The sequence below is a fragment of the Liolophura sinensis genome, chromosome 5, assembly GCF_032854445.1.
Source record: "Liolophura sinensis isolate JHLJ2023 chromosome 5, CUHK_Ljap_v2, whole genome shotgun sequence".
Classification (NCBI taxonomy): Eukaryota; Metazoa; Mollusca; class Polyplacophora; order Chitonida; family Chitonidae; genus Liolophura; species Liolophura sinensis.
The window spans coordinates 3,438,690-3,510,778 of NC_088299.1; the positions used below are offsets into that span (position 1 = coordinate 3,438,690).

The 72,089-nt window shown below is 39.5% G+C and overlaps 4 protein-coding genes across 5 annotated transcripts; 2 read left to right on the top strand and 2 right to left on the bottom strand.

The window, feature by feature from the left end:
* Window positions 1-7,354: 7,354 nt before the first annotated feature.
* On the bottom strand, window positions 7,355-20,479 carry LOC135465556 (beta-lactamase domain-containing protein 2-like). The gene is made up of 8 exons (XM_064742798.1): window positions 20,143-20,479; window positions 16,133-16,324; window positions 15,619-15,718; window positions 14,641-14,746; window positions 14,175-14,297; window positions 10,763-10,950; window positions 8,589-8,834; window positions 7,355-8,314 (listed from the first exon to the last, which is right to left on the bottom strand). The coding sequence occupies exons 1-8, from the start codon at window positions 20,283-20,285 to the stop codon at window positions 8,114-8,116; spliced, it is 1,299 nt and encodes a 432-aa protein (XP_064598868.1). The 5' UTR covers window positions 20,286-20,479; the 3' UTR covers window positions 7,355-8,113.
* A 3,813-nt stretch (window positions 20,480-24,292) lies between these two features.
* LOC135465695 (probable E3 ubiquitin-protein ligase MID2) lies at window positions 24,293-38,579 on the top strand. 2 transcript variants are annotated; one of them, XM_064743005.1, is made up of 9 exons: window positions 24,293-24,666; window positions 29,444-30,148; window positions 30,804-30,899; window positions 31,865-32,098; window positions 32,441-32,463; window positions 33,056-33,192; window positions 34,050-34,201; window positions 35,024-35,231; window positions 35,819-38,579. In XM_064743005.1, the coding sequence occupies exons 2-9, from the start codon at window positions 29,513-29,515 to the stop codon at window positions 36,145-36,147; spliced, it is 1,815 nt and encodes a 604-aa protein (XP_064599075.1). In that variant the 5' UTR covers window positions 24,293-24,666; window positions 29,444-29,512; the 3' UTR covers window positions 36,148-38,579. The 2 variants fall into 2 exon arrangements, with proteins under 2 accessions (XP_064599075.1, XP_064599076.1); XM_064743006.1 differs by lacking the exon at window positions 24,293-24,666 and adding an exon at window positions 27,885-27,926.
* A 1,025-nt stretch (window positions 38,580-39,604) lies between these two features.
* Window positions 39,605-45,840, bottom strand: LOC135465852 (large ribosomal subunit protein uL29m-like). Its single transcript, XM_064743214.1, has 5 exons — window positions 45,740-45,840; window positions 43,797-43,912; window positions 42,916-42,976; window positions 41,752-41,848; window positions 39,605-40,736 (listed from the first exon to the last, which is right to left on the bottom strand). Exons 1-5 carry the CDS (start codon window positions 45,829-45,831, stop codon window positions 40,383-40,385), a joined length of 720 nt encoding a protein of 239 aa, XP_064599284.1. The 5' UTR covers window positions 45,832-45,840; the 3' UTR covers window positions 39,605-40,382.
* A 352-nt stretch (window positions 45,841-46,192) lies between these two features.
* Window positions 46,193-56,191, top strand: LOC135465587 (prohibitin-2-like). Its single transcript, XM_064742849.1, has 8 exons — window positions 46,193-46,395; window positions 48,019-48,100; window positions 49,099-49,178; window positions 50,051-50,175; window positions 51,726-51,911; window positions 52,247-52,354; window positions 53,878-53,955; window positions 54,877-56,191. The coding sequence occupies exons 1-8, from the start codon at window positions 46,266-46,268 to the stop codon at window positions 54,985-54,987; spliced, it is 900 nt and encodes a 299-aa protein (XP_064598919.1). The 5' UTR covers window positions 46,193-46,265; the 3' UTR covers window positions 54,988-56,191.
* Window positions 56,192-72,089: the final 15,898 nt, after the last annotated feature.

Sequence of the window (72,089 nt, forward strand, 5' to 3'; positions counted from 1 at the left end):
TGAAATATTATTGAGTGCGGTGTAAACCACCAATGGAATAAATAAATAAAACATTTTTGATAGTTATATACACTGCCGGAGAAGCTGATTATTGTTATAGCACGTGTACATGTTACCCGTAGGCCTACGTGTACATGTAAGACGTGGATATGGGTTTTGTTTGTTACAGAAAGAACTTTTAAAAAGCTGTTTAATGCCAGCAGAGTCGTTCGTGGCGTATGTGGACGGGCAACTGGTTGTGAATCTGAGGGGAGGGTACATGCATAGACGTAGGCTTATCAAATGAAGTGGGAGAAAACCACCATTAGGCCTACGCACGTGGCGTTCACCACCAAGTTAGTGGCTGCTCTCGGCTTCAGTACCTTGGTGGACAAGTGAGTGCTCTCTCTGATTGATCTGTAAGTTAACAGACTCGGTATTTGATGCATAATTGGCCAATCTGTCGACCAGTTAATCAATCGGCCATTCTGTCGAGCGGTGAATCAATCGGCCAATCTGTCGACCAGTTAACCAATCGGCCGATCTGTCAGCCAGTTAATCAATCGGCAAATCTGTCAAACAGGTAACCAATCGGCCAATCTCTCGGCCAGTTGTTAAGACAAGCCTGTCAACCACTTAATCAATCGACAGGCCAGTCAACTACTTAATCAATTGACAAGCCTGCCAGCTCCTTAATCAATTGGGAAGCCTGTCAACTACTTAATCAATCGACCAACCTGTCAACCAGTTAATCAATCTACCAGAGTGCTGACAAGATAATCAGTTCATCGGTAAGCAAATGTGTTGACAAGATAGTCAGTCGGCCAATCTGTCGGCCAGTTAATCAATCGGCCAATCTGTCGACCAGTTAATCAATCGGCCAATCTGTCGGTCAGTTAAGTAATCGGCCAATCTGTGGACCATTTAATCAATCGGCCAATCTGTCGACCAGTTAATCAATCGGCCAATCTGTCGACCAGTTAATAAATAGGCCAATCTGTCGACCACTTAATAAATAGGTCAGTTAATCGGTTAGATAATTAATCGGTCAGCCTGTGTCGAGCGGCTAATCAACCGGTTAATTCGTCGACCAGTTAATCAAATGGCCACTTTTTTCTGCGTTCAATCGGTCAATATGACCATCAGTGAACCAATTTGTCGACAATATGATCAATCGGACTCGTTACTTCCAGTCTATGAACCAAGTGATCAATTGGTGTTTTACTCCATCCTCGTTTAGCCAGTTAGCCAATCTATTAACTATTTAATCAATGAGACAATTTGACAACCTGTTTTTCATTTGTCCTATGGTTTAAACTGGTACTTAAACGGTAAATTCTTTGGCAAGTTTATCAGTTTTTAAGTGCATGTGTTTACGTAGAAGTCGGTTTCTAGTTGTTGACAGTTGATTCAGTATTCCAATACGTCATATAAATAACCAATTTTTCAACTATAGCCAACTAGTCAAAGTATTTGTTATTTTTATGGTTCTCCAGAGTTCTCGGGGTAATTCACCGACCTTTGGGAAGTCACTGACGAACTTTCTTGCGTGCCACAGATATACTGGACCGATTGTATGGTTTAATCGAGACCAAGGATCAAACCTGAATCGGGTCATACCAAAGATTTTTAAAATGGTACTTGCTGCTGTCTTGCATGGCGCTGGTTGGCCTGGTGTCAGTTTTAATGACCGGATTGTTGGGGAGACATTATATTGATACGCATCAACCAGTCGTTACACTATCCCCTTCATGCTGAACGCCAAGCGAGGAAGTCTAAATTTCCTTCCATAGGTTTTACGTTTGCCCCGACCCAGGATTGATCCTGGATCTACCACTCCCGGACGCTCTACCAACTGTGCTATCCGGGCCGGTTAAAGATAAGAAAACACTAGACCAAATGTGCATGCATAAATGTACATACAAAGCGTATCGCACTGAAAGTTTAAAAGGTGTCTCATTTTATTGTGTGATATTGTACAATCTAGATATCGCAGTTCAAAGTCAACAAAGATCGCTTCTATTGAATCAATCCAAAGCGCCGCCATCTTATCAAACTCAAGTTATCAATCAGGCGCGAATTTTTAAATAAACCCAGCAGATATTTGTTTCCGCTGAGACGTCATGGGAACCTTGTTTTGCCACTGAATGACATTTCCAGTGAAACTTCCCGGAGTTACCAATTATGATTGTAGTCTGTTTTCACCCCTCTTCCGCAGTCACTATGGTTTAATTTTTTGCAGCCCTTTTCTTTTGCACATAATACTGAGCCAAAAAGTACATTATTAGAGGCAAATAAATGTCATTAAAATGTATTACTTCTGGTAATGGACACTTACTTTTTGCCAGTAGGACAAAGTCAGCATGTACTCAGTCCCCAGCTCGGATTGGGAACAATTAAGTACGATCCAGCTTGTTAACACAAGCTACAGACATCCAAGTACATTCAAGCTTTTTAACACATGCTGAAGACACCCACGTACAATCCAACTTGTTAACACAGGCTATGCAGACACTCAAGGAGAATCCAGTTTGTTAACACAGGCTACAAACACTCAACTATAATGCAACTTGTTAACGCAGGCTATGCAGACACTCAAGTACAATCCACCTTGTTAACGCAGGATACAGACGCCCAAGTACAATCCATTTCGTTAACATAAATCCGTCCTTCAAAAAGGAGGTACATTACTTGCACTTTACGGATTCCTTCATCGTCATAAGAATGAAAAATTGTTAAGTACGACGTTAAACCTCAAATGCTGACTTACTCATTCAAGTACAATCCAGATTGTTAACACAAGCTACAGACACAAGTACAGTCGAGCTTGTTAACACAGAATACAGACACCCAAGTACAATCCAGTTTGTAAACACGTACTACAGACACCCAAGTACAATTCAGTTTATTAATACAGACTGCAGACACAAAAGTACAATCCAGCTTGTTAACAGAAGTTACAGACACTCAAGTACAATCCAGCTTGTTAACACAGGCTACACACACTCAAGTAAGATCTAGCTTGTTAACACAGGCTACACACACTCAAGTACAATCCAGCTTGTTAACACAAGCTACAGACACTCAAGTAAGATCCAGCTTGTTAACACAGGCTGCCGACACCCAAGTACAATCCAGTTTATTAATACAGACTGCAGACACAAAAGTACAATCCAGCTTGTTAACAGAAGTTACAGACACTCAAGTACAATTCAGCTTATTAACACAGGTTACAGACACACTAGTACAATCCAGCTTGTTAACACAGACTACAGACACACTCAAGTACAATCCAGCTTGTTAACACAGGTTACAAACACACTAGTACAATCCAGCTTGTTAACACTGGCTACACACACTCAAGAAAGATCTAGCTTGTTAACACATGTTACAGACACTCAAGTAAGATCCAGCTTGTTAACACAGGCTGCCGACACCCAAGTACAATCCAGTTTATTAATACAGACTGCAGACACAAAAGTACAATCCAGCTTGTTAACAGAAGTTACAGACACTCAAGTACAATTCAGCTTATTAACACAGGTTACAGACACACTAGTACAATCCAGCTTGTTAACACAGGTTACAAACACACTAGTACAATCCAGCTTGTTAACACAGGCTACACACACTCAAGAAAGATTAAGCTTGTTAACACATGTTACAGACACTCAAGTAAGATCCAGCTTGTTAACACAGGCTGCCGACACCTAAGTACAATCCACCTTGTAAACACATACTACAGACACTCAAGTACAATCCACTTGTTAACACAGGTTACAGACACACTAGTTCAATCCAGCTTGTTAACAGAAGTTACAGACACTCAAGTACAATCCAGCTTGTTAACACATGTTACAGACACTCAAGTACAATCCAGCTTGTTAACACAGGCTGCAAACACTCAAGTACAATCCAGCTTGTTAACACAGACTACAGACACGACGTTTCGAGATACGACATAACCACAACAGAGTGACATTCCTTCGCGACGTGAGAAAAATAACATTCTGCTCGTAGTGTTTACCTAAACACAAAAACAACTTTGTTAAAAGATAGGTATGTAGACTACAGTTTCCTGAATCGGCAACGTCATTTTCAACTGGGACGTCTCTCCCCTAAAACTGCGCACTGCCCTTGTAATGTTTGGTGTACGTGTAGGTGTACATGCAGGCTTAGGCCGTAATGATTTTAGACTTATTGTTTTTGATTAGCCATGTTCGTCGCCATAAAAAAACAACAAAAAAACAAACAAAACAGAGATCCATAATAAATGGCATGAAATTCACTATGTCATTGGTTATAATTCTTACATTCTTTGTATGTCTCCAAAAGACCAAGTATTTCTAACGAGGTGTCGATTTTGGCCTACGTTTTTGACACGCCATTTTCTTCTGAATGACGGTGTTGTTCCCGCGTGTGTTATCATGTTTGGGACTGCGTCAAACACAATCTGGTGACTGTGACTACTGACTTTACTCATGTTCGTCAGATGTTCTGCACCGTCAAATTAATATCTGAATTATTTTACAATATTGAGGAAGATGCTGTCGTTTATCATTTCAAATCTATTGGCCTAAATTATAATATATAACTCTTATTATTACCATGTATTTTTCTAGATTATACATGTACCTTTTCAAAAAATTAAATTAAAAAAAAATTAATCTCACATCTGTGGTGTTTTAGCTGGCCAAAGTTGCGTTCACACAATGTATGTGCTTATGTATAAGATCAGTATTAAACATAAATGTAGCTGTAGAGCAGACTGTCTGGGATCAGTCTGATATTTTTGCTTTCAAATATTGGCATGTGTGGAGTCAGGGTCCAAACGTGCAAAAGGTAGGGCTTTTGATATATCAAAATTTCTGGTCACATGACACTTTCACCCAATAGCAAGCTCTTACAATTTTTGAGCCGAGGAAGATCATATGCGAAAATTAATTATGCTTTGGGTTTTGTGCAACTGCAATTTCAGCTCGATTTCTTGTGTGGTTTTGGTTTATTTATTTATTTGATTGGTGTGTTAGGCCTTATTCAAGAATATTTCACCTATACGATGGCGGCCAGCATTCTGGTGGGTGGAAACCGAGCAGAGCCCGGGGGAAACCCACGACCATCCGCAGGTTGCTGACAGACCACGTACGGCCATAGAAGAAGCCAGCATGAGCTGGACTTGAACTCACAGCGACCGCATTGGTGAGAGACTCCTGGGTCATTACGCTGCTCTTGCGCGCAAAGCCAACTGAGCCATGAATGGTTCTGGAGAAGATTTTTCAGTTTGCATATAAATCTAATATGGCCACCAAAGCACGTGACATGTAACAGCCAAAAGTCGAATCTCCCAAGTCGACATGTTGGTCCATAAAACACACAAGTTTCATGAATTTCTGTCAAGTTGTTTTCGCCGCAAACGTAATAGAAAGTTATCCCTTATGTCTGTGTTAAATATGTGTTTATACGCATGCTTGGGTTTTACGTCTTACTCAAGAATTTGCCAGTTATGTGGCGACGAGGAGTCATTAAGTGTGTGTATATTATACTGTGTCGTTTTGTGGCAGGGCGAGTTCATGCCTCCACTGAAGTATCACACCGAAGACACCAGACATGACACACCACCAAGCCACATTATGCCAACACCGGGCCAACTATGAATCCCTGTCTCCTTGCTCTAACCTCTCAGTACAAGTACCAGTTTTTGAAGTCTGTGGTATGAGTCGACCCGGCTTGAATTACAGGTCTCCCGACTTCGTCTATGTTAAATGAATAGACTTCTACTTCTATATTCGGGTAATGTCATTTAAAAACTGATAATAGAAAACCCCCTCACCATTGCTAAATTTCGTTAACAGTGTCGTCGATGTGTTTTAATTTACATATTTAATTTTAATTTACAATTTAATTTCCTGAAAATTTCATGTTTCTAATTTTCATATGTTTTCTATTTACAAGTCATTGAAATGACTTAACCAGAATCAGTTTTTCCGAATGTTACATGAGGGAAAATTTCTGCGAATTTTAAGAGCCAGCTCTTGAACGTATAGAGCAACTTAGAACATTGGTGTAAAATTCAACAATAATACAATATGTAAATTAAACAGATTATGATCCTGTTTGATCTCTTTAAATATAGCTGTTCACAACCTCTGATATGTCCTTACTTGAAACAAAATCGAAGTGACCATTTACTCGCTGGAAACATGCCAATATAAAGCCCGATGAACTGTTATATTCAATTCAAGAAACAACACGTTCCAAACTGCAATCGGAATACAAAGATACAGAAAATTTAGGAAAGGCTCATCTTTTTTCTTTATTCCTCTTTGTCGACTTTACCGGCAAAGTAATATAAATGCATACAATCAATGCCAGACATGAATACATATATACGCATACAATTAAATAACTTTTAAATCGATACAACTTCTGTATAAGTGTAACTGAATTAATTGAATTGTTTGTTATTACAACCATCAAAGTGTGTCGCAATAATAACACCACTTGATAATATAAGAACAAAACGTTCGAAACTACAGTCGGAATGTAGAAAGTTGAGAAGGCTCATTTGTCTCTTTTATTCTATCATTTCTCCACATCAAAAAATCTTACCTTTACACATTTATGTATATATCAATTATTAGAGACTACGTTTGTCCCCCAAAAATTGCAGGCGTTATCCGTATATTGTTATTTTTTATATAGCTAAACGCTCAAATAATACATCTGATCAAATTCTTGAAACGTGGCTGTTTTTGTTTTTCAGTTATAAACGTTAATAACTTTCTGGAATGTAATTCCAGGCACCACTGACAAAATAGAAAAGTGTTGACTCTTTATAGATTCTCTCGTTATTTTGCTTAACAGGTCATTTGTTACCCTTTGGGTGCTGTATATACTTTACAGAGATAATTTTATAACGAGAAGTCTCTGTTTTGTTTTACATTCGAAATGAAGGAATTTTAAGTGTTTGAACATTTTATTAAACTTTTTACAAATGCACACATGTATTGTCTGCCATGCCATTTACAGTATGAATCTTATGTCACTTTGATATGAAAGATTGTTTAATCGGTACAGATTGTTGCTTATACTATACGCAATACTAAAGAATTTTGCACTTATACGATGACGGTAGGTTTTATGGGTGGAGAAAAAAAAAGTGGACCGGGGTTCAATTTTAATATTTATTTGTGTGTTTATTTCATTTTTGTTTAACGATACAAAATAAATTTTCATTTATACCATGGCGATCAATTTCTTGAGTGACGCACGAGTGTACGGCATGCGCCACTGACCTTTTTCAAGTTATTAACAAGCTTTTTCCCACACGTGATGCACTCATATGTTGTGTTGAGGTGAAAGAGAATTGGTTGTGTTGAGGTGAAAGAGAATTGGTTTTCAAAAACATTAGATGCCGCTCATGGCTTTTTGTCACCAAAGCCCCACAAGCACTTGAGAGAACGTTGGAATCTAGAAATTACATGGCCATATTCCTACTCGGACCTTTTGTGTCCGAGCGCTTGAATTGTCTCTAGCTACTAGATCACGACCCTCTCCAGCTATTTAATTATTCGTATTATTAATAAAAAAAAAATCCCGTTGTTTGCTGTTGTGGTATAAATGTGTGACATCTGGTATTTCACAGGGATAAGATTTAGGGCCACTTTTGCTAAATTTTTATGTAAATGACAAATGAAACTATTCCATATCGCTTATCTAAATATACGGGCGGCTCCGATAGTTTTGAAGAGAAGCAAACTGTTGAAGGCTGTTCTTATTTACAAGTCGAAGTAGGTTAACTCTACACATGGTCTGATGTTTGGCTATGACGTATACATGTATATATGCAAATATAAAACTTATGCCATGTCCTACAGCCAGAAGGGTTTACTATTGAAGAAGGATTTTGGGTGGCATCATATCGGATTCATTTTAGCAGCGGATATTGATTTTAAATCATACAAAAACGTCATCACACACGTTGCACATGCAAATTATACTCGGATGAATCAGGCTTTTGTGAATAACTCTTAAAATGTTTTTAAGCTTGGCCATGTTAAACTGCATGAAGATGCTAGCAAATTTTCAGTGACACGAAAGCATTATATACTTCCACCTAACAAAAGTTCCACTTTTATGTTTGTTTTGCATTCTCGCTTTGCTTTCTCTTTCCCAAGCAGTCATAAAAGGCCTTCTCCAAAGGCACAAAGCGGAAGTCGTTGTTGGTGGCAAATGCGCTGAAATAGTTGGTAATAAAAGCGAGCCCGACTTTGTTGAAGGAATCGGCGTACCCCATTTGGCCCCCAGCTCCAGGTTGACCAAACACGTTCTGACCCTGAAAGTAAATATGACGGATTACTTTAGAAGTAGGATTACTGGAGGAAGTATAAGGCGAATTAATGTATGGGCTGATATCAACTGGGTGATTGAGTGAGGGAGTTAAGTTGATGGATATTTTTGTTGAAAAATATTCGAGCTTTTAAAAACAAAAAGACAAAAAAAAAACAAAGAAAAGAAAGTCAGGCATGCAAGAACACTGTGTGAACAGTTAACAATTAAATCTCAAATATGAATAATATGAACACTCGTGGGTTCTGAGATATACTTACCCATGGGTTCTGAAATAAGAATGTCCCGTGGCCGACAGAGCCATTAAATTTCATAACCAGTTCCTCTTTGCTTAAGGACGGTGTGCTGAGCTTCTCCACGACAGCATCTGACAAGATTTGTCTGCCTTTGTGCGCTTTCTTGGCGGCCACCAGTCCGGCCAGTTTTGCCACAGACTCGGCCGTGCCCGCACCGCTAGCGGCTGGAATGGGCGTGGCTCTCAGGTCTGGGTCCGCAAAGATGCCTGGCTGTTACATAAAAGGAAATATGCCATTCACAAAAGTCAAAGGTGGCAGACAGTTAGAAAATGCAATGAACATTTGATACAATGGCGGTTTTTTTTAGCGGTTGTAGACAATCTATTGATGTTAGAAGAAAACACAGCACTAAACAAAATGTATGTATGCATCGATAAAGAATACCGCATAAAGTAATAAAAAAAATATAATGCTTTATTTTTGTGATGTTGCATAACCGATATATTGCAGTTCAAAGTAAACATCATCCCTACACTGAGAAAATCGAAAGGGCTGCCTTGTAAATTATAAACAAACAGACTCAGGGTACTTCTATAATTCGTGGCCGCAGGTGTTTCCCCTAGCCGAGGTCTCGCGAACCCAGTTTTGCCTTTTAGCAATATGTACGAGGACTTCAAGTGACGCGACATCGGGTTTCCGTTTGCTCTAATATGGCACATTCCATACCCTCCTAAGAATTCTAATTACTTATTAATTCAGAAAATGTCTGTAACCTTTTAGGTCTGCTTTCACGTTATTCCGAAAAATCAGAGTTTATAGGCCTATATTGTTTGTTATCTCTTCAAAGTATTGTTGCCGGATTCATTTAGATCAATATTTGTACTTCATATTGGATTTCATGTTAGATAATGCAGATGGCTTGATTTATTTATTTATTTTATTTATTTGATTGGTGTTTTACGCCGTACTCAAGAATATTTCACTTATACGACGGCGGCCAGCATTATGGTAGGAGGAAACCGGGCAGAGTCCGTGGGAAACCCAGGACCATCCGCAGGTTCAAATGGCTTGATCAGAGCTATAAAATGTTCATGATGACTACCAAAGCCCCGAGGGCAGTAAAGGTGATCTCAGACATTCCATGCCAGAGACTGGGACAGAACTAGTTTAAGTCCCACGCTAAATAACTGACGGCTAAGCCTAATCAAGGGTCATTAGATATGCCAAATCAATGCAAGAATCTGGTTTTCGAACGTCGTCAGACGTTCTACAACGTGAACGAGCAAACAAAGTCTTTACTGGAAACAGTTTTTCCATGAAAACCAATTACATATCGAGAGGTTACATAAACGAACCGGCAGGTATTGCGTGGAAACGGACGGCCAATCAGATTCACGGAATTCATCGAATATGTAGAACCTAACAACGAATCGCACTGGTTTTCAAAACTTCATCTGGTGTTATACAAAGTAAACCTGGACAAAAAATTGCATCGAATCCGAAAAAAACTTGGAAGGGCTACTGCACGGAAACCAAGCCGGACCAAACAAACAGAGCCGATTCAGATCAGAATTTAAATGACGAATGACTATCGTTATTTCATGAGGAAAAGAAGAGGCAGAACACAAAGGTCGCACAAAAAATTACCGTAAATTCTGTGTATATATATATGTACTTTGACCGATTCGACTTGTCTTCGTTTTGCCTTCCACAACATCTTCCGAAATAAATTTTTCTCCAATTGCAGAAGATGCAAATTGAGTTGGAGTTTGATATACATTTGAGGGCTGTTTTAGAGAATTTTTATAATCAAACTCTTTTATCGCTAAAAGTGAAAGAAGTCCTACCGTACCATGTGACATGTCAAAAATGTTACGTTGATTGCATTTACAATGTGCAAAACAGTTATTAAACAAACTGTGTAGAAAACTGATGGGCCGAGTGTTTGTGAACATAAGATGTTCCTCACGGAAAATGATGTTATTTGTGCTTTCGGAAAACGTCGATACAGGTGATTGGAAAGTTAATGTCAACAAAAGTTGTTTAACATTTTTCACAAGTCACATCATAGTACTTTCCAATAAGATATCGTCTTACTAAAAAGCTAAAAAAATAGTCCCACTTCAAAATCTACAAAAGATCTCTACCTCAAAAATCCCTTTTTTGGTTAAACACTGCACTAAGCATTAACATCTCACCAATTCGTCTTTGACTAATCCGTTGGTGATGTTTTTGTACCACGGATCGCCAAGCATCATGCTGAATAGCATTTTACGATACTCTGGCATAAACAGGAAAGTATAGACAACATCCAACAAGGAGGGTTGGTGCACCCGAGCCATTCGGTACTGTTCAGAGTAAGGAGTGGCAATGAAGAAATCCAGACCTGGATGAAAGCAATTATGACACAATAAAGCCGAGTCGGCATTTCAGAAGTCTCGCGAGTTCACGCAGTTTTGAGCGAGATAGGGTGCGAGGTTCTCTTAAATTAAACTAACATGGCTAAAACGTGGGGTTTCACCGTAGATGCTAGACTGAATATACATTTACATCTTACACAGTCGTGTCTGTCAGCTTAACGGCGCTGTTAGCATCTCTCGTAAAATCACGTTTTTTAGCCACCTCAGCTTGCGATAGACCCCACCTTGTCTTGTCCAAACCTACGTGAACTTGCGAGAGTTCTGGTATGTTGACGGCTTATTACATACACATCAAAGATCGACAACAGTAAATCCATAACAATTGCATACAAGTCGGGAAACTTTAGCTGTCTAAAAGCAATTCGGTGCAAATCTACATGTGTAGTCCATTGTGCATTCTGAGGCAAATCTGCGTGTGTAGTTCACTGTTCATTCCGCGACAAAACTGCATGTATAGTCTATTGTTCATTCCGCGACAAATCTGCGTGTGTAGTCTACTGTTCATTTCATGGTAAATCTACATCTATAGTTCACTGTTCATTCCGTGGTAAATCTACATCTACAGTCCATTGTTCATTCCGCGACAAATCTGCATGTGTAGTCCATTGCTCTCAGGGGCAAATCTGCATGTGTAATTCACTGTTCATTCTGGGGCATTTCTACATGTGTAGCCCATTGTTCATTCTGGAGCAAATCTGCAAGTGTAATTCACTGTTAATTCTGGGGCATTTCTACACGTGTAGTCCATTGCTCATTCGGTGTAAATCTACATGTGTAATCCACTGTCTATTCTTGGGCAAATCTGCATGTGCAGTCCATTGTTCACTTTGAGGCAGATCTGCATGTGCAGTCCATTGTTCATTTTGAGTTAAATCTGCATGTGCAGTCCATTGTTCATTTTGAGGCAGATCTGCATGTGCAGTCCATTGTTTATCCTGGGGCAAATCTGCATGTATAGTCCATTGTTCATTCTTGATTTTACGAGAACGCACATGCACATTTGTTACGCGACAGAACACTGCCAAAGGACCTGGGATAAAGCCCAGATTGGGTCATGCCGAAGACTTTAAAAATGGTACTTGTTGCTGGCGAGGCAGCATGGGCGGTAAGACCCAGAAAATATGACCAGTTGGCCCGGTATCAGTGTAATGCGACTGGACATTTGGTGTTTTCACTCTTCGGCATGATACTTCACTGGCTGCAGCACTTTGGCGGCATGGTATCGCACAAAGTATATGCCCATACACTTAATGACCCCTCGTAGTCATAAGACTGAAAAATTGTTAAGTACAATGTAAACCACAAGCATACATACAAAGGCACAATGGTCAATTCAGTTTGGACTGAACACGCCATACTATCTCAGAATGTTGCATTTGGGACCACCTGGTAAGAAAAGCGGATAATCGACCCCAGAGAGGTACGATAAGAAAGTGCAAATTTCAAAATCTTAGATCAATTCTGTAAATTTCCGAATGAGAAGTTATATAACCTGATCGAAGCACCCACAAAACTTATACAACCATGCGCAGTAATAACCCACCAAAAATGCACTCTCGATCAAAACGCCAATTTTTCTCTCAAACGAGGCACTGTGTTCTTAATTTACAGTATGAAAATCAACGTTAACCAGCAAAATATTTTTACTGAAACGTTCATGTGGGTATGTGCTGTCAGTTTCCTTTTGGTTAACTTTTGTCTTCACATATAAAACATGAACTTCATAATGTGATCGGTTTTGTAATATTTTGGCAAGTTTAAAATCCATATTTCTGCCGTAGTATGTCAGGCACCTTTCATAGAATTAACGGAGTCAGTGTGGAGAACAGGTTGCACATCTAGGAAGAGTTCGAATCTCTGCGGTTCTATTTTCTTTCTTTGGAAGCATACTTTTGGCCGATTTGCGTTAAATAAGTGTCATCACGAATTAGAATGGATACTTATTATGGTATGGTAGTACGTGACGTGTGGCAACTATAGCGAAATCACACGTGAATCCTTGTTGAGAGCACAAGTGGTCGTCTAGCTATCATTAATATTAACATTTGGAGCGGAAGTATAGGGCTGAATGTTACAGTTATTTTTTTAATTGATTGGTGCAGAGCTCATTTATTTTTTAGAAAGTTACAATTGTGGTGAACTGATTTCCCCACTCTACATTGTCTAATGCAAAAAAGATATTTCAATGTGACAGGAGTAGTATACCATTTTTGGACTAAAACAACTCTCCAGTGCTTGTTTGGAGTCAGTAATCGCTTCTTGAGGTGTACATGCACTTTCTCGCACTGGGGCCTAGTCCCCGCCTTAATATACCAGGTTCTTTGGTATGGATCTCCTAGACAAATGGTTTGATTGTATAAGATTGGTGTTTTACGTCGTACTTAAGGATGTTTCACTTACATAGCGGTGACCAGTATTATGGTGGGTGGTTGCTGGAAGACCGTCTTACGAACGACCGGGAAGTAAGCTGGCACAAGTTGGACTTGAGCTTACAGCGAACGCATTAGTGAGGGTCTCCTGGGGTATTGCACTGCGCTAACACGCTAACTACTAGGCCACGGATGCCAACCGTAAGCAAATGAAACTGAACGTATATATTTATATGTTAACATGCATCAAAGAAGAACGGGTAAGATAAGACAGCAAACAATATCCGAGTTAAGCTATCTTCAACTCATGCTTGAGCGTTTTGTCCGATTGCATTCAAATTTGTTTCCTACATAATTTATGAGTTCGTAAGCAAGTGAAATTTTACAGCGTCCATGGAATGTTGTTATATTCTTTTATTGTTAGAATAAGTTCTCAGTTGAGGGTAATCTCGCAGTGAAATTTTCTTCATACTTTTGTTCCATGCATAGGAATTTCCACAACAATGGGGGAATTTCCACAACAATGGGGGAATTTTGAGCGGATTCCCCGACTATTATTTATAGGTTGATCCAAATTCACGCTAAAAGCTTGTGTATTTTTTAAACCGTTCATTTACGACAATATGCACACGTAACAAATGAATGTTTCTAGATGATGGTTAAACCACGTTAGTGTGGAGCGTGAGAAGAATTTTAAGGACGATTTTGAGATGAACCTTGTTGAGCTTAAGGTTAAGCGATTTTTTTTTACAGTATTCCCCCGCTAAAGTATTGACACAATGCAATTCAGGCAGCATTCGGAGTGTTCAAGAAGATCTTACCAAGTGGAACTTTGAGATCCTCCTCGTATATCTGATAAATTGGTCGGTGTTTGGGGTCTACTTTCCTTGCTAGGAAGTCTACATACATTCCAATTGTGAGAGCGTGGTATCCTATCTCAGTACCTGTAGAAGACAATCAGGTAAATAAAAGTCTCCAAATATTGAATATATGTTTTTAAAAAGATACGCGGTGAGCCTACAATGAAATTTACGCAGAATTGGTCTCTTACTTTCAGATCTCTCTAAATGTCTATGTGTTTGTAGATTTCCATGTTTTCTAAATATTCCACGAATGACATAATTAGAGGAGAGAAAGACATTTAGGCATTATATCTAAATTATTGCTATCTTACATAAATCGGAATAATATAGTTCATGGAGATTTATTCCTATATGTTCAAGACATCAAACGCTTAAATACAAATGAAGTCATGCCTCGTCCACTGTTAAAGTACATATGGCTTACCAGGCGGCCAGTGGGGCTTCTGTTCCGCTAGAATTCTTTCCACCTTGGCAGGATTGTTGACTACATCTTTAAAACTCACTGTTGAATCAAGTACGTACAGACCAGCCTATCAATCACAAAGCCAAGGTCTTTGTTGGTGTATTTCCGGTATAAAAACTCAGTCACATATGATAGAGGACTTAAACAAAGCCAATTCTGCTGGACTTTAAAAGTACTTAAAGTAGTCTTAATTTTGGATTACAAGCTAAATTTTGGTGATAAACAGGCCAACCCCATGTTCTAAGCTGCCAGTGCTGGAGGAAGCAACAAGTACCGTTTGTAAAGGCTTTGGTATGACTCGACCTGGGTTTGATCCCAGGTCTCCTGACTTCAAGGTGGACCCTCTAACAACTAGCTCACCGAAGCGATCATTTCTGATTAAAACCCCATTCCTCTTAACAAAGTAACTTGTTGGGGATGCCCATTAAATATAAGGCACATCAATTAAATACGGACATAAATTTACCTACAATGGACTACATGTATTCTGGGGTCGTCGCTACTCTGGTTTTGCTCTATATGCTTTAAGTCTTTCATATTGTATTCCTACATAAACCGGGTTTCTGCTAGTGGACTAAGCATCAACGAGGCCTGCTCCTTTTCCATTGTTTTCATGTTATTCTTTATTAAACGTGATGACAACACAATATTTTGAGTTATTCTAGACCAGTGAAATGACCCAGAAACCTCCCACCAATGGGGTCGCTTTGAGTTCAAGTCCAGCTCATGCTGGCTTCCTCTCCGGCCGTACGTGGAAAGTTCTGTCAGCAACCTGCGGATAGTCGTGGGTTTCCTCCCACCATAATGCTGGCCGCCGTCGTTTAAGTGAAATATTCTTGAGTACGGCGTAAAAGGTCAATCCAATACACAAACAAATACACGAGCTAACACAAAAATGAATGAATAAATAAATGAAAACATAAACATTCAGACGTGTACCTGATGACTGATCAGCATATTGACAGTCACATTTTCCTTGCCGTTCTGGGCAAATTCCGGCCAATATTTGGAGACTAGGTCGTCGTACTTCACGTAACCTCTTTAACATAAAGTCAGATGAACATAGGTCATTCACGCTTTTCCAGAGTTAAAGTTGATGAATATCACAGGTCTTAAACACATACGTCGGCACTGGATCCATCCTTAAAAAAAACTGGGACCGTACAGAAAATCTTCTCTCTGGGTTTTGAAAACCCTGGAGTACATAGGAGGCTTACATTAAAACTTTGCCGGTGTCAATAAAAAGCTGTTTTTATGATTTCTGTTTGTTTTGTCTCGTGCTGTATCAACAACATCAGCAACAAATATCCCTTACTATGATAAACTCTTAAACAAACATGTTGAATCATTAAACCAATCGATCAATCAATAGTATCAATTATGTCCAAAATCAAATTTGTCCAAGTTTATACCCAAAATGGCGGACAAGTTAAATTTCAGATCGAGAACTCACTTATCCACCAAGGTACTGAAGGCGAGAGCAGCCACAAACTTGGTTGTGGACGCCACGTGCGTAATGGTATTTTTCTTCCACTTGACTTGATAAGCCTCGTCTGTGTACCCTCCCCACAGGTTCACCACCAGTTCCCCGTCCACATACGCAGCGAAGGACGCTCCTCGCATGAAACCGCTTTTTAAGTTCTTTCTGTAACAAACAAAATCCCACACCAGATATGTAACCATGTTAATAAGAGTCAGCTTCCGTTTTCGTTCACATAATTGTAGAACGCGTTTACAAATTGTGGGTTTTTACACATATCAGACAGTAACATGTAACCAATTATCCATAGTTCGATTGTTTATACATAAATTGTTGTATATCTGATAGGATACTGGAATCCTCTCTTGCACAGGCCGACTTTTAGCTTCCATGTGCATATTATAGATGTATGTGTACCTCGATCGGTTTCATCTTTTAACCATAGCAATTTCCTTAACGACGGGCCTTGGTGCGAGACGACATGGACGTTTTACGACGTTGCCACGATGTCATCGCTCTAATGCGAATTTGCGCTCAATCGGTTTGCAGGCCATCTTTCATTGCTACAAACCAGTGCATTATATTACACTTATAAATGTATGTAATTGGCGGGATGCATGGACCTGAAGTATCAGAGTTGAAGTATCAGATCATCTGACATTCGCTATATATTCTCATTAAAGTACAAATACAAATTCAAGCTAGAGTTTTGACATAGTACCGTAACTCTCCTACTGGATGAAGAGCTAAAGAGCGATAGTTGAAGCCAATGGGCGAATCCGTGCAGTCCGGTAGTGTGGTACTGTTCGTATGGAATAAACATTAGCAGTATATGGACATTGTACTGACTAACTGTAGCCATTGTAGTGACTAACTGTAGCCATTGTAATGACTAACTGTAGCCTTCATTGCGGGGCAGCACAAGGCGTAGCTTTATAGAACAGTTTAGCACCTTAAGAGTATCGTGATGTGGCATTTGTCAGAAAATGCGCATATCTATATTTGATTGTAGCTTTGTCTTCATTTTACACAGCACAACAACCAACCCATTAAAACAATCCGTAAAACACATTGAGTATACATATCATATTAAGATTATACACTAAAAATATTTTTCTTAACTATATTTCACTATCTGGTAAAGACAATGGAATGGGCAAGAACGTGCAGAGCTTTCGAAATGTTACACTTAATGACACAGACGATGACGCAAAACAAGCTTTGCGCATCCCTCTAGGGCAACCTACCCATATTTGGGAAAACTCTGACAATAACAGAGTCAAATTAAACATCAGTGTCAGCAGTTTATGTTAGTTACATTTCTCCAGCTGTTTAATAATATAAAATATTATGTTTTCAAAAAGCACAGACAGGATGCTCTACATCACCACATAATGGTTGTTTAACAGGATATTTTATACATTTATATGAGAAATGGAAATATATACGCACCTTTTAGTCCATTCCATTGTCTTTCAACATAATTAAATTAATCTTAATTACTAGTGATTTAATATATGATGTATGTATTCATTGTTTAATAAAGGTTATTTTGCGCCTTTTTTGTTGGGCTATATGTTTTGTTTACACCAAGATATGGTCGAAAATAGATTTCCTGGTATCTGGCATCAGGAGACCGTTATTCTGTTTTTGTATGATGCCTAGCCACGGATCCGCGCGTGCATGGTTGACATCAGTATTGTTAACCACTCAGTCCACTCAGCATATACCGACGAGCCTCAGTTCTGCAGCTAGCTTGAGTTAAGTTAGATAGTTAATACATGTTGGATTCCTGTAGGCTTGTACATAACATACACACATTATATTTTGGGCTAAATGTATGCAACAACGCTATGGCAATGGCATGAAGCTTGTAGAATGGCATGAAGCTTGTAGAATGGCATGAAGCTTGTAGAATGGCATGAAGCTCGTACTACACTGGGAGGATATGGAGTCGCATGCGTCTTTACCCCACATGGCCTTATCCGTGGCCGAATTAAGACCGGTTCTCGACGCTATTGACTGCAGCCTATTACACACATCAACCAGCATTAAACACAATAAAATCACTGCGGTGTCGGGTATGTCGGTGGAATCTTGTTCACAATAATGACAACTTTGTGACACGCAGCTAGTGTCACACAAAGTTCAAACGTTCATGAAGAGATCTAAGCACAGGCAGCGGCTTACGTGGTTAATAAGTGATCCGGCCATGCTATTCTTCCTCAGTTTTTGATTGATGTTTTACTTGGTTAATAAGTGATGCAGTTCGGTGGCTTATTGATGCCATGCCATTTCATTTGATTTTTTTTGGCCTTTTCCTACATACTTACTAGTTAGGCGACTTATCAAGCTGTTTATTAGTAAAGGTAGTTAATTGGTTTGCAATAAAATCACTTTTAAGCGAAGAAAATTCTTTTTCACAATCGCATTAATTTTTTTTCACATAGGAAATTCATGGGGATATTAATATCCACTGCGGTGAAAATGATCCCCATCGGGGTATTTTTTCATTTGAAAAAAATAATTTCCTCGTAAAAAATAATTTCCTTATAAAAATGATTTCCTGTGTACAAAACGGACTACTATTGTGTGTATTATCAATCAACCAAGGTTACTGATAAAACAGCTTGATATGCCACCTTACTAGCAAGTATATATATATAGTAAACTGCCAGAAAATTCAAATATAACTGCACGGCACTAATATGCCACCGTAATGCAGCCATAGTATTCTTCCTTTTATTAGATTGGTGTTTTAGGCCGTATTCAAGGAGATACTCAAGAACTTATTTGCCGGCAGCCAGCATTATGGTGGGAGTAAAGCGAGCAGACCCCACGGGAAACCCACGGCCATCAGCAGGCTGCTAACAAACCTTCCCAGGTATGACCGGAGTGGAGGCCAGCATGAGCTGGATTTGAACTCACGCTAACCGCATTAACGAGAGGCTCCTGTGTGATTGTTCAGCGCTACTACGCCAACTAGGCCACGGAGGCTCCCTATACATAGGGATTCACTTTGCATATTTATTTAATTATTTATCTGATTGGTGTTTTACGCCGTACTCAAGAATATTTCACTTGCGGCCAGCATTATGGTGGGAGGAAACCCACGACCATCCGCAGATTGCTGGAAGACCTTCCCACGTACGGCCGGAAAGGAAGCCAGGATGAGTTGGACTCATAGCGACCGCATTGGTGAGAGACTCCTCGGTCATTACGCTGCGCTGGCGTGCTAACCCACTGAGCCACGGAGGCGCCCCCCCCCCCCACTTTGCATATAGACCTGCACAAAAATAAACACGTCAGATAGAAACATCACCATTCCGCAGATAAATGCGTGTCACATTTTTTGCTAAACACTCAGTAAACCAGTAGAAATAAATACTCCAGCAGAGAATTGCAAGTCTTTCTTTAGGTGCATGAACTTATTAGTAATATGAACATAGAATGCTATTTTTTTCAGCTCGTTCCACGTAAGAGGTTACTTAGTGATGTAGACTATATAGCCTACGGTCGGTACTCTAAATATATATATATATATATATATATATATATATATATATATATATATATATATATATATATATATACTTTGTGTGCGTAATACATCTCTCAAGGTTGAAAGACTGGTGCGAGCGTTGTTTGCTGGTGTGAAGTTGGTTAAGAGGAACTGGGGTGGGGTGGGGGGGCTTTATCCCTTATTCAAACAGGCCAAGTTGCGGAATTATTATTAACTTTTTTTTCAGAATTTTCCATAAAGGGCCTAAAATATCATCGAGTGTTTACGCTTATGTCAAACTTATGTCAAGCACTAAATAAGGCTGGTATTATGTTACCTAAGCAAATTAAGCCAAATAGCAATTAAGAAGTTTGGTGAACACGTCCCACGCATACAGGACACAAACACATTGTGAACATGCATTTATTGCATTGCCGACCAGGGAAAATGTTAAGACCTGCATGACATAGGTTACACTGACCTGAAGGTGTCAGCCACGTGTTGATACTGTGGGGTCCAAAACCCCTGTACGTCCAGCTCTGAGATGGGGTCTACTCTCGTTAGGTAGTAGTACACCCCCACCGCTGCCAGCCCCACTACGACGCTCCACTTCATCCACCCCATGTTTTGCAATCGTTCCGTCCTTACACAACTAAAAAGTGCGACAGAGCTTTTTGTCTGACAAATATTTTCAGATTGTCTATTGTAGGTTAAATGGTTTGGTTTGCTGAACCTCTGTAGCTTGATCTGTGTGTCATCAGACTAGAGCTACACAGGATGTAGGTCTACGGTCACACTCCTAGACACTTCACAACTTGTACGTGTATATAAAGGTGAGCTGCATGAAGGGGTCATGAAAAGACAGTGGGCCAATAGCTGCACAGGACGGGTCAGGAATGAGGACGACTGCTTATATTTCTTCAGGCATGCACATGTAGGTCAATATGAACTCATAATTACATCAGAAAGGAATAACATTTTATCAGTACCTATATAACTATCTAGAAAGGCATTAAAAGTGTACCACATTTGCACTGATTGATCAGCATGGACTGGAACATTGCATGGACTGTTTCAAGCATGCACGTGTACATGTAAGCCAAAGTGAATTCATACTCTCGGGTACAACGTTTCATCAGCGCATCGAACTATCTAGAAAGGAATTAAAGCTGTATCACAAGCTGAATGGTCAGCACTGAAGTGGTGTGGGATACCGGACCTTTAAATTACTTACCAGTTTATTTATTTGGTTGATATTTTACTCAGCAGTCCAAATTTTCCAACATTCACAACACGACACGAGCTGTTGTTAACACTGCCCCCCCACCCCCCCAAATTTCCCACATACATGAAGGGGAAAGATTTTACTTATTGTATTGTTTTGAATTTTTCACTTACATATGACGGCGATTAGGTCTATGCTAACAGGGAGTCCCGAAAGTAAACCACACATACCTTCTACAGGTAACTGATAAGCGACTTCATTGGTCAAGGGTCGGACGTCGGGGTGAGTGAACACTTTACAGATAAGAGTGAGTGAGTGCTTGGGGTTTAACGTCGTACTCAACAATTTTTCAGTCATATGACAACGAAGGAATCATTAGGGTGCATGTACGTGTAATGTGCCTCCTTGTTGCAGGACGGATTTCCACCGCTCTTTTTATTTAGTGCTGCTTCACTGAGACGATTTACCGAAGGCAAGTAAGCCGCCCCGCCCGAGCCATTATACTGATACGGGTCAACCATGCTGAACGCCAAGCGAGGAAGTTACAACTTCCTCTTTTAAAGTCTTAGGTGTGACTCGATCAAGGATTGATCCTGGGTCTACCGGTCCCGAAGCGGACGCTCTACCAACTGTGCTATCCGGGCCGGTTTACAGATAAGAAGCATGCAGATTTTATGACTTGAGGAAGCCGGAATGCACGGGGAAACCGGAACGCATGGAGGACACCATATGCGATGAATTGTGATGCAATATGGGCAGTTGCAAGTCTAGGGCCCTTCATTCATAATGTTAAATTCTATAAGCCTGGTGGTATTGACTGCAAGAACTCCCTGTCTCGGGTGATTTCATAATTCTATAAAGGAACAACAACAACAACAACAACAAAAAAAGGGCCATTTCTACCGAGTACGATAATCGCAGCGATTTCCGCAGCGCCACCCGCAGTGGATCACTTCTAACATACATAAGTACAACCGTCTCCACTAAACTCGCGGCAGGTATCGCCATAGCGTTTAATTTTCCGCATTTTCTGCGTTTGCCCCCTACGTCTTTCTGGTAGTAATTATCGTGTATTGAGTCTGGCTACATATACATTATTTATTCAGTGTATATAGAAACATCACAGTGTGAAAGATGGACGAAAAAGAGAGAATAATTTTGGAAGATGAAAAAAATCAATGCTCTTTTATTAGGCGAATCAGAGTTACAAAACAATCTTCCATGTCGATTGTCGTCCGCTTCGGGACCGGTAGATCCAGGATCAATCCTTGGTCGAGTCACACCTAAGACTTTAAAAGAGGAAGTTGTAACTTCCTCGCTTGACGTTCAGCATGAAGGGGATAGTACAACGACTGGTTGACCCGTATCAGTATAATGGCTCGGGCGGGGCGGTTTACTTGCGTTCGGTAAGTCGTCTCAGTGATGCAGCACTAAATAAAAGAGCGGTGGAAATCCGTCCTGCAACAAAGGAGGCACATTACACGTGCATGCACCCTAATGATTCCTTCGTCGTCATATGACTGAAAAATTGTTGAGTACGATGTTAAAACCCCAAGCACTCACTCACTCACTCCATGTCGATTGTTGAAGTAGATGGGTGAAATTTGCTTTTCCCGCGCTGTGATTTTCCGGTCAGACCCGCATCTGGCGGGAAAACTTCACCACGTGTTTCGCGCAGCGGCTCTGGTGGAAACGGCATTTGCTTTACAAATAAACAAACCAAAATGCGGTTAGAACAAACTACACGCAGTATGCCTCCACTACTGTCTCACCGACTAGAATAGGCCTACGTTGTTTTTTAATAACAGAATTTCCTGAAGTCCGGGTCCAAAATGATAATGCCTTGAGATCACATATCACAAAAGATAAAATATAATACATTTATGAGTCTCATATTATACTAAAATGTGCAAACAATGTCAAATATGGGGTTTAGATTAAAGTCGACAGCAGTTTAGGTAACTTGTGTCGTCCTGCGTTAAAACATATTGAAAACCGCCATAACACAAAGTCATGGTTTTTGAAACATTATGACGTCACCCAAGGCAATGCAGTTATGCAGTTTAACATTATGAATTAGAAGAAAAGTGTTCAAATTTCATTTTCTGCGGACGAATATGGACTTCAAACATATGCATAAGTAGAACCTGTGTTGTTACGTGTCACTGACTGAAGGCTGTTTTGGTAAACGAGTATGACTGATTTTACAGGCAGCTGAATATACACTGATGCTTGTGACAACTCCATCACTAAATACCGCTAATGCATGAACTAAGTCATCCAATAATGGCCCATAACTAACGCTGATTATAATTTTTATACCAGTTATCCTAATAGGCACTTTGCGATATGCTGAGTATAAGTTCTAAGCCCTTGCACAAACCCGCTTTAAAGGAAAAAAAAGTAACAAAAATTAAGTTATTTCAGTAGAGGGACCCATGCAGACCTACATGGTTAAAATTATAGGCATTTTTCGTCCTTTTAATTGGTAACTCAATAAATCACCCTTTAATCTGGAATTCTTATGAGACAATGGTTTACGCTATTTTAGAGAAACCGGAAACACGGTGTCGCGTCATCCGTACCTTATATATGCTCTTCGTTTGTTATATGCGAGACACAGCTTTGTCGTGAGAAGTACGGTCCCCTTATTATTATACGGTCCAACAAAACGTATGGTGGCCTCCTGATCGAAGCCTTAAGGAATAACGCCAGACGCATTCCACTACCACTTTCTGCTTGACAAAGGTTTAACATGTAGCTAAGTCCATGTAGGCCTATATCAGAAGGAAAACAGCCGATTTAACACGACTTCTACATGGGACTAATATAACAGATCAGCTATTTTTAGTCCCAGATTCTACATAATTCTACAGCATTCTACAAAAGCGTAAACTAGGAACGAGTGTCGTCATAGCGAACACATGCCTCTCGGATGGCATTAATATCTTGCCCTTGGTTTAACTGAGAACATGGCGGCCCATTCGATTTTCCCTACGTGGGCGTTTTTGCTTACTATGAACCGCGATATCTCGGTTATGCTACTACATCACAAAAAAACCCTTGACGTTTCTTTAACTTTAAATGTGACTTTTTATAAATACTTATATACGTTTGGTTTAGTGTTGTCTTTAAGTCTTTAAAGAATAATGGATCAAGAGTCGAAATGTGATCCAAACTGTTTTCCGGAATGGCTTATTTCGCAACCTCTTCGTTGTGTTATAAAAACTGGAATATTATAAAAGATATATTTTATTTTGTCTCTTGGTCCGTTGTTTATCGATAAATATAATCGCGCACGAGTGCAATTCCAAACTTCCCGCCACGTGGCTTTTGACATTTGTAACCCGGAAGTAGTCGTTACAGCTGACTGGTTGTCAGACAGTCAAGTGCGCGCGCTGAAATTCGATCGGGTATGTGCGTGTTTTTATGAACACCAGCGTCAAAACTCTGACTTGTGTAGCCTCTAAATGTACTTACCGAGTTTCTTTGAGACGCGCAGTTGTTAATTCAAGGTGTTCGTGGCAAATTATCAGCAAATAAGAGAAACGAGGTGAAAGGCGTAGAACGATGTCAGCGCTAGTTAACTAGTTCTCGGCCTAGTTAAATATTTTTTACTCATATTGACACAGCACAGTTGGAGTTTGGAGGACTGGAAGGATGCTGGCCTCATGTTTACGTGGATACTGGACAAAAGTTGTGTTTTCCTCTCTGCCAGCAGTGCCTAATCGTCATCAAGAGAAAAGAATTTGGTTGAACATGCAGACGACAGTTTAGGTGGTAAGATATCTACTTGTAGATGTGGCTTTAACGATGTGCATGGATCTGTCTAATGAGCATTGCCTCATGGGTTTTCGTGGCATTAACACTTTGAGCGCAAGACCAGAATGTGCGACGCCTTTTAGAGTAAAAAGTAACCGAATGCAAATTAACTTTGATCCACACGATCCAATCCATCTCGCGTTCAAAATGTTGCGTTTTTCGCATTGAGACGAAAATGTGAGTACCGGTACCATGAATGATACGTGTGTACATATATATATATATATATATATATATATATATATATATATATATTTATTTCTATAGATTTCTAACAGTGCATGCTTGTTAGCAAGTTCCTAGCCATTGAGGGCGTATGTTCAAATCCAGTTCTCGTTGTTTTGACTGTGGCTGTAAGTCAGGAAGATTGTCTGGAATGTGTACATAGCAAAGGAGAGTGCTTTCCTCATCAAGTCAACAAGTCTTGGCCATGGTGTTAACACTGATCAGTCAATTCTGAGACGGATCAGATCAACAAAGGGTCTTTCTTTGTTTCTTAGCTGGGAAATCTTGGCAAGTAGTAGTGTGTTTTAATTGGCTAATTAATTTGAGCCTGTTTCCGCCTCATTATTATATGATATACATGTATAGTATGTAGTGAAAATAATGAAATCTGGACTGTGGGTGTAGTACCATGGCTGAATGCTCAGAGCATAATACTGTTAATGTATAGAGGCTCTGAGAGTGACATTAATAAAAGACTTGAAAGACAGGCATACAATATACATGTACGATGTATGACAATGGGAATTGAACTGGATTAGAAACACTCTAAGTTGTGATTTCTAATCAGATGAATATGTTGGCTTGTAAGCAAAAGGTAAGGCTTGGAATATTTTGAGACTTTGGTGCAGTAACAATAGCAGATTAGCTAGAAGGGATTTGAAGAGTGTACATTTTGCATACGGTTTCACATATATAGTGAAAACACATTAGGATTATACTTGTTGTAGCTGCATAAGACTTCAGTTGTTTACTAATCTTGTAAACTGCTGTGTAACTAGTAATTGTAACTCTGCATGATTTAATCTTGATGAATCAGATATTCAGGCCTTTCTGGCAAGTGCTTTTAAAATATATTATGCATTTGCTTTAACTGATATAAAATTTTGTCCTGGACTTAGTACCCATTTTGTATGATTCTGAGAGTTCCACTTATCCACTTTTAGAAAAATGTGTTGAAATTTGCTCGGAAGGTATAAGTGTAGGGTGATACTGCACTGGAAAAGCACACGATTCAACATCAAAAGTAATATTTGATGATATTTAGTTTCATGGTCTCTAAATATACTTTTTGGGGGCAAATTTTTAGGGCAAATACAGTATTTATTTACTTATTTGCTTATTTGCATTAAAATCACAGAACATTAATTTGAAATGCTGAAAGGTTTGGGAAAGATAAAAAGTTTGAAAATTTGTACTGCACTAAAAATTCAAACAGTACTACATTGTTCTGACTTCAGAATCACCTTTTCTGTTATTCATGTAGCTGTAATCTGTATGAGTTGTTACATATAATGTCCACACTACAGTTACATAACTACAGTTACAGTAGGCCTCCTTGTCCTGAGGGGTTTATACTATTCTAAGCAACTTCTACTATGCTCATGTGAATTTACTTTTGTAGATCTTCCCCCAGGCAGACCTAATGGTCCGCAGCTTCAGGCAGTCTCTGTGTCTTGCATATATATAAGTGTGTAGTCAGTTGTGTGTCGAAACTGAACTTTGTGTTCACCTGATTTGACTTAGGTATTGTTTATGTAGTCTCTCAGCGCATCTGGCATGGGTCGAGTATCAATGGCAGAGGCTGTGCTTATCTGAGAGGCAGGCATCATGCAGGTCAGGGCGTAATATCATCTGCTCCCATCTCTGGCACTATTCCAAAATATAGGGATGTTAGATGAATGTACTCACTGTACCTAACTACTGTGTCTTACTTCGGGAGAGATGTAACAATTTTGTTTGTTTGTTTGTTTGTTTTTTCTGTGTTTTAATTTTTTTTTGACTTCTACATGCGCATGTACAGTATTTGTATAGGGCATGATGTAAACATGACAAGAAGAGATTTTTCAGTTCAACAGATCTATATAATGGGTCAACTTTAATTTCAATAAATGCATATATAAGAAAGGAATCCAACTTAATACTACACGGGTGGTTATCTGCAAGGTGGACAATGTGTAGGGAACCATGAAAGAGCTTATCTGCATGGTAATCCCTGACCTGTAATCTTCTATAAATCTGGGCAAGGCACCATTACAGGGAGGTTCAAAATAATCTACATGTATACCTACTCATTGGATGTCCAGTTCTGAAGGTGTGAAAGTACAATATATCTGTGCCTAGAACTTGGGCCTACTGGGGATCTAGTGGAGGGGCTAGTTTTTCTTGTGTCGGTTATACTTAGGGTAATGATTGGTATATTGGCATGTGCTTAGGTTTGCTTAAAGAGATAACTTGAAGGAACGCGGATACAGTACTTCAATTCATATACGTGTATATGTCAAGTTCTTGTCCCCGAAATTTCTTGAACTCTTTTTTTTTTTCACATGTTATCATGCAATCTGTATATTTGGAAGGGTATGACTTAATTACATTAATTATCTACTCAATTCAATTAATGTTTTTGTTTGTGGATTTTCGTGCAACATGTACTTTTATCTGTTCGCTTAGAACAGAATCATTTCATGAAGCAACTGAACTACACCTTTGTATATTAATGTATTATAGGAATTGAGGAAATGGGTTATACATCTAGGCCTAAATGTACATGTAGCTAGTAGACATCTTATTCATTTTTGACACCCTTACCCCTGTTCACCAGAAAACTTGTTAAATGATTACTGTTTTGGTTTACAAGTGTTATTTCAGAAGTCAAAATTGACAAAAATTTTAGTGGTTTGCAATTTCATAGAAAGGGCTGCCTATGTGTAAATGCATGGCTTCTATTGACATAATTTTTGGTCTGTGTAAGTCTTCAGTCCTCGGTCCTCCGTGCCCCTTCCTTGAGAGCCTCATGTGTTATAGTTAATTCCAGCTGAGTTATTAGGTAAAGACTCTGTTTTGAGGTCTGTGCCAAGTGAGGTTAGACTGTTCGTAATGTGCTTATAGCTTAACTGACATTGACAGGTTTTTACGTCATACAGTCGTGTGGTAGGTGCACGGAGAGAAGCATGTGCGTGGACCGTTCCCTGTTTTACCAGCCAGACTGAGGACAGGTACATGTATGCGAGGAAATCAGGATTAATTATCGAGCATAAATTTGGGATATGATATTCATGTGCCTGAAATCTATGTATTCTACAACCTGATAACTTCAATGTGATTACCTCTAAGAATTATTTTATTTTGAAGATTGAACTGTTTTCCTTGGTTTACATGTAAGTTATGTTCCTGCATGTATTATTCGTAATTCATTTGTTAGACATACTCATTACATGTACATGTAACTTTAACAAATTGTTTGTCTATAGCGATAACACATGCACATTGCAGTGTTATAAAGATGCTTATCAGAACATGTATGTATTTAATATTTTCATGCACAGTGTTATGTACTGTGTTCTTCAAATTGGATCTCTCCAAAAGAAAAAAGCAAATGGGCAACTGCCAATATCAGATGGAATGAAATTTTTGAAATGAAATTTTACCTTTTGTACATGTTAGTAGTTATTGATTGCAGCTATGCATCCTGAGATTGACCCATGCAGAATTTAAATTTATAACTCTTCTATGATGCAAGTTGAAATAAGTGTGATAGTCTTTATTGAGCGTATTAACTTTTTTGTCAATTATTAATTGCCTGTTGATAATTTTACGCCCCAAATCAAATAGCGATTCTGCAAAAATGTCTGGACATAATCTGAAAACAGTACCATGGTTAGCTGATGTTGTTATGCGTGGAACTCTTGGCGTGTGTATAAGCTGATGTACAGATGTAGCCTGTGTTGGGTAAATTACCAGTGCCTGAGCATATGAAGCTGTAGTATAAAGTACAGACTGAGGTAATATATAGGCTTACAAGTCACCGCATTCCTGGGCATTCTTCTCAAGCTGTGGCTGGCTGGTAGGGGGATTATGTGTTGCTGAGACAAGCTAAGCTTGGCCCATAACACTCTCAACTGGATATGATAGATGTAGGTCTAGTTGTCAGAGTCAGAATTTACAGAACAGACTGACATGATCTAGTGGCATTTGGTGGTGTTTTAGCTCCTATTTTCGATCAGCTTAATTACTAGCTGTTTATTCCTCAACCATATGATCACATACAGTATATTAAATGTAGGGTTTTCTTTTGGAACTTACCTGCATATGCTTGTGAATATATGTGTATTGTGTTTACATGGGGCCCTCACCAATCCAATCGTCTTGAGTTCAAGTCCAGCTCATGCTGGCTAATTCCTTTCCAGCCGTATGCGGGAAGGCCTGATGAATTGTTGCGATGGCTTTTTGAATCCATCAGGCATTTGACCATTGTACGCATGAGGTTGCAAGATCAAATAGAGGCCTAGCTGCTTCGTCTACAGCTTAAGTCAGCTGAAATTTGTCAGTCATGTTGAGCTGTGATGGTTTAGTAGGTGCACTCTGATATCTTCCACCTATAAACTTGACAACTAGCCGTATCATACATGTGAGTGAGGAAGTCTTTGAGTACAATGTCAAATACCATTCAGATAATTCAAATAACTACTGTATTAACTATGTAATACTGCTAACTTTTAGTTTTTTCTACAAGGTGAAGTGGTTGAAAACCATCATGGAAAGACCACTTTCTGATGCCTGACAAGTTGAGGTAAAATTCAAGATGGCTGCCATGGAGGTGGATGGAGAATTACAGTGCCCCATCTGCCTGGATCTCTTCACCAGTCCCATCATCCTCCCATGTTCACATATTCTTTGTCGGCGACCATGTGCAGAAAATCTTTTTGACGATACATTTATTCGTTGCCCGGTGTGTCGTGACAATTGTTATGTCACTGGAGGAATCGGTAGCCTTCCCAGAGTTCTTGCTTTGGAGAACATCATTGAAAAGTACAAAGCCATTGGTGAGAGACGACAGCGTGACACAGAGAGTCCTGAGAGTGGCTCGGATGATGTCACTGCGGGTATAGATACGGAAAACGAGGTGCTGTGTCAGCTTTGTGATGCCTCACCGAGACGTGCCAGAAAGTCTTGTCTGGATTGCAATGCATCGTACTGCAATCGCTGTCTGCGGATTTCACATCCCGCACGCGAACCGTTCAGTCTCCATGACCTTGTCGAGCCTCGATGTCCACTCCGGCCAAAAGACGTTCTTTGCACTGAGCACGGGGAGAAGCTGACTATATACTGTTACTTGTGTAAAGCGCCATGCTGTATCCTCTGTGTGGAAAAGGACCTTCATCCTGTAGAAGAGGGTCACAAGGCTGTGTCATTGGAAGAAGCTTATGCTCATTATAAGGTAAAATGGATAATTATGTAATCATAATAAGCATAATTGGCCAAAAAACTAAGTGCTGGAGTCATTATATATCTACAGTGCTTGATATAAGGGCGAACTATTGGCCAAAAGTAAACTGTTTGAAAATTGAACATTATAGGTGAACGAAAAATTTAACTCCTAAAAACTGGACTGTTGAAGTGCAAAAGACATTTTTCCACATTCTTGTTAAAAAGGTGTATTCCACAAAAAATTTCTTAACCAAACCCTGATGTATGTTCATGAAATTATTGCGTGAAGGCATTACAGTCTGAAGAAAGTCAGGTTACAGTCGTGTGTATTTATGCTTTTATTGCAACTTAAGTTGACTACCCTAAGTTTTCATTCTTTTCAACCGCCTCTACAACCAATATTTTGAAACATTTCGAGAGAACTACAGTATAGGATGTAGAGAGAAATAATTTGCACAGTTGCAAACTTGCATCTTTAATGACACAAACAAATCGTTTTTAGCATCATTTCGTAATAATTGTAGGCATAAATTTCATTGACAAAAGTGCTTTAATGGTTGAAAAGGTTGGAGATCTACAGTACTTTAGCTACTGACTTGTAAACCTTCAATTGCATTGACAGTGGTTTCTCCGCACTATTTTTTCATTGCTTTGTTTTTAAACAGGGTGTAATAGAAACAAGTTTGAGTCATTTGGAGAACAGCCAGTCAAAACTAGCGTCAGTACTGGCCACTAGGAGAGCTCGTATAACAGAGCTACAGGTAATGTGGTTGTCATGGTTACTACTGATCTCTTAACCAGACATTGTTGTTGTCACAATTCTACTGTACAATTGTTCTTTAGTACAGCCGCTGACTAAAACGTCTCCAAAATATTGTTTCAGGTATATGTAGGTCATTGTGAAGAGTGAGCAACCTATAATAAGGAAGATTTATTAATTAATATCAAATCATATACATGTAATACTTTCAAATATAGTGAGAATTTAGATGTATAATACACCCCTAGAAGTTAAAAAGCATACTATGTTGGATAGTAAGTACATGTATCAAGAAAATCAAATTCTTTCATGTTTACTGACGTAACCAAACGTACTGTTTAAATAAGTAATGTGGTGAAAAACAAGAAATCAAGCGTTCTGAGTATGACACAAAATATTAATCAAATAACTAAGTAATGAAAGCAGTGAAAATAAAAAAGGCTACAGATGGATAAATACATGTAATGATAATTGATTTATGAGTATGTTTTTGCTATGAGCTATTTATTGTCAAAATACCCTGTTTCTTTTAATTTTTGTGACACTTGGTCAGTTCTTTTTAGCCAGTGTACATGTAATTGTAGCAGGAACATTTAGTTTCTTTTTTCTTACTTGGTTAGTCCATCTAATGAACAACATACTCATATGTTTACTTTTCCAAAAAGCTGGAAAAGAAATATATTATTATGCTTTCTGCACTTCTAATATCTATTCCAAAAATTAGGGCAGTTGAAAACAATTCATTCCAAATTTAATGAACTGAATGAGACATTCCAAAGTGATGTTGGCTACAAAATGGCTGTATAATAATGTCTATGTGACATTATATGTGGCGATTAAAGCTAGAATCATTTATTGAAATATGACATATGTTAACTAAAGGACGCAATCAAGCTACGTAAATTGTCTGACTTGCACTCTTTGAATTCCAAAGGATTTTACAGAATCACCTGTACCTGTTCACAGACTAATATCAGTGTGCGCCGGGAACTGGTGAACCATCAGTGTGACGCTTTAGTGAATGAAGTTGAGGCTAAGAGGAGGTTTTTCCTGGCTGACTTGGATTATGAAGAACGTGTACGACAGATGGACATTGAGAGCTCAGTCAGTGGCCTGGAGAGGCTGATGGCCTCTGCAAAGAGTGTAACACGTTACTCACATGACGTCATGGCCAAGAAGGAGGCTGGGGCATTCCTTCAGGTAAGTTGGAAAAAAAAGGTAGACTAAATTTTCAACCTTACATCCTCTAGACAGTTATTTTCCAGCTTCAAAACAAATTATCAAAAGACATTACAGTTTATGAGTTTGGAATATATTCTAGAATGTACTAAGAAATTAAGGGTAGCAGAAAGAAACACTTGACAAAATTGAAGTGCCTGTGTTTATTGTCATTGTTGGTAGGTATGGTAAGTTCTTTAATATTTAGTTCTTTAGTTCTTAATATTGCATGTGTTTTATTGAAAATATACCTTGTAAGATAAGCTATTGCCAATTGCATTTTCAAAAATGTGATTTTGTTTCATGTTATTTTCTTTCTTACAGCTTGCTAACGCATTAAATGATAGGTAAGTTTACCAAGAACATAAAGCAGATTGTATTACATAGCATGAAAAAAAGACTGCAAAAGAGTGATGGCCAGAAGCTATTCTGATCAGTAGTACTTTAGAACTTGCTTAATCAGTTTATAGTATTCTAAATTTTTCATAGAAATCATGCAAACATAATTGAAAACATACTTTCTGTACTTTGTAGATTACTCACCATGTATGCGAGCATTGATTATCTGCTGACAAAGAACAATTCAGTGTAACTATTATGATAGCTGATTTATTTCATTCTTGATTCTTAAATTCTTGGAAATGCAACATTTTCTTATGTCACTGCTTTCCATTTCATATGCTACATATTTTAGCATAACAACATTTCAAAAGAATGGTTAGAAAACCCTTCCCTCTCTTCTCCAATTGCCCATTAATGTGCACCTCCTCAAACTTCTGAAATCTTCTTTCATATTTTGGAGAATACGGCATTGTCACATCTTCTACATGTAGCTTAGATTTTTTTACTCCACTTGATACGACACTAGTTTAAATATATGGTTGTCTTTGATTCACACAAATTTCTGTGGCATTATAAACCCTTGTTGTGGTGTACCAGACTGGTCCGGGTGACGTTAGACTGTGATAGTTGCCCTGTTCAACCTGAAGGTCAAGACAATGTCCATGTTGTCGAGGGGAAAGTTGTCGACTTTCGGAAGGAAAAGGCCATTCTTCAGGACATGCATTATCTTCTAGGTAAGAATTGGGAGAAATCGGTAAATGTCTTCAAAAGATGTTAGACAAGTGTATCTAGACTTTTTTGAAATGTAGGGTGATATCCTACTGGATAAATTTGAGTTTTTGAACCACAAATAATATTTTATGGCACTTTACTTATTGCCTCTAAAAATTTAGGTAATTTAATCTAATGCAGTTGTAATTATTCCAGTTTTCATTACAAGGAAATAAAAAAATTGTTTGGATGCAAGATTTGAGTAAACTAATGTTTTGTTTGATCCAGGTTTTTGTGTTGATTACAACATTATTTTTCATAGTTCAACTTTGTCAGCATTAAGTAGTTTAAGGTAGGCTGATCACAGTGTTGACATATTTTGGGTGCTGCTTCAGTGAAACACCATCTGGCATCAGTGCTCATTTCTTATCGTGTACAATGATCAGTGTACTAACATTAAAATTTGTGCCCAGTTAAAGGCATTGCCTTTCAATGGCAAGGACATTCTGGGGCTGGGTTTCAAATCTAGGCAAGCTCAGGCAATTTAATTTGTAGATTACCCCGGTCTGACTGTTTTGGGGGCCTTTGTGACAATAAGTAGTTGACAATGCTGTGTGACAGTTTGCACAGTTTAAGATCACTGTCTTCTACCAGGTGGTGGGCATATCTAGAAGTCACATGTGGGACAATTGGTCAGCTACTTGCCAAAAGTCAGTGGTTTTCTATAGGCACTCGTTTCCTCCATCCATAAAATTTGGTGAGTGAAAAATTGATTACAGCATTATAAAGTAACAATCGAATATATATAAACATTTCTTACATAGTTAGAGATATTCAAATGGACATTTCCACATTTTCATTATCATATTGTTTGGAACAGTTCCTGCCACTCCGATTATTGATGTAACTCGTTGTTCACGATCAGAAGACACTGTGGCACTTGTTGTGTGCCCACCTAAAAACCACCATGACGTGATTGATCAGTATCAGGTCCAGTATTTCTCTGAGGAACAAAAGGCTCTTGGGTTGGAGGTAAGCATATATACCTAGTGGCCGCTAGTGTTAATGTAACAGGCAGCCCCAGTGGTGATCGCATATTGGCAGCTGCAGCTGCAAGTGTATGCACATCCAGTAGTCATGGAAAGGACATGCTCCATTTCCCAGAGAAGATTTAATTTTTTAAACTATATAGAACGGGCCTTATTGATAAGAAGGGGCCTCTGTGGCTCAGTTGGTTAGCGCGCTAGCGCAGCGCAATGACCCAGGAGTCTCTCACCAATGCGGCCGCTGTGAGTTCAAGTCCAGCTCATACTGGCTTCCTCTCCGGCCGTACGTGGGAAGGTCGTGGGTTTCCCCTGGGCTCTGCCCGGTTTCCACCCACAATAATGCTGGCCGCCATTGATAAGGAGGGGCCTCTGTGGTAAAACACCAATCAAATAAATAAATAAATAAATATTGATGAGAACTGATGCCATGTGATAGATTTACAGTGTATGGCACGTTGTAATGATTACAAGGCTAAAGTGTCATCAGAAGTGAAAGCCTTTGCTAATGTCTGTAGAAATTGTCTGACCTGATAGCATAGGCATACTTCTTATGTGATGTTCAAGGGTTGAATGATGCAGATAGGATGTGAATTGTGGAAGTTTTGATGGAATGCCATCAGAAGAGTAAAAATTCATAGTCTTGATCATTAACCATTTCAAAAAATCAAAGACTTTGGAACAGGATTAGCTATTTAAAGCAGGGTGTTACATGTTGGATGTTGGCCATGCATTTTTTAAAAAATTTTATGCAGTTGCAAAAGAGGCTATTTTGTTTTGAAGAGTGCTCCCCCTTGTTTTTTATGACCAGGATCACTTGGAGTTTGGTAACCCACAGGAGGATCGGCAGCTGGTGAAGGGCGTGGCTAATGGTGGATTTCTGGTGCTGTTGATAGAAAATCTGTGTCGTGGCACAACCTACTATTTCAGTGTGACAGCCAGTAATGCCACGGGAAAGAGTGCGGCATCAGAAGCTGTGCAGTGCGCCACGCTGCTCCACGGGGAGGGGATTGTTCCAGGTGGGTGAGGTGATGTCCTGCGCATTTAAGTGATTTAATCTGATTTTGACCTGATTTCAGTGTTGTACAATGCCACTTAAAATTTTCACTTACATAACGGTTTTGGATGGAGGAAACTGGAGTACCCAGGGTATACTACTGACCTTTGGCAAGGTCAGTTCAGTGAAGCAAACAAATGTGTACACAGCACAGGTGACAGGTGGTCACACGAGCAGTGTCAACCGTTCATTGTCACCAACTTCCCTCAAGCAGTGGAAGCGAGGAAATCTGCAAATTACCTGTCCAATGCTGGTTTGAACCAGCACTGCGTTTGTCCTAGTGATTGAAAAGCAAGCACCTTTAATCACTTGGCATGACTGGCTGCCCACCTGATTGTGTGGTGATTGATTGGCCGTGGAGTCTACCAGAATGCACTAATCAGACGATGGTCCATGAAGCTCACCTTAGAATTCAAACTTGAATGCATTAACTCTGTGAAAAAACATTACAAAATATTTTAGGCATAATTTTCAGTGGCTTATCTAGTTACTCTTAGTTAAATTTGAGCTCTTCTTGTGATCTTCTTTGAAGTATGTTTTCTGTTGTAGTGCCGGTGATTTTGGACAGCCTGTGCCGTCGCTACACGGCGTCTATCCAGATCTGCAGCTCCAGTCCTCTGGACGTTGTCGCCGATCAAAAAATCAGCCATTACCTCTTGTTCAGGGATTCCACAAATAATCGGGCGTACAAGAGCGTGTCCATGTTCGGCCGACAGGAACATCGGGTGTTCGGGCTGGACCCTAACACAGACTACGATTTCTTGATAATGGCATGCAACCAAAAGGGAGAGAGCCAACTTTCGAATAAAGTCACTCTGCAGACAGAGGTGTCAGCACTTGAAATGGTAGAGAATAGCTCTGGTGATGAAAACGTTTGAGTGGAGATTTCAGACTTATGAAATCATTGATTTTTGTTGTGCAGTCTTAAGCAGAATATTTCAAACGAGATTTCATCAACCAGCTGTTTGGTTGAAGGAGTTGTTTTACCTTGCTCAATACAAAGAACAAGAGTTTTCAGTAAAACCTTATATTAAATTGTGCACATGTGTTTGTGACTGCTTCGAAACATTACTCTGGATCTTGTTTGAAATTTTCAACCAGATTCGATAGAATAATTCTGTACGTTTGTGTGTAGACATTTGTGGAAATTTTAACAGCCTGTACTTTCCCTGTTATTTCAAAAATCCTCATTCCTGCATTTGTGCAAGTGCTTTTCCAAAATATACAATAGCATAGAATACAGGTGAGATGCTGGAATCTCCCAATGCCATAGGAATGGGAGAGTATGGATGTGGCTCTGATGGGCTACACAGAGGTGCAAAAACATGCACTTGATTGAACCCTGTAGTGCTTGTGTACCATGTACATGTGTTATTTATAAGAAATACACATACAGCTGTCCTGGGCTGTGGAAAAGAACAACAGAGTACATGTACATTGCTGTTTTGGTAATCCTGTATGTCCTAAGAGCGGTGTAAACTGATGGGAATTGAGATAATTGAATTGCTGTACTAAATCTTGGCATCATATTAAAAACATTGACACAAAAGTTTTCTGTCGATTCCACTTTTCCTGGTGTGACATCGTGCCGAAACACTTGGCATCACCTATTGCTGAGGTAAAGCCACAGATGACATAGTACTTTCATATGCACTGCGACATTTCATTCCACAATAACTGACTTACTTGATGTCATATCTGCCTCATGGGTCATCACGTAAGGAATATCGTCACGCTGCAACATGAAAATTTTACAGAAACTGCCAAAGATTTTGTTTTTGAGGACTTTTCATTTATAGGGGTTAATTGTAGTTCTTTGTAAATCTTTGGAACAGTAGCATTAGCTGTGTTCCGTAAAGTTTCCTGCTTATGATTTTAATATTTCCGGCCGGTTTCACGTGGGACTGAAGTAGCACTATAAAGGCAGAACTGTCCCCATTGGTATTTCTCTTGTATGAATCTTTTAACAAATTCACGTATCTGTGTATGTAGTATTTAGTGTGGATGTACATTTGTGACCCATGATTTTCACGAGTCATGCTCATGTATGTAATACAGGCTCTGATCCAAAACAGGTAAATGCAGATATATATATTGGTGAGGTAAATGACATGACCACAGATTCTGCCTAGTCACTTTTCAGTATTTATTCATGGATAGAATTATAATGTATTTTGAAATGTGATATGAAAACTTACCAAAGTTATATTAACATTGTGACTTAGACGTAGTACAGTGTATATGCAATTTCCATTCTGTACATACTGAAGATATTATAGCTTTAAATTACATTTTTTATTGAAGAGTTTTATTCTAGATCACAGTAACTTTCATTATTATGTATTATAATTCCATTACTTTGTTTTTTTGAAGTTTTATTTTTTGATAGAATGAGGATGATCTCAAAATGCATCATACGTAGTCAAATTTTAATTTATTGCTACATTTGAAATGTATCTACATTTCCACATAGTGAACAAAGTATGTATACAACAGTATATAGATGCATTTTAGCATTGTGTCCTACGTTGTTGTAGAATTGAGTGAGGCATAGTGAGTTAATGAGCTAGGCATGTGATGCACATGCAAGTCTTGAGTACGGCGTATAAAACCAATCAGGTATAGAAATATTGTGTGAAAAGAATGAAAGGCAAATATGCCTGTGGTTCAGCATGTACAAGCAATTCGCACCTGATGTTCCGTTACAAAAATTGGACTGCGGTACCATTGGAAAAGTTGTGTAAGTCATGATGGGCATTGTGATTACTAAATAGCAAACATGCCTGAAAACTTAAAAGTAACTACATGTAGCAACATTAGTTTTTATTTATTAAAAAATTTAGACCCTTTACAAATGGTCTTGGATTTTAGAGTGTTTAACGCTTTTAAGGTGTTATATGGTGTTACTGCTGTTCAAGACTTTTGAAAATTTGATTTGCCAGATTGTTCAAGTGTCAGATATTTTGTTTCGTGTTTTTTCAAAGGCGTACGTTAACACATTTCATGAACATTTCTGTCCAGGTCATTTTATATTCCTTTGTACTTTAACACCCTCATCCGCCAACTTGTTGAGGGGGAAAGGGAACCCAAATGTTACATTTTAAAGCTGGCCTTTGAAATTTCATGTCAACAAAAATTGATTTCTTGAATAAAGGTTTTCACTGTTGACAAAGTTGTTGTGTTGATGTATTTATTGGAATGCCTCATTGGAACCCTATGCTAAAGACATTTGATTGGACACCAGGCCCAGTCACAGTGATCTGGCCCATCCCTACATCCTGTCATTGGCCCATTCTCTAATGTTGTGTATCATGTCAGGATAGGGGAGTTTCGAGTTCGAGATCTTTTGTCGATGAAGGTAGAAAAAGTCCCCCTGTATCATGTGACCTGTCAAAAACATTAGGCAACTATATTTGATCACATGAGCGTCTGAAAAACAGCGTCTGGAAAACAAAAAGTCATTTAGAATAGATGAATGGATAAAATTGAGAATCTGAACGTTTGTGAACTAGGGAAGTTTCTAAAGCAAAGAAGTGCCCTTTGTGCCTCTCAAGAAGGGTAAGACAGGTGATCAGTAAATTAATGTCAACAACAGTTGCCTAACATTTTTTCACAAGTCACCTGACACAGTAGGACTGTTTTGCCTTTGTCGACAAGAGTTCCAACTCGAAACTCCCCTATTGCTGAGTTTCCCAATTTTTCTGATTTATGGTTGGAGAAACACAAGTAAACCACAGGGGCCGATTTCACAAAGCCATTTTTGAGTCAAAATTGGAAACCTCCTCACGAGGCTTTGTTTTGTTAATGAAAGCTAAAATTTTGAGACATTTGCCTGAAGATGACAATGATGAGGTGGACAGAATTTTACATTCCCAAGTCCAAAAATAAGCTTTAACACGGTATTTTACATTTTGACAAGTCAGAAATTGCTTTGTGAAATCGGTCCCAGAATTTTGTCAGATACCTGACAATTTCCTAACATGTCAACAAGTTTTCATTTATATACACTGGTGAACAGGTTCATTGTTGTGAAAACAGGAGTAAACCACCGACCTTTGGCGAGTTACTCTCCAACCTTTCCACAAATGGTCCTCAGTGAATTTCATGTAAAACCACACAAGTGAGAACTGTCAAGCGTTGGAACCACTGTCACCATGGAAGCAGGTAAATCTCGAAAATTCCCAACAATGAGATTAAACCAGCATCTTGCATGATCTAGCTATATCCTTTTACCTCAACAAGACTTTAAATGGTCAGAGTTCAAACAAAAATTTGAGTTTTATTGTACTTTAAGAATTTATGCACAATAACAGGTACTCCACTTGTTCCACAACAACAAAAAAACAATTTAACCACACTGACTCTGGTGCCTGCATGATGAGATTTCACAGAGAGAAATTCTGGGATCAATAAGTATCATAATGACTGTAGGATGTGCAGTCTTCTGATATAAAGCCCACTCACATTTGTTCTGTGGCCATTATTTAGACAAAATGTCATGAGAGTTTACAGCACATGGGTTCAGGGCGCTAATTTTCACTCCAGGTACATGTATGGGACTTGACCTACCAGTGACATGAAAGATTTGTTTTATACAAATTTTACATTGCAATTTATATTCCCTTCTCCTTTAACTCTGATGGCAAAGAAGAAAACTGAGGAACTAAAAATAACAAGTGCCACTTTTAAAATGTTGGTGTTTTGTTAGCCATAGGAAGCCGGTTCAACTTTAAACTTCAAAGGCCAGTGGTAACTGGCCACAGCTGCTCTGTTGTAGAGAGTGTAGTGGCGCACAGCCTGAAATGTGAATGTGGCCTGTGATCAAATGTGAAATGATCACACACTAATCATTTCAATGGCACCATAATTACTGCATCAGCAAACAGTACTGGTTACTATAATATTTTTTCACTGCATAAAGAGATGTCACCATACTTCAGTTATCTCCAAACTCTTGAATTGAAGTATAGTATGTAATGTGCTTTATCTTTGTCTTGTTTTATTTATTTATTTATTGGATTGGTGTTTTACGCCGTACTCAAGAATATTTCACTTATAAGACGGCAGCCAGGATTATGGTGGGTGGAAACGGTGTCCTCTTGTTTTACAACCACTACCATCCTTCTTTTGGCGGATCCTCAATGTCAATATGTGGAAAGCGCTTCCTTAACTCTGCAATGCGACGCTTCTCCTTGGCATGTGCGCGATGGCGATCTTTACGGAGTTTTTCCGCGTACAGATGAATGTACTTTCCTCGTATCTTCGTGTAAGGTGGGTGCAATGCCTTGTGCATTTTGTTCATGAAAGGCGGGATGAAATGCTCTCTGGTCTGCCGTTTTACTTTCAGTCCTAATATGTTTCTGTCTTCTACTATTTCGGGTTTTCCAGTCTTGCCAGTTTCCAAAAGGTTATAAGCTTCATTCCTTTCGTCCACGACTGACAACAAATTCTTCATACTCTCGTCCACCTGTGGACAGTAACAGATACAGACCAAAATTACAAGGCAATTTCCTTTGGGCATCACATTTCATTACAGATTTGATTTCTTGACCAACTTGAGAAACTTTGATTTCCAATACTGACAACTATCTGAAGTCCAATAAAAACGAAGAAAAATGAGACTTGGCCATTCCCAACTTAAGGCGTCTAGCCCCAGTGCTCTACAAACTCCTCAGTACAATCAGCTTAACGGAGAATCAAGATGGATGTATTTCGTGATAATGATTGCACTTGTTTTCAAAAATTTCTAAAATTGAAAGTAACTGTTTTAGCAGGAGTTGAAGCATAAACTAAGGTATGCACTAAGGAAAGGATTCCTATTTCTAGGGTAGATACAAGAGAAACAGGAGATGAACTCTAAACGTATTTATTTATTTATTTTATCGGTGTTTTACGCCGTACTCAAAAATATTTCACTTATACGACAGCAGCCAGCATTATGGTGGGAGGAAATCGGGCATAGTCTGGGGACAACCCACGACCATCTGCAGGTTGCTGGAAGACCTTCCCACGTATGTGAGTTCAAGTCCAGCATGAGCTGGACTTGAACTCACAACGACCGCATTGGTGTAAACATATTGTAGCCTCTGTATCTATGTATTTACTGTAAATTCAAATGGCATCTACAAAACAACTATATGTACATGTAGGTATATGCAGCTGTTGTTGCAACCTAGACATGTGCATGCATGGGAAGACAACATTGTACTCAGCCATTACCGTAATATTAAGAAAAAACTGTCCAAATTCACAATGGGACAAAAAAAAAAAAAAACAGGACATAATGACCTGAAACTTGATCTGTGATTTCATGGTAAAATCATGTACCAAGTTTCAATTCCATGATAAGCCATCATGAAAAAAAAAACAAAAAAAACTCCCTAACCAACCTACCCTTTTTTCCAACTCATATTCTTGGCAATGGGTTATGCCCAACAAAAGATTTTTTGGGCACAGTATGGGAAGTAGTGTCAAGTACCCACCTTGTCTAGTCTCTCTGGACTGGGGAACAATTCACAGGCCCTCTTATACTCATGCTCCATCGTCATCAACATGTTGCGCTCCTTCAACAGTACGTACCTAAACAAAGGCAGAATTATCTGAATCATCTGTCAAGTTACAAGTTATCATATGTATTAACAGAAAACATTTGTTGTCCTAGCACACTTATTTGCAGGTTCAAAAATATTTAGATATGCCACTTATATCATAGCTGCACAATCTTCAGTCGCAGACACTGCCACACGCCAACGTGGCGAGAAACACAATGCAGCATGCCGATATAAAGCATGCCGCATACCTATTGCTGGTCAAATCCATGTTATAACATCTTCCCTTTCCATCGCTACACACAATTTTATTGGATGTTTTCTACGGAGATGGATTTGATCAGGTAGAGGCATGTGGACTGCTTTTCTGCGCTGCAATCAGCACTTTGGTAAATATTTAGATATTTCGACATGCCATGACGACGGCTGCTTAACCCCTGATCAGATACCCCATCACCATGGCGTGTCCAAATACTTACTAGTCAGTGTACTCAGACCAGAAAATCAAGCCTCTGTCAAGCATCTTGGGACAAATTATTGTGATGAGAAACATGTGCTTGGTTATTCTAGGCAGCTGAATTTACGCTCAGGGTTATGAGTCACATGTAATTTTACACTACATTACAGAATGGGAAAAGAAATGAACATTACTTAGTAGGTATAGTAACTTTAGGTACGGTCATTTTCCTATAGCTGGTATAAACAAATTATAGTTGACTTACATCTATATGCATTAGCGGGGGCCTCCTTGGCTCAGTTGGTTAGCGCGCTAGCGCAGCGTAATGTCCCAGGAGTCTCTCACCAATGCGGTCGCTGTGAGTTCAAGTCCAGCTCATGCTGGCTTCCTCTCCCGTCGTAAGTGGGAAGGTTCGCCAGCAACCTGCGGATGGTCGTTGGTTTCCACCCACCATAATGCTGGCCGCCGTCGTATAAGTGAAATATTCTTGAGTACGGCGTAAAACACCAATCAAATAAATAAATAAATATGCATTAGCAACAAAATTAGTGGGCTAACTGATGTTAATTATTCTACACAGTACATAGTTCAGAGTTTTTTAGATTTTCATCAAAACAATGACCAATCTTATAACATCTCACCATAACTTGTGTAGGTCCTCATTGCTTTTGATACGTAATTCATCCAGCTTCCATGGTCGACCTGGAAAGATGTGAGAGAGTTATTCCCCTTACTAAGATACCATGCACTGGTGGGGCTCCTAGGAGGAGCTCAAGGTGGGGGAACATAGTGTTCACTTAAACTAAATCCACTGCTGCCTCCTACTTCCTAGCAACAGCTATTGCTCACTAGCTGTATTCTCATGCAAAGCACTATTAAAGCAACAACTTGTAGCTAAAAGTCTGTAATGGAAATAAAGTTTCTTTACAGAGTGTCAGCATACTATATTCAGTATCTCAGATGGGTTCTGTAGTCTGTTTATAGATTAAAATACATGTGCCCAGCTGCTTCTCCATTTCAAGGTATTCAAGGTACTACAAAAAAAACTTGGAACTTCAGGCTACAAAACTTTTCAACGCCCTGCATGAACTCTCTGACATAATTCACTGGATAATGAATAATTTGTTTCACAAGTGACACGCACATTTTGTTTAATTCTCAGTAACTCATTCATCTTACAGGGCCACTTAAGAATTTGGGGGGGGGGGGGAATTTGAATTGGGAACAGAGGTATGTTTATTTACTTATTTATTTTATTGGTGTTTTACGCCGTACTCAAGAATATTTCACATACACGACGGCAACCAGCATTATGGTGGGTGAAACCCATGACCATCCGCAGGTTGCTGGAAGACCTTCCCACGTACGGCCGGAGAGGAAGCCAGCATGAACTGGACTTGAACTCACAGCGACCGCATTGGTGAGAGACTCCTGGGTCATTACGCTGCGCTAGCGCGCTAACCAACTGAGCCACGGAGGCCCCCTACAGAGGTATTCAATACTGCACAGAGCCTTCTCTCACCACAAGTAATTTCTGACTCTGTCCAGAGTTTCTTGTCCTCAAAGAACTCATCTAGTCCTGGTCGCTTAACAGAGGTGTGAAAGGTAGAACAACGCATTAGATTCAGTCTGCAAAATCTGAAATCAAAATTCGAATCAAAAGTTCAAGAATGCAGTGTCAACATTTTAATGAAGTCTAATAAAATAACACGTAGCCATTTTACGAAAAATTTATTATTACTAATAGATATGTAATTACCTTGAGTGGCCTTACTGAAAACAGGCACTTTTATTGAACAGTGGGTGAGAAGGGTCTTCCTTTCTTTCTGTAAAGTTTATAGCCAAGGATTCATATCTAAACAGCTCAGTTACCGACCACATATCATTAGCTTTCAATATGTAGCTCTCTGTTCATCAGCATATAAAGTCTACAAAGTACACATTGTCTGCACATGTTTATCCCACTCATCAAACAGATAGGAATGAAAGCATAAATGGTTTATCCATTCACAACTCCAGTGAATGTGGCAGTGCATCTGGTTTTTGGAAGACCGGATTTTGGGGTGGGGGTGTGGGGGTGTGTGGAGGGAGGGGAGGAGAGGGAGGGGGGGGGGGGTTATTGCCATTGGCCGTCAACACTGATCATATAATATCGCCACTGTCATCATTTAATTTCACTGAAGTAGAATGCACGTGTTTTCTACATATATTCTTGGGAATGTTATGGCAGAGTCACGTCAATTCCCTGAACAGCCAGCTTTTCAGAATGAACATCTGAGAAGGATCTCACTGACTATCAAAAGGATCAACTTAGTCTTTGCAACTGCCCTATTCTTACAGTGTAAGTAGTACTGGACTACATGTACTTCAAAACATATGGAGGGTGGTGTCATACAATAATTACATCTTTTTTATTCATAAATGCCTTACATTTTGTGTATCTCACCACGAATAATTACAAGTCTTTATGATTGACAGGATCCTGTAACACGGGTCGAAAGTTGGGGGTCATGTGACCACACTTTTGTGTCGAAAACAAAATGGCCGCCCAATGTTAAAGCACTGGGGAAAAGTCCACTTTTTGCCACTTGCCTGTAAGTCCTAGTGGTACAAAATAACATCAGGAAAGCTCTGAAGAAATATTCAGACTATCTGGAAAGCTCGAAATTATACAAATCCAACGGATACATGATTGCTGACAGAGATTCAAAAATAGACATATTCCTACACAATAAAGCTGGGAGGACCATTTTCTTCACCCATGCTGTTTGTTACTAAGGAGATCATGTGGTATCTATCTTCTGATCTCTTGTCTCTTACAGAATAACTCACAGTGCTTGAAGTTTGATGATTATTCCACGAGATTTATTCATCTATTTGATTGGTGTTTTATACCGTACCGCCAGCATTATGGTGGGTGGAATCTGGGTAGAGCCTGGGGGAAACCCACCACCATTCGCAGGTTGCTGCCAGACCTTCCCACGTACAACCGGAGAGAATTATTTCATGAAATAATGAATTCATAGTGCTGCAGTAACGTTGTAGCTGCTGTGAGCCAATCATCAGCAGCCTCTTTGGTCATGTGACTATAGTACTAGAGGTGAACACAAAGTGGATTTAACCCAAGAGAAATAGACTCTGAAGACGATTTACGCATACAAAATGAAACGTATAGCTTTTAGTTTCAAAGACAGTCCTTCTGAAAAAGCAATCAGAATGTATTTAGACTTCAGATGACAGTTTCAATGTAGTGTAGTACTTTAAACTTTAGAAATCTGCAATAATCAGAATTCTGCTCATTTAGCTCCATGTTATTTATCATCTCCTGCTCCTTACGACGAACCCAGGTGCTCGAAACAAAAATTTGTCATAGTTTTCACTATTAAATTCACTTTAACTGGAGAAGACACTTCTACTGAGAGAAGGAATTTGCATTGTGACTGTCTGCATCTGACTGGCCATTACCTGCTAGCTGGGTTTGTGAAAGCAGAGTTTAGCACGTGTGAATTCAATGAAAACAAAACTCGACAACATCGCGATGTCCAGTGAGCTGCCATTTTGACTTCAGCCGATTTTCTACAGAGTTCCGGCTTAGTACCTCTGCTGCTCAGTTTCCCAGAGATTGATAATCTTAAAATAATCCCATGTGCCTTTTTGTTTTTTCCAACAAAAATATGGTTGTATGTGAAAGATTCTTATTTATTCTGTATAATATGTGAAGGTTTACCACTATATTGGCATTTTACAACACAAAAAGCTTTTTGGTGGATCTCATGGGAATCAATATACGGCCTACTTGTGGACCGTTGACACCGTAGACAACTATCCGACATTTTACGGAGATTGGCGGCTTGAAACGAACAAATTTAAACCAATGAAATCGTTTCGATTTGTTGACTGCGGTCAGAACTTCCGTTGTATGGCATCCCCATGCTTTCTGCTCGACCTTGCATCAGGCCTTTTTGGTGAAATAGAGATAAAACTTTAAATCATGGATCAGAAGAAACTAGGAGACCTTGCTGGGCGTTTGAAGGGCGGTGGAAAAGGAATGGGAGCTGGACTTGGGCTTCTGGCAGCAGCTGGTGGATTAGTATATGCAGCTGCTCAGTCGATTTACACAGGTACCACAATGACCGAAAACTTTGCCAAGTTACCAAACAACAACGACAATATTTGTTTGAATTTTTAGTTATTTTGTTGGTCATTTACGCCGTTGTTTGAATTAATCAAACAATTTGCTGTAGTTTTGGTGTCTAAGGTGGTAAGTCTAGTTAAAATTAACACTGGTAAAGTGGTATATTCCAGTTCCACGTTGGATATACAAATAGTACTTGTATGGAAGAAAGGGAAATTGGGGATGTGTGAAGTTGAGGTTGCTGTCACGTGGATTTGCATTGAAATTTTAAGAACGAGTTCATCAGACAACACATGCAGCAACCTTGTCTTCAGAACAACCAAGATACCTCTTAACAGGAGTAGGCAATTTGGTTTTCAGTGATTTGCCACATAACCTGTTTCGTTCTAAGTCATTTTTTGTACCTTGTTTCAGATACATGTGCGCAGAGCACATATGATTATATGACAGAACCCATAGTATAATAAGGAATGTGTGTACATAAGTTGTTTTTTTTTTGCAAATGAAATCTCACATTAACTTAATTAATAAGAAGGTATCCAGAAATATTGGCATCATCAAACACATTCAAGCAAATGTCAATAAAAGAAGACTGCTTATTTTGCACTACTCTCTGATATATTTCCTTATCTTCCTATGCAAATGTTTTATGGGGTAACACATACATGAGTCATCTCCATCCCTTAGTAATTCTTCAGAAACGCATCATCCGCCTCATCACTTTCTCACAAAGACTGGATCATGCGGCTCCAATATTTAAGAACCTCAAAATCTTTCCATTTGCACAAATACACAGATACTCATCCTTGCTACTCGCACATAAATTCACTTACCAATCACCCTCTCTTCCTCACAAATTTCATCAGCTGTTCAAAAGACAATCTGACGTTCACAATTACCAAACCAGATCCTATTCTTTCAAGGTCCATGTGATTTTTCTAACTTCAAATCTATCCACACATTTCATCAGATCATCAGCCCCAAGGGAGTAGAATAAACTTCCTCCAAACCTCAAAGTAATCAATGTCACGTCTTTATTCAAATCCAGGTTAAAAGATTTTTTAATTAACAATATTTGATCCACATTAGTCATGCAATCTATGAGACAGAAGGTGTCGCACAAAATATTATTCACACTATTGTATTGTTAGCTCATGTAGTTTTGTAGTGTTACATTTCTATGTGAGTTTTTTCCTAAGTAAATTTGTTAGTTTTTTAATACAATTGTTCAGTAATTATCGCTCCTCACCAACCATGTATTACTATTTGATAATAATGAGTCAGGGATAGAACAAGTCCCTCAGATTTTATTCCCGCCGTTTACGAGATATGTAATTATATATATATTTATGTATGGTGAATAAACATTCAATTCACTTCATTTTTAAAAAAAAGCAGAAATTAGTAAAACAATTTTGGCTGTTGGAAAGATTTGACATTAAAAAGCATGTGGAAAGCTACATGTAAACACAAACATAGTCTTTACACATCCAGTGATATTTGCTCATGTGCATATGAAGCCTTTTGTTGAAAATTTTTTAACCTAACAGCTGCTTTCTGTTGGTAAATGCTGCATCATTAACACCATGGTTTTCTTTCTTTCTTTCAGTTGATGGTGGTCACAGAGCTATTATTTTCAGTCGTATTGGAGGAGTAAAGAATGACATTTTTACAGAGGGAATCCACTTCAGGTACGTAAGCAGCATACAGTTTTGTCAGAACACAGATAGCAACCAATTGAAAACTTCACCTTTTACTTTGTTCCATCATGTTTCATCAGAAAGGCCAAACAGAATCTGTTGAAGTGTTTTGTGTATGTATGCATGGGCTATTACATCATACTTAACAATTTTTGGATACAGTGAAGACTAGAGTGCCGTGTTTACATATAACTTTCTGCATAACTACTTACGTTAATTCATTCATGCATCCCTGAATGAGGCTGGCCAAATCTGGAGGAGGACCTTTTCAGATGTCACTTTGTAGTCCATCTGAGAAAAACGTGTGACACATGTAAGAAGAACGTCTTATTTACAGTGTTTTTCGTTTTATGTAAGTTGAACATCTCTCTCAGGGCATAATCCAGCCCTTCTCAGCGTCAGATTACTGGATGCTGTCGTTCCCTCGAAGTGCCCTTTGTGTCAGAAAAGAAGAAAAAAAAAGAAACAGCCCGAATTCATTTTAAGACTTGGATTAACTACATAGTCGTAGAAATGTATGAGAATCAAAATGTTCAACAATGAGGTGCCCTTCACCGATGGTTCCACTCCCTGCCCTTCTGAGGCCAGATTAGGCCCAGTCTCTTTATTTTGAATAAATGAAAAAGCAGTAAAAGCATGTGATAATGGGAAACCTAATGGCACTAAAAGGTGCGTGGAAATCAACAGGTGAATAGCACCCTTGTCTTCATGATTCCCACCAGTTCTGTTTCAATGCTCTGATCTCTCAGTGCTGAGCCCAAAAAACGAGGCAGCAACAAGCTTGAAGCAACCACTAATTGGCAAAAGTCCTGAAAACCAGATATTTCTTCATTTATTATATTCATATTGATTTGGTTGTAAATTGAGAGTGAGGATGTCAGTTCTGAGCAGTTCATGAATTTGTCTGATACATTTTGCATGTGGATTGTATTCTTGTTTTATTTACCTTTGTTTTATTTATTTATTTATTTATTTAATTTTTTTTGCAGAGTCCCGTGGTTTCATTATCCTATCATTTATGACATTAGATCCAGGCCGAGAAAAATCTCTTCTCCAACTGGTAGCAAAGGTAAGCAAACTGATGGTTGCCTATAAAACCTGTACAATGCTGCACCATTTGACATATTCATAGCACCAGTGAAGGCTGAGTTAGATAATTTACAACGCTAAAAAATATGAAGTTATCAGTCAGACAGCCGTTCATGTGACTTTTCCTTCTGTGAGCGGCTTGTATGCTTTTATCTTAGACATGATAGACAGGCTATCAATATTTCGTTGTATTCATTTTAATCCCAAGAAGATCTTTCGTGTACTCCAAGTACTCTGGTGTCGAGCATAAGTGCTTAAAATTAGAATTAAAAGTTGGAAATTTTATGTGAACGTCACAAAATGTCATTCTTGCAAGATGGCACTTAGGATAAAATGATGTGATATGGAAAATTTGGCTTCCATTACACTTGTTTTAAATTTGTTGGACTTGTGTAGTAGTCTGTGTAAAAGTGTGCCTGTGTGCAGTGCAAACTGGTGAAGCTTACATATATTTATAAACTCATAAATGACAGTAGTAGCATTGCCTTATGTAAAGAACATTATTAGTGTTACTAACGATGTCTGAATGTTGAACTATGTAATAATTGCTGAAGACATGAATCAAGCAATTCATAATTGTATATGCATGCATGTTACTGATTTTCATTTTTGAATACATTTCTTTACTCTCATGGTTGCCTCCCTTGCCTAGTCGGATTTACAGATGGTCCTTATTCATTGTCCTAGCCAGATATGATGATTTTTGGCTTGTGTGTATGTAATTAATGTTACTTGTAGTGAGAGTAATGATAGAATGTTGGATCTCTACATTAATATTATATGTTCACTTTATTTTGCCTAGTATGTTACTTCACATTTGTATTCTCTTGGTTACCTCCCTTACTTTGTCAGATTTACAGATGGTGAATATTTCTCTGCGTGTGTTGTCGCGGCCAGATCAAATGATGTTACCAACCATGTACAGACAGCTAGGCACCGACTTTGATGAACGAGTTTTGCCGTCCATAACAAATGAGGTACAGCCACTTGATAGTCTAACTGTAAAAACCGGCCCGGATAGCACAGTTGGTAGAGCGTCCGCTTCGGAACTGGTAGATCCAGGATCAATCCTTGATCGAGTCACACCTAAGACTTTAAAAGAGGAAGTTGTAACTTCCTCGTTTGGCGTTCAGCATGAAGGGGATAGTGCAATGACTGGTTGACCCGTATCAGTATAATGGCTCGGGCGGGGCGGCTTACTTGCCTTCGGTAAGTCGTCTCAGTGAAGCAGCACTAAATAAAAGAGCGGTGGAAATCCGTCCTGCAACAAGGAGGCACATTACACATGCATGCACCCTAAGGATTCCTTCGTCGTCATATGACTGAAAAATTGTTGAGTACGACGTTAAACCCCAAGCACTCACTCACTAACTGTAAAAAAAGGAATCTGTATTTACTTCTACTTTTCATACTAGCTTGATATATTTGCTGAGAACTCAAGGTGTTTGTTGGTGGTGTTGTGGTGTTGTGCTGTTCTGATAGCACAGTTTCAATCCTGGGTTGGGTCACACCTGACCATACAGCATAAAGGGGATAGTGCAAAGACTGGTTGACCTGTATTTAGTATAATGGCTCGGGTGGGGAGGCTTACTTGCCTTCGGTAAGGTGTCTCAGTAAAGCAGCACTAGATAAGAGCGGTGGAAATCTGTCCTGTAACAAGGAGACACATTACATACACTCTAAGAACTCCATCGTCGTCATATGGCTGAAAATTGTTAAGTATGATGTTAAACCCCAAGCACTCACTCACTCACTCAGTTAAGTTGGGGGCGGGGGGAATGGTGGGGTTTAGTGCACTGTTTGGTACCCCAAAAATTGCGCATATGAGTTAGGCAAGGATGATATTACAAATCTTTCACAGGCCTTTGCCTGTTTTTTTTTTTTTTTGAACAGTTGTCTGATTATCGCACACCTTGCAAAAGACCAGGAATGTGATTAGCACACCTAAGTTTATTCTCTCCAGAGTTCTGATTTTTTCAGGTGTGTCTTACCAGCAAACCTAGGCTATGTCTTAGGAGAGCTTACATGGGAGTGTGATTCGAAAATTCAAAGTCAAACGGCCACTGTACTACCATATTTCTTGTAATTTTTGGGACACCTGGTCTGATTATAATGGCCAGTATGAATGTAATTGTAGCAGGAATATTGAGTTTCTTTTTTCTCACATAAACAAATGTAATATTCTACGTTCAACATTACTAATATCTGTCCCAAAAATTGGAAGATTTGGGGTGGGTGGTAAAATTTAAGGTGAATAATATCTTATTCAAACAAATCTTTTCAATGCAGTAGTACCGTAAGTGGGAAGGTCTGCCAGCAACCTGCGGATGGTCGTGGGTTTCCCCCACCATAATGCTGGCCGCCGTCGTATAAGTGAAATATTCTTGAGTACGGCGTAAAACACCAATCAAAAAAAAAAAAAAAATCAATGCAGTAGTACATGTGTGAAGCACAATATTGATTTTGAAGAAGTTAGAGTCCAGTAAAAGAAAAAAAAATGCTTAATGTTTCTTTTTTGGCACTTCAGGTATTGAAGAGTGTGGTTGCAAAGTTTAATGCATCACAGCTGATAACACAGCGTCAGCAAGTCAGTCTTCTTATCAGGAGAGAACTGACAGAGCGAGCTAAAGACTTCAACATTATCCTTGATGACGTGTCCATCACTGAGCTCAGTTTTAGCCGAGAGTACACAGCAGCTGTGGAGTCCAAACAGGTGAGCCATCAGTGACCATGAGGGGTTTCTATTTTTGCAGATAACGCACCATCCCTGGTTAAACGATTTAAGGTATTGTTGAATGGAGATGGTAGGTTATTCAGCAGTTCTGTTATGGATATGAATTCAGCGCCAGGAACTTGATAAAAGGAGACTGGGCATTAGTGCGTTTCCAACCTGCAGACGGTTGTGGGATTTCCCATGAGCCCTCCTCGTTTTTCTCCCACCGTAATTCTGGCAGCTGTCGTATAAGTGAAACATTCTTGAGTACGGTAAAAGTAAAACACCAATGAAATAAAGAAATGAATTAATAATTGTTTTATTTTGACTGACAGGTTGCCCAACAAGAGGCTCAGCGTGCCCAGTTTGTTGTGGAGAGAGCCAAACAAGAACGACAACAAAAAATAGTCCAGGCAGAGGGTGAAGCTCAAGCTGCTAAAATGATATCCTTTGAAAATGATGAGACTTCTGCATCTGCATGATCACTGACCCGCCCCCCCCCCCCCTTTCCTGCCCCACCCCCCTGCCTTCAAAAAAAGCAAAACAAAACAAAATAAGAAAACAAACAGAAAAATCAAAAATTGTTCATGACTAAGTTGCTCATTTTGCCACATTCTACGAGCTGTATAGTCTTATAAAAGTTTTTGAGGTTTGTTTGAAAGTAAAGATGACATCCTTCTGGAAATGTGTTAGTTTAAGTACCAAAAGTTACAGTTTGTTACATTTATTTGCCTATAAAAATGAAACAAATTGGGCAAAATTATCGTGTATACGCTAAATTTTCCTGCAGGCATTATACCAGGGGACGGAAAACTCTTTTTCTTTCCGATATCATTTCTGCCAAGTGATGATGACGTGAATCTGACGCTCAGAATCGGGTGAGACGTAACCAGAGTTAAGAAGTCGCCTGTAATCTTGGTTCCCTTGCAGAGCTGGCGAGCGGGACTGTAAGGCCGGGCGTAGAGTTGGGAGCATAGAGGTCAGAGGTCGTTTGACTGTAGTACTGTCACCTGACTGATCTGCCATGTGCTGATAGAATTTAAAGGGGATGTTGGTTTATTAATTTTTTTTTTTTGTGTTTTTGCTACTCTCACATTCAACCGATTTCTGTGTTTGTGATTCTGTCTTTAGTAATCTGATGGCAGATTAAATTCTTTTAAAAAGGAGCATTCTTTTTGCTAGGAGTACTTTAAAAATCCCAATGCATTCATAAAGATTATGAATGTAGCTGACATGCAAAGTAATCTGGCAAGTTGTGTGTTTGAGGTGACTAGCCTACCTATTGGGTGGAAGATCACTTTACACAGTGGTCTCTCATTCCATCCCACTACTTTTCCAGACTTTTTCAAATGGCTCATTGTATAGAATTCAATCTTGGTACATGAATTCACCATAACAAGTTGCATATCAGGTTCGAGTTTTAGACTCCTACGTCAAGTGTGGACAAATTATGATGTTTTCGGACTTGAGCAGTTTTCCAGACTTGCATGTTTTTCCAAACGGTTCATCTTATAGAATTGAAACCTGTTACATGGCTTCACAGCAAATCAAAGATCAAGTTTGTTCCCTACATACTGTGTAGTTCATCAGGCCAAACTTCAAAATCTGTTTGTTTTGAGTAACTCACCTATGTCTGTTTTTGAGCTTGTTTTGCCATTTTTTAAAAAATTTTTTTAATTCATTTTTTAAAATTGAAACCAGAATAACTTAAAGTTATTCTGTTAAAGTTAAAGTGTCTGACTGGATTTTCAACCCAAATTATTGCCATATATGATCTGTTGTGGGTTTTGACAGTTATTAGTCTGATGGCTCAAACCTATAGGGGACATGGCAAACTGCCTGCCCAAAATTCACAACCTGTTAGTTACTCAAAACAAACAGATTTTTAATTTTGGCCTGATAAACTACATGTAGATCCCAGTGTAAGATCTGTCCAATATGCTGTGTTGACCTTGACCTTGGTGACATAGGGCAGGCCATCAGTCAGAATCCAGGTTACCTGAAGCTGAGAAAGATCAGAGCTGCGCAGAACATTGCCAGAACAGTGAGTTGTGTGAACACCAGCAGTGATTGCTCAGCCAGCTTTCAATGACCTTCAATGACCACATATTTATCTAGAGCTAAAAATTCTGTTTGTTGCTGTGTTTAAATTTTTTTTTACCTTAGTGTTAAGACGTGTGATGAACATGGGCCCAGTAACATAAGTCCATTGATAAGTCCATTTGATTTTGCCTTGTCAGTATTATTGGCTTCAGATGTCGTCAGGCTTAAGTGGGATATTGTTGATCCTACAATACATGTAGTGGTACATATATGTGGTTTCCTCTAGGCAATGTCCAGACTCTGCCAGACTTCATTTTGTTTCCTCCATGCTGTGTTTAGTTTCTTCTATGCTATATTTAGTTTCCTCCATGCTATATTTAGATTCTGCCATGATATATTTAGTTCCCTCCATGTTGTATTTAGTTTCTATGAGGCTGTATATTTCCCTCAGGCTAATCCTGACTGCTGTCGTTCAAGTGATATATTCTTAATTGTGACCACAAATAATCAGTTTCTTGCTGCTGTAATGCTGTTTGCTTTGAGCATGGTGCAAAACACCAGTCAAGCAAGCAACAGCAAAGATCAGGTGAAATAAATAAATAAGTCATCAATATTGATCAGTTCAGCACTGTGATGCCTGAGGTAGAGAGTCCTCATCATGAGCGGGAATCCTTGACTTGAAAACTGGCTGCCTTGTACGCCCTGTGCGGAAAATAAAAGGCGAAGTATTGGCCTTACAATCTCAGTATGCAATGACTGAATACAGAGTCTGCCCCTAATTTACATGTACCTTCAATTTGCTCCAAGCTACAATGTAGTTTCAATTTGCATTTGTAGGATAAATAATTTGCATGCATGCTCAGATTTTGGTAACTGAGATTTATCTTTGATGCTTGAAATTTCGTTTTCATATTTTTTACAGGTGGCAACCTCACAGAACCGTGTGTATTTGAATGCAGGGTCATTGATGTTAAACATCTTAGATGCAGAGTTTGACACATCAGCAGAAGCGCTATCAAAGAAGAGAAAGTAGTTCACACGTAGACAATTTGATCAATGCATCTAATTTTGTTTTATCAGTCTGCGTTAGTTATCTCCCCTGAAAGAATTTCTCATTATTTTGCGCTAATTTCTAAATACATATAGATGTATTACCTACATGTTGATATTGTCCCACTGATGTTTTCAGGATTAAGTGTAAAATACATTTGGAATGGCTTAAAAGTGGATAGACTGTTAAGCTTGTATGATGTTACTGGAAATGTCATCCAGGATATAGGTGAATTGCAGGATCAAACCTAGTAACCATGGTTTGAAAAGTGAAATAATCTTAAATCGTTGCACATCTGAGAATTTATTGGTACACGGGAAATGCTTTGTTACCACATAGTTCATTTAAGGAGGAGGTCAGCTATGATTGCTGGTAAATCTGAGACTATTATACAGGTTGCACTAAAAATGTTGTCAGAATGTGAAGTTAAATTGATATTCAAATTGGTGATACAATTTCGGGACTTGCATGGGTTTCATTTGTGAAGACTGACTTCTGCCTGTGTTATCTTACCACTGTAACTGCCAACAATCATAGTGCTGCTGTTGACAAATTTTCTTGTTTTGAGATATATTGAACTATATTAAAAATAAATAAGAGTAAATAATAGGCAATGAGAGTGGGAATATTTCACTTTTGTTCATGGTCTGCTTTGAAATAAGCATTGTTATAACCAATTTTGAAAATCATAGAAGTCTCTCTTTGAATTTTTATCAAGAGAACAAATATTTCTATAGTGCTTAAACATTTAGCGTTTTGTTCTGGTATGCCTTTAAGTGATATTGTCAACACCAGTATTGTAAGCGCATGTAAATGAATAAATGGGGATTTACTCTAATCTCCTTACGGCTAATCCTTTCTAGAAAATCGTTTCTGCGTAAAGTGCTGAGTTATTGATGTAGTGCTACATCGTAGATAGTGTATACTGAGTGCATATATATGCACAATTCTGAGAGAAATGTTAACCGACCAAACTGAGACAGATGTAGGGTCATTTTTTCGTCTTTTTTTTTAAATGAATGAAACATTGTAATATAAAGAAAATGGCTTCCTTGAATATGTTAACCAAGAACAAAGTGTGTGTGTCTTTAGGGATTTTGTCATTCTTCGAACATACACAACTGTTCCTATTCTAATGGATGCTTATCTTGCGGATCATGTCATTGAATAAATCCATCTTGACTTATTTCGACTTCACTTGTATATTGTGCCGTCGCCGTCGTCCCCCGTTTTCCGCGGTAAAGTCGGAAGTCCCAAGATCAAACCCGGGTCGGGTCATACACGTACGAAAGATTTTAAAAATGGTATTTGTTGCTGCCTCGCTAGGCGCTCAGCGCTGAGAGGCCAGAGCAAGGAAACATGACTGGTTGGCCCGGTGTGTTGACTGGGAGGGCTGTCCTGTCTGGTGCTTTCAGCATGATACTTCAGTGGCGGCAGCACTTTGGCGGCATGGACTCACAAGAAGACACATATGTACACACACCTTATGACTCCCCGTCGTAATATGACTGAAACATTGCTGAGTAGGACGTAAAATGCAAAGCATTGATTCTTTCCTCCGTTTTCTATGGTTCCAACGTGGCGTCCCGGTTAGGTTTTCCATCTGGACATTTCTGAAACGTGTAGCAGATATAATGATGTGCGCACGTGTGTTTCTACACGGAACAATTGTTTCATGACTCAATGCATCTTTATATTTTGGAAACAAGGGATTCACTCCTTTTGAACAAGGTAACCAGCCATCAGGGTTTGTTGATGAAATCGGACTGAGGCTTGGTGATGAAAATCGTGTCACGCAATCGTTAGGACAGGCGTAGTGTTGGTCCATTCTCATCTTTGAGATTCGATCCTTACGGTTTGAGGTTCGAGCGGTAATCCTGATATTCGACCGTTATTCCTTGCGATTTTAATCCCTAATCCCTAAGATTCCAACATTCTTTGCGACTGGAACATTAATAGTTGAAATTCGACAGATGCAGCATTGAGTGATTGAGTGATCTTACAGTGGTCTGTAGATCTCTTGCCTTCCTGCACCATGACCGAACGTTTAAGCGTGATTTATGATTGGAAAGTTTAGTTCACCGGATGATTCTGAAATAGTCTACAGGGTCGAATTATAAAGATAACGAATCAAGCACGTGATTGATCCCACTCCTTACATCGTATGCGTCGACCTCTACCTTTCGCTTTACATCAATGTCACGGTAAAATAGCAACTTTTGTACAGAAATTTTGAACAACGCCGAAGTCACTGGGGTCACTGTGATGAAGCAGGAAGTGATGTTAAAAAGTACAAACAATCCTCAACCTATGTCTCTTTAATACTTTATACACAGACATTCTCTTTATCTAGAGTATGTATAGCACGATTTTAACCAAAAACTGAAAATAGTTTTACCACTGTATGCTCTAATGGGATCAAAATATTGTGGAAAACAGCGTTTAACAGGAAGTACAGTAAGCAACTCTACTGATCATTCGTGCAGAACACCAGCCGGTCTGGCAATAACATTTCCACGGATATACATAGCTCAGTAACCGTGAGCTGACACTTGTCGTGTGGAGTTGATCAAACATTCTGTGCAGTTAATGAGACAGAGTTCCGGCGAATCGTGTTCCTGAAACTGTATGAGGACGACGAAATAAGTGACGAAAGCTCCAGCAATCTGGTAAACAGAAACAGGAAATCAACCATGAATGGTTTGAATTACCTACCAGTATACCTACGTACGTGATCAAGTTGTTCTTCACGAAGGCACTGTGATAACAAAGATCATATCCAATGTAAAGAGGCCATGCCTGTGCTCTGCTTACCGTCATAATTGTTGGTTTGTCAATCACGAACATGTCCAAGGCTGTCAGTCCGATAGACTCTCCTGTCAGCTTATTTATAAACACGGTCATCTGTAGAAAGAAAACCATTCTATAATCAAGTCGGCTTTTAAATGAATGTTTGGGTTTAATGTTGTACTTAATTTTCTGTCGGCTTCCTCTCCGGCCGTACGTGGGAAAGCATGGCAGTAACCTGCAGATGGTCGTGGCTTTCCTCCCACCATAATGCTGGCCGCCGTCGTATAAGTGAAATATTCTTGGAATATTCAAATAAATAAATAAATAAATAAAATTTGTTCTTTCATATGACGAATCGTTAGGTGTGTGTACATATACTGTGTCTTAATTCTTCTGGCAGGGCGAGTATCATGCCGAATTCACTAGACATTCAACCCCACAGACACGGGGCCAACTAGTCCTCTTTCCTTGCTCTAACCTCTCAGTACTGAGCGCCCAGCGAGGCTTTATCATTATCCTACCCGGGTTTGATTCCGGGTTTTCCGACTTCGAAAAGGACGCTGTAATCCTTAGGGCAGCGAAGAGGAAACTTTGGAGTAGTAAGTAGAAAGCGCTATATCGAGATGCGCAGGTTCAATACTCGGCATTGGGTAGCGACTTTATTCATTCTCTCGCTCTCACTAGCTGTTTCTTCGGTCCTGGTTACAACAATGAACCGTCAACGACACGATCCCCCTTGATCTGTGAGCAGGGATATGATTGTATCAGAAAACATGGACTGCTTTAATGTTTTTTTTATTTCATTATTGCTTTAACTCCACATTTAACAATTTTCCACTTATGCGATGGTGGTGAGTGAATTTATGGGTGGGAGGAAACCGGGGTAAAACAACCGACTCTTATCAAGTTACTGTCGAACTGTCAATACCAATATGCACACCTTATTGGCGGAAATTATGCACACTTTATTCAACGAACGTTAGACTTCACGCAAACGGCCACACAATTACTGCCACCAATACCCCGACAATCTGTCAGAGCGGATTTCCTGTCCAAGGATGTGATATAGTTCACCCCTATAAATCAAACTCTGCGAAGACAACATGAAGGAAACAATAAAGATTTGTCTGACATACCTGGAGTGAAAATTCTGGTGAGACGTCCTTAAGCTTGATGTCGTGAATTGTCTTTAGAGGAGCGTGCGCCTTGATAATGGAAAAGGAGAGGGATTTAATTAATTTATTTTGATTTGATTAGCCCGTTATTGTCTGTTTGTTTTAATTTATCGCCTACTGTATATTACCACCGCATGATCTACACATTGATATACGTTAAATGTAGGTATACAGAATACCTTGCAAATTAAGTACGAGAAAGCGGGATTCGCTAATAAAGCGGGCGGTGTATTGACTGTGAGGAAAAAGTAGAAAAAAATATAAAAAACGACTGTTAGTGCTCATCATGTGATTCAGGTAGCCACCACCATAAGCAATCAACACCAAATACAGCAAACTCAGTGCCAACCAGAAGAAATGTGCTGCTAACACTAAGGCATTGGATTTAACCCCTGGATGCCAAAACATACTGTAAAGCATGAGCATTCCGTCACAGAGCCGAATGAGAATACCAGCTGCACTGAAGGCGCTTAACACGTCATCAGCCCTCTCCACCAAGTGGCAAATATCTTGATGACGACGCCGAAACCACTCCAGATCTGCGATGTCGCCTTCTGGGGAGATTGCCTTTCGTAGGTCGCTATGGAAAATTTCAAACTCTTTGTAAACGACGCCCGACATGAATAGGAAAAGAGTTGGCGTCAATATCCAAGCTGCGGATCTGTAAATATGAAGAACGATGACGAGCAGCTTCATAAGAACGACACTTTGACTGTTAGGCAAAACGGGGGCGAGTGTAAAGTCTCCCATGTTTGTTTGGAAAAGGATATAAGCATTAAATGCCCAGTTCAAAACCATAATCATCCAGGATAACAGTAGGTACCCGGTAAAACTTCTTCTCATGAAGCGGCCATACTCCAGTGGACACAGACCCGGGTCGTCGACAGAACTTCCGCGATTTGTCTTTACAAGTCGTGACCACTTGAGAAGAAACTCCACAAAGCGATTCTCGGAGACACACGCCTTATAAGTGACAGTGGCGTTGACACAAGAATGTACGTACCACAGATGTGTGATAATCTTGAAGAACGAAGCTACTCCAAAGTTCTCATCTTTATAGGCGAAGAAAAGCTGAAGAACACTGGCCCACAGGAGAATTAAGACGAATATGGAGTAAGTTCTTGTGACTGGCGACCACTTGTTCTTCGTACAGTTGAGAAACAAGAGTCCGTAGAGGTTCATGGATACCACAAGATGTTTGATCAGCTGGTACGGGGTGTCTTCCATACAGGCCTCGATTTTGACTGAGCACTTTTTATCGTTGTTTTCTTCTTGGTCGAGACATGGTTTCTGACGTGTATGCATGGTGGTAGAAACGTATGCAACAGTTCCAGTCAGTAATTATAGCCAATCGTTGAAATCTCAACTTGATATCGCTTACAACGAGGATGTATCAGCGTTAAATAAAATCAGTTTCATTGCCCAGATAAAGGTAAAAGTATGGATAGAGCAGACAATGAAATAACTGTAATATATATAGTGTCCCGAAATCGCCGCACCGGACTTGTCAGTAAGTTGGTTGCCTTCTTCTAGCTAGTCATTATGACCTACCATGTTGGTAAGGGCAGTCGACGATTCTCGGCATCTGCAACTGAGAATTGTCAAAAGGTTGATGTTCCTGTCTCTTGGTGTCTTCGATGTTTTCGGATGAACTATCCCTTGTATTGTCAAATGAAAAAATGCAGTGAGGTGGGATAGGCATGAATTTGGTGATGTACATGTATCGCATGCTTTGAAATGAATACATCAACATATGGTGCTGCCAAGCTCAAAGCACGGGTCACATGTCCACTAGAATTGCAGTGTAAATATATAAATGATGTTAATGTTTAGATGAAAGGTTGTTGCCGTCAAGGTGACCGATAACAAATGACATCCATTATGTTTGTCTTGCTCTTGGTAGTGATGTGAGAAGCGAAGACACTAATGTGTTGTTACCTGATGTCCTGGCCACTTGCACAAAGGAATTGTAAGGTGATTTTGAATTTTTGGAGTTACAATCGCCAAATTTGTCGCGTACATAAAGTTGACCTGTGACATGGATAATGTACCGTGAATAACTTTTCTTGTCTTCATTTTCAAAAGAGTTCTATGTCATAATGATTCAGCAGTTAACAACAACAACATGAAAGCATGCTCGTGCCATCTTAATGAACAAATTACATTGCACGTCTTTGTAATTAAGGTAAGTAATTGTACGTAACGTTAATTTTGGTGTGATTGTAAACATTTACAACTGAGTCAACCCGACCGTAATTTCTGATTGTACGGGTAACAAGTCACAACCATAGAAGCTTACATTTACAAGCCCTTCGATCAAGGAGGTGTCGATTGTTAGCTATGGCTACGAATGTGATCCTAGTAATATACAAACAATACAGATTTTCGACCTCTTTGTAAATGCGAACCTAGCAATGTATCGGTAAAGGTTTAGCCAAAGTTTCCCCAGTTTGTACCGGTTTGCACAAAGTGCACTGGCCTAGGAAGCATCCGCAAAATCACAACACGGAATCCAGCATTATGGTACAAGTCTAGGTAAAGTAGATGTTTCTTAGTGTCAGAAGGCATGGCTTCATAAATCAGGTGTTTTGTTGTTTTATAGCCTTGCTGAAAATATGCCGTGAAAAAAGGTAAATACTGCATCCAGTTTTGCTTGTGGATAACTTTTGATTTGCATGTATAAGCGGGTGATGGAGATTGGTTAACGCCGCGTTACTTGACCATTCGGAGAAATCGGATCGACGGTCATGTATCTCACTCCGTTTGAATGCTGAGTTACATTATGCAAAATATCAAATTTCAGATAGAAAAATTTTCAGTAACGACATGATCGCTTTATTGATGAGACTGAAATATCTCATCAATAAAATCACAGTGACGAAATGTATTAAAGAGCCTATTTTGAAAACAGTGAGGAAAGCATTAAATATTATCTGTGTTGTATTTTATGTATTGACCCCCACTCTTGAATACTCAGGGCTCCAGGCCCAATGACCACACCAAGCCCCATGCGACCCACCCCCCTCCAACCCCCAACCTCCAACCCCCAACCCCCCAATCCCCCAACTCCCGCTTCCTACGCCACTGAAGTTCATATCACGGGATATTCAAGCAGAAGTAAAGCGGCGATTCATAACTGAATATCTTTAGGAGAAAGTGCATGTGCTTGTACTAACTCCCGAGAACAAAATATTCAACAATCCACTTGAGGTTAACATTATTGATCTTCGTACTGTCGTAATTTACATTAAACTTTTCTTACCTAAGGTCATTCGGGTCCAAGCTGTGTGACCTATATTGTTCATTCCTGCCTTTGCGATGACGATTTGCCAACACCCTGGTAACGTGGTACTTGTGTATTAGGAGAGAACAAAGGTCTTACCGGCTTGGATCCGACTCATCACTTGGAGAGAAAAACGTATCTCATTTCCCGTATCTTGTACTTATTGACCTCCAGTAATTGCTAAGTGATTTCATATCATGGAGCGTGCTCTCTGTGATGGCGGAATCTGGAAATTAAGACAGTCAATTCTTCACAGTATACAAGACTGGGAGACTGTGAAGTCCGCGTTGGCTTTAGAGCAGCAGTTTTCCATATGAGTCAAAACTAGTCTAAGCGATGGACGAGAGTTTCAAAAATTGAAAAATTTTGCATGTCTGGCATGTAAGCATTAAACGCACTCTCTTTAATTTTAAGTTTAATAAATTTAGTTCACAAATGAGTTTTGGGTTAATTAAGTCATGGTGCTGAAGTAGGTGTAATTTGCCACTATTTTAGGCAATTACATGAACAGTAAGAATAAAAGCTGTAATTCACCGGTTACGCGTGACCACTTACCAGCTATCACCCTGTCATCGCTGCCCTGGTTTTACTCTGTGTGCTGTATTTCTATAGTTATATTAGCAGAAAATGCTTTGTGGGACCCATGACAGTATATACAGGGTTCTTTTAAAGATAGGGCTAACATATTTGTACAGAACCTTCCTCCAGAGGACTCTAACAACTGGCAATTTCTTCTCTCTTTTATGTTAGCAGTCCGATTTACTGCGGGATTTTTTTTTGCTCCTGATACATGTCTTTGGAATTTTAGAGCTAATATTGAATGGATATTTTACACATGGTCTACTATTTTATGCCCGATCAGGGCAAAATACATAATACAACTGTTCGGTTAAACAGCCGAGTAAATGATCAAGCACTACCCAGATTAAGTGACTGGTAGAGTAACCGAGGAAGAAACTGATGCAGTAACTGATAGAGTAATTTAACAAAGCCTGTGTTCCTTGAGACTGTTAAAGATACACCTGAAAGATACAGCTAGCTTTGCCATGATGAGTACGAACCAGATCAACCAACAAAACAAGCACATTATGTCAAAGAGTTAGGTTTATTTACGCTATCAGTGTTAGCCTGAACGATTGTTAACCGAATCAAAATGTAGTTTTGATCGATATTTCTATGTAATCTGTTGTGCAAAGCGAGTCAACTGTAGCAGTGACAACATGTGACTGCCATTGTTGACAATACTCTGTTCAGTTCTTCAAATATGCATTAGTCCACTGAATCATGCCTGGTTTGTCAGCGACTGCTGGGCATTGAAAATTAGCCGATTAGCGAATTGGCTGGCTGGAAAAAAAGATGAATGTTAATATTGTCCAAACACTTATATATTTCCCTTTATTCTTTGCTTTCGGTGAAAACCAACGGAAATTGTCACGTAGCCAAGAGCTTAGATTTATAGAGACAATCAGAATATGCTGGATATATATAAAAAAAGAAACGCAAAACCCAAATATCAATGTAAATTTGATATTATTCAAGGACGTGTAGATCAGCGGAAAACAAAGATACATGAATGAAATTTTTTGGAGCAATGCATTGCTATGTTGTCCATATTTCATGAGAATAACAGTAATCACAGTCATTACTGCTGTCCACCAGGTGGTGTTGAAGTCAGTACCTCGTATGACCACCTCCAGCTGCTACCACTGCCCGACACCTCCTGGGTACAGATCGAATCAGCCGTTGGATGTTTTGTTGTGGAATCCTTCTCTATTCCTCCTGCAGTAGGTGGCACAACTGTTGAAGATTCTGTGGTGGAATACGACGTCGACGCACCCGTGTATCGATCTGATCCCAAAGGTGTTCGATTGGGTTTAGATCCGGGGATTTGGAGGGCCAGGATATTGATGCTGTTATTGGCCAGGTAGTCCACGGTGGCTCGTGCTGTGTGGGGCCTGGCGTTGTCCTGTTGGAAGAGCTGCCGTTGTAGGTCAACAAGGCGAAGGCGGAGAATCTGGTCGATGTATCAATTGGCCGTCAGATTGCCTTGGACAAGCACAAGCTCCGATCTGTGGGTGTATGAGATCGCTCCCCACACCATAACACTCCCTCTACCGAATTTGTCCACCTGTCTGATGCAGTGAGGAGCAAAACGTTCATAACGTCGTCTGTAGACACGGTCTCTACCATCACGTCGTCTGAGGAGATAACGGGATTCATCGCTAAACCATATGCGCCTCCAGTTTGCCAGGTTCCATGGCAGCACCGTGGTACACCATCTCACTCGTCGACGTCGATGTAGTCGTGTCAAGGAGGGGGCAACTTTTGGACGTTTGGCACGTATTCCTACTTCTCGGAGACGGTTCCTGATTGTCTGATCGGACACTCTTCGGGCTCTAAACTGTTCTTGTGCTGTGTCCCGGGCGGTACGATGGTGGTCACGTAGGTGGGTTACCCGGATGTACCGATCTTGGGCAGGTGTGGTGACTCTAGGTCTTCCTGATCTTGGACGGTCATTTGTCAGATTTGTTTGACGAAATCGATCCCACAACCGAGTTATTGTGCTGGGATGAACGTTGAAGATCCTTGCAACCTCACTCTTTGATTCGCCAGCTCGCAATCGTCCAATTGCCTGATTTCGGTCGGCAGCGTTGAGACGTCCCATTTTCGTGTACAGTACTTGCAAAGATATTGGATAAAATTGTGAGATTCGTTTGGGTCTTTTATAGTCACATGCTGTACTCATGTTTTGCACGTGACAAACAATCATTGTGCCTGAACTTTGTGCTGCACGACCTCAACGCACATCATAACAATCCTAATTGATAAAACCGTTCAAAATCAATTTTGATTGCGTTTGGTCAAGGATGATCTTCTGAAACATTCCAGTAACAATGTGCAACCCTACAAAACTGTTTGAGTTAACATATGTGTACAAAATTGTAAGTATCATTTTTGAATTTCATTTGGCGTTTCTTTTTTTTTGAAGAGTGTATCTATGTAAGCAACTGGTAATTAGAACAGGGACAATGTACCTGTTATGCCGTGAAGACACTAGTTATACTTATAATACGGGCCAAACAGATTTTAGATTGCCCATCCAAGAGCTGACAAAAAAGAGTTATATCAGCACGCCCCAATAAATTCAGCACCACTGTTTGTTCTCAAGTGCTTAGCACCACTAGTAACTTTTGCATTTCAGCACAGTTATTTAAACCACCACAGGCGTTATCATAAATCGTTTCCAAATGCTCCGGATCACCACCGTTATTTCATCTTTCCAGGATATTCCTGTACCTCGGACCCTCGACAAAGATAAAGATCCTGACTCCGAAGACAAAAATATCGAGGTTTTTCTACCGGACAAACCCTTCAAATTGGCCCAACCTCTTGAGTCTCTTTGGACTCTTGTTTCTCAACTGTAAGAAAAACAAGTGGTCTCCAGTCACAAGAGCTTACTCTACAGTCGATTTAATTTTCCTGTGGGTTTGTGTCTTCCAGTTGTTCTTTGCCTACAAATATGAGCAGTTCGGAGTAGTTTTATTCCTCAAGATATCACACATCTGTGGTACATACATTGCTGTGTGAACGCCACGGTGAGTTTCAAGGCGTGTAACTCTGAGGACCGCTTTGTGGAGTTTCTACTGAAGTGGCCGCGGCTTGTGAAGACAAATCGCGGAAGTTCTCCCGACGACCCTGGTCTTTGTCATGGGAGGCTTCCTGAGACGAAGATTCATTTTGTGCTTGATATAAGCCTGGACGGGCACGGCATTCACCATAGTTTATGGTAGTTATTTTATTATCAAAACCTGGCAGTATAGATAGTAAGCTTGCTGAAACAAAAATATCTAAAAAAATCCTCCTCTGGGAATTTCTGCAGAGTTTCAGCAGATTAAAAATCAGAAAGAGATTAAATTGTCCTTTTCTTCCACAAACATGCAAGACTATAATAAACCGTTAAGTACTGGTAAACCGAAAACTGCATACCACGAATGTGGAATGGACCTGATGACGTTTATTATAAGTTTCTGAATCATTTACCACCCTAGCCAGTTGAAACTCTCTTAGTCCTACTTAATAATATTTGCATAACTGGTAATTTCCCATCCTCGTGGAGGGAGGGGTTTATTATCCCGGTTCCAAAACCGGGTAAAGATCATACTTTTTAGCCAACAATTTACTATATAATATATAATGTGGTTTTCGTCAAACTAGATCTACTATGGATCAACTTGTTCGATTTGAAACGTGATGGTTTTATAAATATATATTTTTTGCCTTGGAAAGGCCTACGACACCACATATGGTATTTAAAAAGATCTGTCAGATGTGGGGCTTAAAGATAGTTTACCATTATTTATATCTGAATTTTTATCTGATCGTCATTTTAAATTACGGCCGGGGACCACTCATTCTGGCTCGTATGAGCAGGAAATTGATGGGGACTTACCGTGTATGCACCACATCGCTGTAGCATAGCCACGTTCACGTCATATTGTTGGTACATGATTTGTTAAACAGACCCGACTCTCCTCATTGTAAGACTAGAAACTCTGCCTGAATCAGACAATAGCCATAAATGATGGTGCTTGTGTTGAGTAAATTGCGTGTGTAATTTAGTGCATTCTTGTGGTGTTCAGGATCGTTCCATTCTTCACAGACATTTCTGTTCAAATTCGACACACTTTGGTGGTTGTGTCATTTTAACAGTCATCACCGACTTTTGTGTTGACATTCTGGAGACTATATAGTTGACATATTTCATCAAATACTGTATCGTTCTATAAAGTTGTAACAGCCTGCGAACCAAATCAGTAACAGAGCAGTTTACTGACGGTTCAGAAGGACTGTTAATGAATACATGTTCTGGTGAACTAAAAGGAACAGTGGTAGCGATGTTAATTGTGTAACCCGATACGATTTGAACCTTATCTCGTACCGAGTGAAATCCGAGAATTTCCGAGAATGATCCAGGCCAGGCTAGGTAGGCTGTCACGTTGCGCAACAGGCGCTAAGAAGAAACAAGACGAAGTTGTTAAAGCCTATTCTATCCCCCCCCCCCCACACACACAGAATTAAGAAAAAGTGGAATAACGGTATTTTCCATTTTGTCGTTGTCTTTTCCTACCTGTACAGGGATCATGAAATTTTAGACTAGTCAAAGGGAAATTGAGCCCCTGCAAGTGACATAGTTATTTCAGAGCTACGTACATGACGTATGGATGATGTAGTGTCTGATTGTTTGACGTAGGAAAGTAAAAGTTTTGGAATAACAAAAGTGATATCTATAAGCTACGTAAAATAGCACTTTTCTCACCGAAGGACACTCTGATACTTTACCTATATATGAATCTATATATTGTTCCTATATATAAAAAACAAATCTAACACGTAAACAAGTTTAAATTCTGTTAGTTACAGAAATGAACAGAAAGGCGGTATATTATTTGGGGAGTTAAACGTATCAGCTGGTATGTTCCGTAACACACTCGATGTTGTTTGAAAGAACATCTCTGTTTAGTATGTATATTTGACTACTGCCTGCCACTGACAGCGAGATAAATTTGCCATTGTGAATACGAACGAGATCAATCGCGCTAGCAGCAATCAGTAATCAGCAATCAACGAAACAGGCACATGGCTCCAAAATGATAGGTTTATTTACAGGAATGTTTTCAATATAACTGTAAACTCCATTAGGCTGATGGTTAATCGAAGCATGCGAGCATGCAGTCTGCTGAGCAAACAATCGACAAAATTCAATAGCCATTGTTCACAATAATATGCATAGGGCTTTAAAGAAGTCTTTAAAAGGCTTTAAAGTAAAGGATGGTTAGTTTGAATGCTTGACATGTGCATATCAGCCGATTGGAAAATTGGAGGGAAAGTCTCTATTGTCCACACACCGCAATATTCCTCTCTATTCTATAGATACTATGAAAACCAACAGAAAATGTCACTTACCCGAGGCTCCTAGTGTCTATGGCGCTGTTATGCTTAATGGAGACAAACAAAACAGATTTGATGTAAGTATACAAATGCATTAGTAATAGGGTTACAAACAAGAGATCACTTCTCCCACTTAAATCAATGTTACGAACTAGTAATGGGTTTTTATTTGACACTGGACTGAACAGATTTTAGATTGTTTCTCAGTCCGGCCGAAAGCTGACAAATCAAAAGAGCTTTGTCATCATGTTGGTAATTTTACCACCATTCATTCCTCAACTGCTGTGTAATCAGATCAACCTTTGGTTAGATGTCTGAGGAGCCTTTACGCCCTATAAAGCTGAATGACTTTGCATTTTATCTCCAAACGTTCCGGGTAATCTTTCGATAGATGTTTGGTGACTTTGCACTTCTACGCTTTTATTCAAACCATCATTGCAGTCGTTTAACGGCTCGCACCATCAGAAGTGATTTCCATATACGTCGGATCACCACCGTTATGCCAGTTTCCCACATAACGCCTCTACCCCGGAGCCTGGACAAAGACAAGAATTCTGACCGCCAAGGCAAAATCGAGACATGTATGGAAGACAAACCCTTCAAATTGGCCCGACCTCTTGTTGTCTCTATGAGTCTCTTTGGACTCTTGTTTCTCAACTGTAAGAAAAACAAGTGGTCTCCAGTCACAAGAGCTTACGCCATAGTCGTGTTAATTCTACTGTGGGCTGGCGTCTTCCAGCTGTTCTTTGCCTACAAAGATGGGCATTTCGGAGTAGCTTCGTTCTTCAAGATTGTCACACATCTGTGGTACATACAGGGTTGTGTGAACGCCACAGTAACTTTCAAGGCGTGTAACTCCGAGAACCGCTTTGTGGCGTTTCTCCTGAAGTGGTCGCGGCTTGTGAAAACAAATCGCGGGAGTTTTCCCGACGATCCTGGTCTTTGTCCATTAAAATATGGTCGCTTTATGAGACGAAGATTTATTTTGTACTTGATATTAGCGTGGATTGGTGTGGCAATGAACAGCGTTTGCATTGGTTATTTCCTCTTCAAAACTCCGATGTCAGATTTTATTTTAGCACCCATATCGCCAAACGATAATTTTGTAATTCCTCTGAAAGCGATATGTTTTGTTACCCAGATATACAGAACGGCAGCTTGGATCTTGCCCGCTTTTCTTTTTCTGCTCATGTCGGCAGTAATTTACAAAGAATTTGAAATTTTCCATGGTGACCTAAAACGGGCAATCTCCCCAGATGGCGACATCGCAGATATAGAATGGTTTAGAAGACGTCACCAAGATATCTGCCAAATGGTGGGGACTGCTGATGACGTGTTGAGCGCGTTCAACGCCGGTGGTATTATATTTCCCACTTGTGAGGGCATGCTGTTGTTGTACAGTGCAGTGTGGACTGAGGCTGTGAAGTCAGAACCAGTGGTGTTAATCGCTCATTGTTTCTGGATTTTTGGTGCCGTTGCTTATTTACTGTTGATAGGATATGGAGGAGGCTACCTAAATCACAAGGTAAGTTACCTTTCCGTTCTGCTAGAAATGTCTTCTGAAAACTCATTAGTTAAGCTGCTAATTTACAAATATAACATACATAGCTTCTGTAGGCAGTGTATTACATACCGACATTTTGTGGCAATAAAACTGTCGCTTTTTGGTGTGATACAAGTGACTTAACTGAGGAAGCGATTGGCTATATATAAAGCAAAGGTGAATTCAGGTTTTCTGCTGGAAAAGATGTAGACGAATTGTGCAGACTTCTCCCGAGTATACTGGATAATTAGCAAAGATATAAGAGATAAGATCATCTTTATAAAAAAAAATACTCGGTCAATTTTGTACTTGGATTGTACTTTCCGATTCGTGCCATCTGCACACTATACACGGTAAATTCGGAAGGATTGTGTGATATCTGAAGTACGATTCAGCGAAATTTTGTAATCTGAAGAGTGCTCTAGGTGACTTGTTTATCGCACACCAGTGGTTTCTGCTTTCGTGAGTTTCGCAAATACCTGTATCACCCTCATGGAGAATCGATAATTGTATAATACGAGCAAGGTAAGAATAAATCGACGTAATAAATCGACGTATCTGTAAATCTCTAGGTATTTCAAACAGTTAATTAACCTTTGGTTTCTAGGCACACGCACCCCTGAAGACGATCCATAACGTCAGGGTAAAGGAGACATCTCCCGAGTTTTCTCTTCAGGTAAGAAATACACACGGTTTAATAGGACCTTGGCCAGGCCACCCCAAACGAATACGCCGACTTCTCATTTGCATGTACCCTGAGCACAGGTAAATATTACCTGACCCAAAATCATTCCTAGGATGGCCCATGTATAGGTTTGTGCGTGGTGAGGGCAGTTGTAAAGAGTAGGTTTGTGCTTTTGTTGTAAGTGAATGAGTGCTTGGGGTTTAACGTCGTACTGTGGTTTTGTTAATCAGTGAGCCCGTTTTCAGATCATGCTGATTGTGAATAGCTAGTTCTTCAATGAAATAACGTCAGTTTACAACGTGATGTTAGCCTCAACTTTCAAATTTCAGAAAAGGAAAAAACCTCAGAGAAAATAAATCAGTTAAAGTGAACATAAAGTTTGCCACTACATATAGATAGAAATAACGGTATAGCTCACAGTTATTACAAAAAAATATGGAAAAATGCTATAAAATTTTGAAAGCGGAGAAGATGAAGTATTCGGGATATGACAAGGACGGACAATTCACTCCGAGTAGCCACGTTGTAGAAGCCGTTATAAGGATGACAAATCACTAGCGCTGAAAGCGTGACGTGATAACTGGCTGGCACGTCAAAAAATCTGTTGGTTCAAGATTGCAAGTGTGGTTTCTTATAGTGGACAGACAGATATCGATGCAATAAATTGGATTTTGCGGTTAGCTTAAGTTTTAATAGGATATATTTTGATCCACACGTTGATGAGCAAGTAACTGAGAACGACTTCCCGTGTCACAATGCGTACATGTTGGGCAGGATACTGCAGTAACTTTTCAGGGTGAGCTGGCAAGAAAACCACGTTGGGAGAGTCATTGCTTGAAGAAAAATTTTGTGACTTTGCATTAGTTTTACCTAATAAAGTCAGATTTTATTACGAAAATATCTTCCCAAAATCTGAATGAAAGGGTCTGTTATCAATTATAAAGTCCTGCTATGTTCGTTAAATTCCCTGAAGTCGGTACAGCCAGCCAGACCATATGCTTACCCCCATGCAGGATGCGACCGAGCAGTTGGCTAAAACACGACGCTTGTGACCACTAACATCGCCGAGCGCCAGACTAAAAGAAACATTGGTCCTGTGAACACCCGACACAGCTGGCACTCTTTGGTTGGGTATCAGCCCGTTTTTGTTTGTATTTTCTCATTGTCACATGGTTTTTACCGATGGTACGGGAGAGCGCCTAGGTTTTGTGACGTCACCCGGTTAACTCCAGGTACAGCAATTCCGCTTATCAAAATGGCCCCTACAGTATATATGAAGAATTGGTGAATATGGTTTAGCAAATGATTCAAATTTTAGGCCTAATAAACTGGATTATATTCATGTATGCGATCATTATATTTTACGTCATAATTTTTATTTGTTAATTTATTTTGTTAAGATTGTACATGGTATGATTGCACCAGGATCTGAAACAGTTTGCATCTGATCGCAGGTGATAGTGTTGATAGTGTTTCTCAGAGGTTATGCTATGTCAGATCTTAAGTGGCAATGCTGCGTCTGATTGTAAGTGGCAGTGTAGCGCTACAAGTTGTAATGTTTCGTGAGTGGTGTTTCGTGAGATTTTAAGTGGTAACGTTTGATCCTTTTTTTAAGTTATAATGTCGGTTTAGAGCTTTCAATCCTACCCCTTGGAAGTT

Coding starts and splice junctions, on each gene's coding strand:
- LOC135465587 (XM_064742849.1), top strand. CDS start 46,266: ATGGATCAGAAGAAACTAGGAGACCTTGCTGGGCGTTTGAAGGGCGGT. Junction 48,101..49,098: donor ACAGAGGGAATCCACTTCAG/GTACGTAAGCAG, acceptor TTTTTTTTGCAG/AGTCCCGTGGTTTCATTATC. Junction 51,912..52,246: donor CAGCTGTGGAGTCCAAACAG/GTGAGCCATCAG, acceptor TTTGACTGACAG/GTTGCCCAACAAGAGGCTCA.
- LOC135465852 (XM_064743214.1), bottom strand. CDS start 45,831: ATGGCAGCTCACTGGACATCGCGATGTTGTCGAGTTTTGTTTTCATTG. Junction 43,913..45,739: donor TTCACAAACCCAGCTAGCAG/GTAATGGCCAGT, acceptor TTTTGATTTCAG/ATTTTGCAGACTGAATCTAA. Junction 41,849..42,915: donor GAGGACCTACACAAGTTATG/GTGAGATGTTAT, acceptor GCCTTTGTTTAG/GTACGTACTGTTGAAGGAGC.
- LOC135465695 (XM_064743005.1), top strand. CDS start 29,513: ATGGCTGCCATGGAGGTGGATGGAGAATTACAGTGCCCCATCTGCCTG. Junction 30,149..30,803: donor AAGCTTATGCTCATTATAAG/GTAAAATGGATA, acceptor GTTTTTAAACAG/GGTGTAATAGAAACAAGTTT. Junction 30,900..31,864: donor CTCGTATAACAGAGCTACAG/GTAATGTGGTTG, acceptor ACCTGTTCACAG/ACTAATATCAGTGTGCGCCG.
- LOC135465556 (XM_064742798.1), bottom strand. CDS start 20,285: ATGGGGTGGATGAAGTGGAGCGTCGTAGTGGGGCTGGCAGCGGTGGGG. Junction 15,719..16,132: donor TTCAGTACCTTGGTGGATAA/GTGAGTTCTCGA, acceptor TTTATGTTAAAG/AGGTTACGTGAAGTACGACG. Junction 14,298..14,640: donor GAAGCCCCACTGGCCGCCTG/GTAAGCCATATG, acceptor TGTCTTCTACAG/GTACTGAGATAGGATACCAC.